The sequence below is a fragment of the Tinamus guttatus genome, unplaced genomic scaffold (assembly GCF_059628265.1).
Source record: "Tinamus guttatus ecotype Peru unplaced genomic scaffold, ASM5962826v1 Tinamus_guttatus_pri_ptg000132l, whole genome shotgun sequence".
NCBI lineage: Eukaryota > Metazoa > Chordata > Aves > Tinamiformes > Tinamidae > Tinamus > Tinamus guttatus.
This window is the reverse complement of record NW_028288666.1, coordinates 3,367-75,455: the sequence shown is the minus strand read 5'-3', so window position 1 is coordinate 75,455 and position 72,089 is coordinate 3,367. Positions and strand designations below refer to the sequence as shown.

General features: G+C 40.6%; 1 protein-coding gene across 1 annotated transcript; it reads right to left on the bottom strand.

Moving 5' to 3' along the window:
- Window positions 1-42,991: 42,991 nt before the first annotated feature.
- On the bottom strand, window positions 42,992-53,894 carry LOC104575811 (insulin gene enhancer protein ISL-1). The gene is made up of 6 exons (XM_088521755.1): window positions 53,757-53,894; window positions 52,744-52,933; window positions 49,530-49,789; window positions 47,405-47,691; window positions 45,437-45,604; window positions 42,992-43,267 (listed from the first exon to the last, which is right to left on the bottom strand). The coding sequence occupies exons 1-6, from the start codon at window positions 53,782-53,784 to the stop codon at window positions 43,151-43,153; spliced, it is 1,050 nt and encodes a 349-aa protein (XP_088377881.1). The 5' UTR covers window positions 53,785-53,894; the 3' UTR covers window positions 42,992-43,150.
- Window positions 53,895-72,089: the final 18,195 nt, after the last annotated feature.

The window sequence follows — 72,089 nt, the reverse complement described above, 5'->3', positions numbered from 1 at the left end:
AGTATTTCCTGAAGTCCTAGTGATAGTGCTCCACTCTCTCAGGTAGCCATCGAATGAGCACAGATCTCATGGTCTCTCCCTACTGAAAGGAAACATATAAAATTCAGACAGTTATCAGAGGCAAGAGAGATACTTGAGTTAAACTTCTCAGTATGTTATAGACTATGTATATTAAAATACATTCTTCACAGAAAAGAAAGAATTTTAAGGACTTTTAAAGCATGTCTGTGAGGCAACAGGTTAACATAATTTCTTTGGTCTATATTCTTTTCCTGTTGCATGTTTAAAGAAACTCTAGTGACTGGTAAAGTCATTCTGGAGTATCAACAGAGCAGTAAGCCAGCACAGAATTTGAAATATTTTGATGGAAGAAATCTCTTTACCCATATGAGAACAGCTTAAAATCAGAACATTTTCCTGATTTTGTGTATATTATAAACATCAGCCTCGAAAGCAGTAGGAAGCACTGAAATGTAGTGTTCCTGTTACATTTCCGCATTGTTACTTTCCAGATAGGTCCTGTTCCAGGCTATCTGATTCAATAATAATAGTGCAGTCTCTCTTCCACTTACCTATGGTTGTTTCTGGGCTTATTAAAATCACATTTAAGTAGAATTTTTATTCGAAGGAACAAGCTGGTGTAGGATATCCACCCCTGTATAGAAGAAACTAAATAACATTGTTCTTGTTCACAAAAGTATGGAGAATTCACATCTCTTGTGTTTTGATTTGAAAATCTTAGCATTTTGTGTTAGCACCTAGCACTTTTTGTCATGTTCTGCCTACACTGAAACTGTTCGTTTCCTAAGTGCAGAAACAACCACAAAATAAAAGAGGAAGATACAGAACAGCAAACACAGCTTTTTCTTCAAATGGGGCTTCTGTGTAAACCAGTAATTCAAGAATTCAAGACCATCTTTGTTTGTAGGAGCCTATGTAACAATACACAGAGATTTGGACAAGGTCTGGGCTCTGCTTAACAAATGTCAGTCGTTTCAGTCAATAGCAGGAATTTGCAAATACGATATAACCACATCAGATCTATTTTTAGGTAAGGAAAAGACATCCTTTTAAGGGTAGCAGTGCTAGCTGTCAGCAGTTAGATGTTCTCTGGCAGGTTAAAATGTAGTGTTAACAGTAGCCCGCTTATTAGTCTCCAGCAATGAGCTGAACCAGGAGCAGAACTGAGTTTCTCTGCAATCCATGAGTGAGACTTAGCACCTAGTTTGTTTGAGTACTGTAAAAGACCTTAGGCACAAAATGTAAATCTGAATCTTGGATAAAACCATTCTTCACTTTTAGATGATCATATGATGATAATTTTAGCTTGGACCATTTTCTGCTAATGTTAAGATTGTGTAATAGCGTCCTTTTAGTGTTAAATAATAGATATTCTCAAGTGAGTAAAACTTTTATAGTATTTTATATCAGTGTACTATTGTAGTGCACTTTAGTTTACAGGCCTGAAAATTGTAAAGGTAGTCATAAATAAAATGATCTTCTCCATTTTTCATATCAATACATTGAAAAAATGAAAATAAAAATGAAGTTAAAAAAAAAAATTACCCAAATCTTTACCCAACATTGGACATTTGGAACTTAGTCTTGGTATAAAAGAAGAGGAAGATGTGGTGGGTCTAATGATCATACGTTTTCAGGTTCAGCTTCATCATAAACGTTATTAGAGCTCTAATAATTTTCATTCATTTTATCAGCTACACTTTTCCTAATAATAATTAAATTAGAGCCTTTAAAGAGCAGAGAAAACTGTCATTCCAAACACTATACTTGATAAATATATTTTTGTGACTAACTTCATCTGATGCATTCCATTCTTTAAACTTATTTTATTTTAGTTAGTACCTACTTTTCCCATGTGGCTGCCTAAATAATCATTACAGCATGTTCTCTGAGCTCTTCATACCATTAGGCTGGACACAATCTTCAACTGCTGGGTCAATATCTCTGTGTTTACAGAAGTTTTCATATTTTGCTCACAGATCTGCACATTTCTAGATGGGCTTTTCTTTCAGTTTATCATAAACAAACTGTCATCTGTTGGTGGACTGCTGACTTGCCGTGTACACAACAGTGACTTTAGATAAATCAACACTTGGAAAATCAACACTCCTTGCTCAAGTGCTAAGTAGGGTCTTTATACAAACTGAATAACTCTAATGGTGAGGATATCCTCAATGACCTAACTCCTACTTGTGGATGGAAAATTAGGCCTAAGAACACCAATTGCCAGATAATGCCGTTACATTGAGACTTGTGTACAAACTGAAAGGTTGAAGTGCACCCTTTCAGCACCAGGATTCATTTCCAATGCAACCACTATGCTTTTCTGGGCCTCAGGCTGGAGGAAGCAATATTGCTGCAGCCTCTCAGCATTCTTCTTCACACCCAGGCTGCAGACAAGCGCTTTGTGCTTGCTGGAGTGTCCTCTTCATCAACACATTCCAGGGAGCCCTGGTCGGGCCACGCCGTGCCACTACCCGATGACAGACAGCTAAAATCAATTGAGGGAAGATTTAAAATAAAAAGACCAACATGTCATCTCACACTGTACTATGGTCACTTTAGCTTAGCTGTGAAATGCAACTCTTTTGAATGTAGAAAGTTCCTCTGATAACCTTGTCGTAGAATGATACTGGAGGACAAGGCATGTCTCAGAAATGCGTGGCTTCTAATCTATTGGCACTTTAAGTTTTGCTCACTGCTTTAACTCTTTGTAACTCCTGCAGTTCAGATTGCCTTTATGCAACTTATAGCTTGTCCATGAAGAAATAAATATGGATTCACTTCTCAAGCAGAAAAGGGATCCAAGATGATGCTTCCTGGGTGACTCATGATTTGGGGTGCTAACTATCCACAAGGGCTCAGCAGTCTTCTGGAAGCAGGTCACTATTAAGCATCTGAAGTTGGGTAACCAAAGTCATTTTGAAAAATCTTGACGGGGGGTAGACAGGCTATATTTCTCCTGTCAGCTCAGTAGTTAAATCACTTAGTCTGTACAGTCATTTTAGCTTGCAGGAGACATTCAAGGATCATTCATGTTCTTTACATACTGTTTCTTGCCCTTTCCCATGTCTAAAACAAGCCAGGCAGTTCCCCAGAAGCTTGTTCTATCTGAATGCAAGCACAGTTTTTGAAACCAAGATAAACATGGCATGGCCATTGTCCATGATCCATGGTATGGACCAAGTTTCTATTAGTTTTTGCAGAGATGAACAGTCATTCATACCCAAAGATCATTTGATGGGTTGTAGAATAAGTTGGTGTTTTAAGTCTACTTATCTATTGATATTTCTCTGCGGCTTAAGTAACTAGCTATATTTTAGTAAATATCTTTTTTTTTTTTTTTTTGTAATTAGCTGCAATTCAGAGACCAAAGGTCTGTTCCTTTCATTGGCAATGACAAGTGGTAGATACCACCAAAATGAGCAATGAAAAACATGCATGGTAGATAATAGAGTGTCAGAATATGAATAACAGGAGAAAAATAATTTGAATTTTTATATAACTGAATACCCTCTTGAAAACCAGCAGTTAGCTTTCCAGGCCAATAAGCATAAACCCTGGATTTTCATACTGCTGGATTTTCACCGTGCTTTCAGATTTTACATCATCTTTTATGCCATAGGCCTTTTATGCCTATTTACTTTCCTGGATGTTATGATAAAAAGCAGATCTCAGAAAAGAATCATTCTGAATTTCAAATATGGGAAGTGGGAGGCTCCTAACACTGTAAGAAAATTGTCTTGTCAGGGAATTGCCATGATTTCTTAAACTGGAGAACCAGATTGAATATAAGAGTTCTGAGTTGTATTTCAAGCCAGGCAGTGTGTTCAAACCTCATTCATAGCTAATTCCCTCACCTTGATTCTGTCTTTTAGTGTCCCTTGTTTGGTTTCCCTTTTTCTAGGGGATGATAAAAATACTGAGTTTTGCAAATGGCCTTGAAGTCTCTGATTAACACAATCAACACTGCTAAATTGTTAGAATTAATCTTTCTCCTAACAATTTTATTCTCTCTGATTCCAAACTTTTCTGAATTTCTTAAGTTTCATGAAGTGAAGGGCAAGAAAATTAGTTGCAGCTGAAATAGTCTTGTTTGCCCTGAACACTTTTGAGACCTGCTATCTATATAGGCACTTATGTGGCCCTCATCATGATTATATCTTAGCACTTAACAGTCACTAATGGTTTTTATCCTCCCACTACCTCTCTGTGATAGGGGAGGATTGGTGTTATCTCCATTTTTCAGGTGGAGAAGTGAGGGCCAGGTTAACTGAGAACAGACAATGCAGCACATGATTGCGCCGTAGTCAAATGTGTCACAGATGTGTGCCAAGACCATCTATCTAGTGAGGGCTCATGTGCTTCTCAGAACACAGATCACAAAGTCTAGGACAAAGTAAGTGATAGGCAAGGGCAAAGCCTACTTGGTCATGAAGTCTGTCAATCTTGAGGAAAAGCTGGAAACCTCTCCTTGGAGAAAAGCCTTTGTCACTAGCCTGACTTGCTGAAAGGCAGTCAATAAAACTTTAGTATTCAGGCATTGTCCTCTAACCTCTTTGGAGCATGTCCACGCCTTCCTGCAGCTGTCTTTAGGATAAGGAAGACAGTGGTGGAGAGAAGCGGCTCCACCACACAGCTCCCCTGCTCCCAACTGCGCACTCGCCAGCAGTGAGAAGGCAGCAGTCACACCATTTAACCTACAATATTTCCGAAAGAATTTCTTCCTTGGGAAGCTTATGTGAGCCCTTGTCCCAGATGCAGAGGACACTACTTCCTCATATGTTTTAGAGAGCAGGGATTTTTCTTTTTTCTTTCTCTTTGTTTGCTTGTTTGTTCAACTAAAGCTCTAATTCTGGAGCAGGGAATTAGCGACTCTGTGAATAATGCTGTGTCTTCCACTGCTTGGGCACATTTGTTAGTTTTTCAGAAGCACTGCCCATGCTGTTTGGCCTCACTGATGTAGCTCTCTTGTTCTCCACTCGGGTTTGATTTAAAGCTTATTATTATTATTCCACTGGCTTCAACGAACTCTGCATCAAGCTACTGATTGGTCATCTAAACATGTGCTATCACCAAGGGGGTTACAATTTGAATACATTCGACCCATATGTAGCATAGTAATTTTTGACAGGCGTATGTGGGGAAAAAAAAAAAGCAGAGTATACAGAATTAAATTTATGCTTAAAAGAAAATCATATCTGAATCCCACTGTGCATGAATTTGCATAGGGCTTATCTCAGGACTGCAAACAGAGATATAACTAGACATTACCTTGGATATGTCTCAGTTCTTAAAGACAAAAGTAATAAAATCCATTACTTTAAAGAACAAATGGGAATTCAACCTGAAAATATGCGCTCTACATAGTCCTACACCCCCATTTCAGAGCTGCAGACTGAGTCTCCAGTTTTGTAGGCGTAAATTTTGTGAGTGAAAGGTTGGTGATTAGCTTGGGACTGTAGAGAGCCTTTTCTGTTGCAAAGTTAAAACAATTAGCTCATATACAATGAAAATGAAGAACATATCCTTATTTTGAAGCAATCAGTTGTAACTAGCTGCTTCACAGAACTATTTTCAGTGTATGTGTATGAGGATGTTTCAAGTTTGCCTTCCTTTAACAACAAAGGTGGGAATGTATAAAGTTTAAGTGTGTCTGGTTTAAAAGACTTTTTTTTTTTCTTTTTTGAAAGACGCACAAAATGTCTGCCAAGCTTAAAAATGATGCAGATCATGTTTCTATGTCTGTTAGGTGGTGCTTACAAGGCAGTCTGGCTCTTGTCAGTAATTCTTCAACTGCTTACTGTGGTGGAATTACAGTAGAGAGTTAGGAGCTGCAGTTGGTGGGAGGGATTCCTTGTCCCAGTTGCATTTAAAATTACATCTAATCTTATCAAGGAGCTTGTCATTGTTTCTGGCTGCGTATAGCAGGTACAGTACTGCTTTTGTTCAAGTCTGCTGCTTTACCAAATAAAGGCAAGAACTGCTTGCTTTTCTCATATGAGTAGCCCAGTTGATTTCTACAGGCAAACAGGATTTGGAAGTAAAATTGACTGAAAAGAATCTGAAGACGGAATTCTTCCAGAAAAAGTATATGCTGATTGAAATGTATTTAGAGAGACAAATAAGAGGCTTAGATTATTTTTAAAATATAGATGCTAAGTGTGTTTAAAACAAGAGAAAGCATGAAAGAGTATGAAAAGAACAAAATCAAAGCAGCCAGCAAGGGCTGCTAATGAAAAAAAAAGGGTAATAATGAAAAAAAAATCAAATGACTTTTTTTTTTAATTTAAAATCATCTTGAAATCTTGAGACTAGCAGAAGAATATCTGGAGGAATGCAAAGTACATAAAAGTATTTTCCCCAAGCTCTAAGAACTCCATGTGAATGTCCTGAAATGTAGAACATACCCTCAATTGCTTATACATGGATTTGGATGTTCAAATCTTCATAACCAGCTTGAAAATGCTGTCTTCAATGTCTCATGTTTTCACCCCTAAGAATGAAAAAATATATTTTGCTGCCCAAGTGAGTTCTATACGTAAAATATAAACACATTCCTCCTCTCCCCTCCAAAAAAATACAGATATAATGATGCATGTTGCACTGCTTTTCCAATAAATGTTATTGAGTTGCTTTTTGTATTCATCAGATGTTTAGGGCTAGGTCCTCAGCTGGTATCATTTATGTTATCTAGCTGGATATGCCTCAGGCTTAGTAGGAAAGTAGGTATCATAAGTAGCATTAAAGCCTTCATTTTAAAAATTTGCCCTGACCAACACCAGGTCAGGTTGACAGTATAATACTAAAATCAAATATTACCAAAAAGAGACCACCAGAGTCAGTAAAAAATCCGAGTTAAACCAGACAAAAGAAATTTTTAATTAAAAGTTAGTTTTAATGGAAACTCTGTCCAAGTCATTTTGTAAATAAGTTGCAAAATATAACTTGTTCAAGCAGGCTCCATTTAACATCATATAAGAGTTGTTTGCAGATGGGTAACTTTTCCCGACAAAACTTACTGAGAGTTTTAAAGCAGATCAGAAAGAATCAGGGTATAAATATGGTAACAGAGTTAATGTGTTACGTATATCCAGCAGTTTTTCCCAGATTGGACTGGTAGGTGTCTCTGCTCCAAGTTTAGCACTGGTTATAAGCACAAAAACTATTACACTGGAGCAACAGGTTACATCACTGATAACTGATAGTTAATAAAAATGAGTTTTCCTTGCCCATTCGTTGACCAAATTCATAGCTTTTGATGCATCTCTGAGATACTAAAATTATGAGACTTGTCATCTCACACTCTCCATATAGTCAATGTTTAGAGAAATGTACCTTTACAGGTGTAATCTTTTCCCTCTGACCCAGAAAAAGTCAAGGATAAGGCAGGTTCCACATCAAGAACTTCAGTCAGACAAAAGTTCAAAAGTATGAGCCAGAAATCCAGGAGAATAAATCCAGGATTTATTGACAAAAATAAGAAAATGAGGAGATATTCAGATATGAAGAAAAGTAGAAGAGATAAGGGCAGGTAATTTGGAATTAGAAATAGGTATTGTGCAAGACAGAAAGCATCCTGGAAGGAAGAACAAAGCATTTTCTTCACAATGAATCAGCAGCGAAGGACCTAGACAATCAGAAATGAGCAAATAAATACATTTTGTTTTGCTTCATTTTGTTTTAATAAGTTATAATGAATTCAGAGAAACTATTTCCACATGGCATTACCAAAACAATTATCTGACTTGAAGTCAGAGGATGGACATTCATATAAATAGCGAGAACTAACATAGTTCTACTTGGCAGAACAAAAATTATAATACAAATAAAAGTTTTTGTTTCATCATGTGAACCAACCCTTTCTTGACAACAATGTGATAAGGAGGGATTATCTGCAATTGTCTGCTATGGGCATTTCTGTATATTTCCATGAAACATAAATAATTCCTGTTTTGGGGAGAATATACAGCATTGATTTGCTTATACAAGACTGACTTAGTTTGATTTACTATTCTAAGTTCAGTAGTAGGTACTGTATATATATATATATATATATACAGTGACTGTACATATATCTCTTTTGTTTTGCTTCATCCTTACCTCACATGACTGTTTCTAGCGTTGCTACCAAGAATAGTGTAAGAAAACATTTTCTCTTTGTAGGCACTTTGAATAGAGAACACAGTAAAAAGAACTACATCCTGTGAAAACCTTCCAGGCTGATCTGAATTAGTCTCAAAAATCTTATCAGAGAAACACTATTTTTCCAGCACTATACGAGTGGTCTAGAATGATCTTAAAATAATATTATTGACACAGTTGCACTCAATTCATTTCCTAAAGAAGGTCTTAAGCTATTTGCTGCAAAATATTTTTTTAATATCACATGGTACATGTATTGCCCTTAAATAGAATTCTACAACACAGTTACAATACTCATATAGTAAATAATACTTAGTATTATACATATTTACATTATACATACTGTATTTACATACAGTAAATAATACTTACTACTTAAATTATACCATTCAGAATGTTATCATTTTTATGTTTTTCTTTTTCTTTTTACTTTTTTCCCCTCAAAACAAATCTGTAATGCCTTACAGAACCCAGTTATAGCTTGTAAAAATCAGTCCAATGTTTAAGACATTTTACTGGTGGAAATAGAAACATTAGCTAAAGTATTCAAATTTGGCTATCTACACATTCAGGGAAATCAAACTTGCCTTCAATTTTTTTCATAAGGCACCTGTAAAATGACTTCACTAAACATTTTTTTTTCTGAATATCTGCTTTTTTATTTAAAAACCTAAACACAGATTTGTCTCACTTATGGCTCTAAATTTGGAATATTAGTATAAACTACTTTACCATTCTGAAATTTTCCATTACCAGCAGATCCTGATTAGAATTTAGGCATTTCAAATCTGATCTATTAATCAAACTGCTTCTGCAGTTAGTAAATCTCATATGTATAAATGTACCACTAGAAAAACAATGGCTACTTTTTCCCATTACTCCTGGCCAATATTTTTTGCATTTAGTCAGAAAGACATAAAAAAAAGGCAGTGTTACTTGAGTCCAATTTGACACACAAGTTATCTTCAGATCAAAGTTGTATTCAAAGCATCACTTTGCCCACAGGTTTGAAGTTATATTTTACCTTTTTCACAAAGAGATGGTATTGTTTGAGACCCTTAACTAGGTTGGGATGAAACCTTGAGCTGGGACAAAACCCTGCAAGGGAACGTGCTGATAAATAAACAGTATGAGCAGTCCAGCACTTAAGTCTATGCTTTGGCCATGTTTCATTTAGTACTATAGGCATAGCCAATGATTCTGATTCAGATAACAGCTCTCATAATGTTGATGCTCACCTGAACTTCTACATGCAATTGTGCGAGTATTTCTAGTGATAATAAGTCTCTCTGGTTTTATGTTTGTTTGTTTTTGTTTTTTGTTTTGGTGGGGGGGTTTTTTGTTTTTATTTTTTTTTTTTTTTGCATTTTGCGAAGTGTCCAATAAACACTTAGCAGAGGAAAATAACTACAAAGTCACTGATGGCACAATGAAAATATTCACTCACTATTTTTTATATTCCATCTGATTTTTTTTTGCTATTGTTTATGTGACTTCAAAATTGTAGTACATTTGTAATAAATTGTAGTAGAATTTAAATAACCTCAAACCCCCAGCTAGCACAATGTGGGGGCTTACACAGTGTGGGCAAAGACTGAAATTGTGTGTTGAGGACAGAAGCAATAATCTCAGTACTCTGTGTATAAAAGTTGTGTCACATAACCATAAACTCAAACTCAGATCTCATTTATACAGGTGCTGAGCAAGCACCTCCAGAAATGTGAGTCCACCTAAACTCTGGCCCCTGGAGATCGTGGCAGAGTAGCTTAGGTTTTCTGTAGGCTTTCTCAACTCAGATAGATTGTTGTGAGCCCTACCAGGACCCACAGCCACCTCAATTTTGTAATTTAGATTCCCTCGCTTACACTTCACCTGTGCCTGCTGGGCTTAGAAAAGTGAAGGAGAGTCTGAATTAGCTCTAGTGGATTGAACTTACATGAACTTACACATCACCTCCATGCTTGGCACTATCTCCCACCATGATGTCAGAACATGAGCCAGAAAGAATTTATGTCACTCTTTTGATGCTATAGGACATTTAATGGGTGTTACTTTTAATACTGTGTCCAAAACAATCAGAGGAGATGGCAGCTTCAAAATATTCTCCTACCAACAGGTCTTTAAACATTCTTAAAATGGTGTTCAGTTCTGACAAGGGGTGATGTAAAAAATGACACCTTCTGATTCAACAAATCTAGAGTTTTATCTACTGCCTGCAGAAACAACATTTACGCTTTACTATATTTTTCTTCCTTTAGCCTTGCAGAACATGCACAGCAGAGAACAATTTGGATCCTATTCCTTTCCAGACTTCTAACTCGAGGCAGGTTTTGCATCATCAGCTGCAGTGTTGCAGCAAGCCTGCTGAAAAGCTACATAAATGTCATCAGGATACATAATGACATTTATGTACATTATGTAGCTATTACATACACCTGACTACATAAATGTCACCAAATATATAATCCAAGAAAAAAGTATCCATTGATTGTATCCATTGACCATATCCATTGACAGGATGGAGAGTAGAATTTGGCTTACAGAACTAGACATTTTTCTAAAGAAATGTGAGGCAAAAAGTATAATCTAGCATGACTCTTAAATGTTAGTTTCAATACTTAAGAGATATAATAGAAAAAGAAATAAGGCAAAAAACTGACACATTTATTATGACTGTAATGGATTATAATAAATATGGAACCCAAGTGGACAGAATGGCCTGGACATGAAATCCATGCATGTCTTTTGGGAGAGAATGTGAGACATGCAGAGCACGACTGACTTTCTGGTGAAATCATAACTATCTCTGAGCTTCCAAAGATATTTACAGCCTCACTTGTACCAGTTTTAAGCACTCACAGGTTTTTAACCAATCCTCTGAAGCCAGGTGCGATTCATGCTGTTCAATACTGTGCCAAATCTTTCTGAAGAAAACAAGTTATCCAATGAGAACTACATATGTTGTGCTATGTAATTGCAAAATCCACTTCACATAAAATATATTTTGAGGGGAAAATTCATAATCATCTCTTCAGAAATGACCTTGCCTTAATCCTAATTGAAGTGAGAAGAACAGTCTTATAATGTAGGACAGTTGCATGCATTCTGTCTATAAAAGAGATCAATGTTAGTTATGGATTCCTAAATGTAATCAAATAATTGCTCTCATTCACTTTTCTTTTGCTCCTTCACTCTTTATTCCACTAAAGAGCTTATTAACAGAAACAAGCAGCTTTTCTTTATGTCAGGCAAGTCACTGAAAAGTGTTTTAATCAATTACACAAACATATACAGAAAATCCTCAGTTAAGTCTAATTAGTCCATGTTTTGTTACGAGCTTAGTAATTATTAGCTCCTTTTCTGATTGATATTTTCAAGTTCATTACAATAATCACTGTATACAGCTTTTTAGGGTAGTTTTAAGAATACAAATCCAGCCCGGACAATGTATTCCGAGTCGTATTTTGTTATTGGTCGTATTTGGTTATTGGTATTTTGGTCTGTTGCCAATTTGCATCCCTTCTACAATATTGGTTTTGCACAAGCAGGGAAATAAGAAAAAAATAATAATTTCAGAAGCAAAACCAAAAATCATGTCATCTAACATTTATGCAACGGATTATTAACTAAAGCCTGAAGGCACAAGCTTACCTCCCACCTCGCTCCTTCCCTCACAAATCCCACTAATTGGGGGATCTCCCCAAGTTAGCCCAGAGCCACCTCGTGGCTGGGACATGCACTGCCAGAAGGCGGGTGCTGGTCACCCAAGCCCATGGACCTTCCTGCCATAGGTTGCCCAGACACTTTTTGCATGCCCTTGGGCACATCTCTACAGCAATGTCCATCCAATAAAATTTTACTTGCCGGAAACATAGTCACTCTATATCAGGAAATGACAGAATCCTCAAGGAGGCATATGACTTTTTTTCCCCTTTTTTTTTTAACAAAATTTTGAATTGATTTTGCTTAAAAGTAAAATAATCAAAAATATGTTTCTGTCAAAGAAAATATAAACAGCTGCAAAGACTTTTTTTGAAATCTCATACTCCCTTGGGCATAAAATTTATAGAGGTTTGTTTTATTATCCAGAGACTTTTTCTTTGGAAAATTGATATAAATGAGTATTTGGTGGTAGCAGCCACAACTAGGCAGCATGAAGAGTTAACACGACATGTAACGGGTCTGAAAATTCAAGGGCTTTGGCTGCATTCTTGCACATGTACTTAATGAAATATAGGGTCATCCTTGTTGAAAGCTTAACAAGACAAGACAAAATGATCAGATTTCCCTGTCAAAAAGCAAATTATTGCTTCTTGGGTGTTCTAAAGCTCTTTAGCACTTTTTTTAGCTCTCTGTGTACAGTAAATGAGTTGTAAAAACATAATCATCTTCTGTGAAGCAGAACAAGAGACTCTTGCAAAACATAATGAAGTCCTGCATATCTTCATTCATTTTCTTAATGGTCAGAATATTAATGATTCATACTACTGTGAATTCAGACTTGCAATGACTCTGTCTTACACTTTGCCAGGGTGATGACAGTAAAGTCCAGACCTCCTTAGGTCTGTCCTGGAGAAGATGACTAAATGCTAGCGCTTTCAAGCCTGGATCCCAAGCAGCCCTTGAGAGTAGAGGTGAAGAGAAATTTGGGGAGATCTGCCTGTCCACATGTTTCATCTCTAACCATGCATATGCTGCATTGGATACAACTGGAAGCACTCAGTTTCTTCACTGTTTTTCAGTTTGAAGCATGGATTTGAAGAACCGCAGTTTGATCAATCACTCACTAATTCCATAAGCATCAAACATGGGATTCTCCTGGCTTGAGAAAGGAAATATGTTTGGCAAAACTCCTACCTCTATTCATCTTTGCCTTGGACTGATCTTAGTAAAGGCATATTAATACCAAAATAATGCCACTATTAAGAATGACATTGTATTTCATACAAAAAAAAAACACCCTTCCCTCTTTTTTTTTTTAATTTTAAACTCCCGTTTTCAAGCTTTCAAGCTATAGTTTGTGCTCTAGCCACTTCTTGTTATTTGTATGTCTTGCACAACAACTGCAGTCTGTTCCCTCCGGGAAGTTCTATACACCTACAGTTCTACAGAACTGACGGTTTCAGTCCACCCCTCTGTTCCCCAGCCAGATCTTACTGGCATAGACAAAAGTAAGGAAGATAAATATGTGTGATATATATGCAACCTTTCACGACAGCCTATCAACTGTATAACCTATACATATATATATATAAAAGAGACAAATATAAACACTCCCTGAGAAAGAGGAGTGTAATTTTAAGTAGTGTTGGCTGCAGGTAAGAATTTTTAGATTACTTTGAGCAATTTAAGACAGGCTGATCTTTTTCTGTGTGTGTTGGGGTTTTGTTTAGTTTTTGTTTTTTGTAATCTCTATAGTCTTGCTCTATAATATCCTTCTATTGTTTCCTGTATTTTTCTTAATTTACTGATGAAACACTGATAATAATTCCCTACAAAAATGCCTGCAGGGTACTTGGTAAGCTTTTCTATTGAATTCAAGCAGGGCTTCCTAGAAAAAAATCTTAACAGACAACACAGACACTTTTGGCCTGAAAATCTGAATTTAGACTTCATTTAAAAACATATCTAATAATAATGTATGTATTATGGTATTGTAGATTTGGACTCTTCAAAATGTACACTGCAGTGCCTCTCTAGTATCCAGGATTGGTTTAGCTTTAAAACGCTGCTTAGATAGAAAAGACAATTTTATATACAAAAGCATTCCAGGAAGTTTAATTCTTTCTGAATCACCATCTATACCTACTTAGAATTATTAGAGCTTTGTGTCGCTGCATGTTCTTCTTATGCGAGCATCTCTTAGAGAACTGAGTCATATTGTTTTCCATTTATTTTCACAGCTTTTTTGATGATCACAAGTTTTTGGTCACTGTTTTTTTCTAATCTTTCCCAAAAAACAGTCTTTTCTACATATAGATTTCTATAGTTGTAAAAATTTTCATTTTTCATTTAGGGAGGGCTCCAGCATTTTTTAACTATCAAGAGTTATTTTGTTCTCCTTTTATTTTTTGTTATTATGAAGTAATCTAGCACAGTTCCTGAGAATCGATTTGATTATTGTTATCATATTATGGCTGCCTTACATACAAACAAGATGATATGATGTTTAATACATTATGAGCTTGGAGATCCACTGTCTAGTCTCTATTGTGCCACAAGCATGATGGGCAAGGACAATCTTTTCACTGAGTTTCCATACCTAGTTATTTCTAAAAGAGAAAACAGCACATCAATCTCCCCTAATAACTGGAATTATTATTATCAACAAACAATGCCAGCACATTACTATTTCCACTCAGTGTTTTAGTTTTGTTTTCAAAACATGACCATATCCATCTGTTAACCTTATTTTGAGAATTAATTTAGTATAAATGAGAATGTGTAAATAATTAATTGTGAGCTTGCATTTTTAAGCAGGCCCAAATTGCTTCCTAATTCTGCTAGAAAATGTGAAGCTATCATAGGAGGAAGCATGAGAGATATTACTTTTGGCTCCAGGAGGTTTCAATATAGCTAAGAATAGTTTGGAAAATCTCATTCAGCTGTTCTCACCAGTCTTGATAGCAGTATTGATAGCATACGTTACTGCATAGTCTTCTAGCCTTTTGCATCTGTAAGTAAATGAAAGAACTCCTATAAGCTCCTAAAGCAAGTGTTTAAAACGCACGACACCACTGTTTTAAAACACACGACACTGACCAACATCATGTGTTTCTGCAGCTTGCCCAGCTTCCCGACTCTTTAAGATCTAATGATCTCAAGCCCTTTGGCTGCAAAGGCAATCTGTTCTTAGCTGGAAGACTATCACCCATCTAGCAATACCACCTGAATCTGCAGTCAGCCTGAAACAGTGTCTTATAACTGGCTTTTACTAGGCTGGTGGATGGTTTGGTCTCACAGAACAACAATTACACTTCAGTGTCACCATAACTGTTGAACAACTATTCATCTAGTATCTAGGCTGGCCTGAGAGTAAAACTGGGGTTGGAGAATTTAAAAGCAAAAAAAAAAAAAAAGGAGACTCACAAAACTATCGAAAGGAAAGAAGCAGAGAGATGACAGGAAAGTGAAAATGAAGAAAAGAAGTTATATTTTTCATATAAGCTGGTAAATTTGACTTGGATTTACTTAATTTAAACAAACAAATGAACTAACAAATAACTACAGCTCAGATTACAATATCAGACTGGTGAACTGGTTGTGGACCAAATCCCAACAAACTTATCCAAACTGTGGTTCTCTTCTTGATACTTTCTTTCATGGCAGGAAAATGCTTGGCTATCAATCAGATGAAATGTCCTGAAGATCCACTCTCTGTCAGTTTGGCTCTCAATGGTTTACATTCCCTTTTTTCAGATTATCATACATTGTACGTATTATAACTGTTAAATTGGTAATCCAAAACATGCTGATATTGTGTACACGCTTCTTCAACCCCTTTGGTTATTTTGTGTTCCGTCATCTCCAAAGATTTTGTCCAATTCCCTCATTCATAATAGGAAGGAAGTGATCTGAAGAGCCAGGATGATTTCCATCTAAACTGTTCTCTTTTTGTCTGCACTACAAAAACTAACATCCCTTTGCCAACATTTGCTTAGACATTTTTCAAATGATAAGAAAGGAAATTATGGGAGTGAGAATACAAAAATGGAGCAAAATCCTCTTTTTGTCATAAAGTGTGCATTGGAAATGAGTGAGCTTCCTACTGTTCAGACCATATATGTGAACAGCAGGAGACAATGAGTACTCTAAGGACTGCCTCACTGTCTCCTGTCTGCTGACACAGTAGAGCAATCAGAAATAGGAAGGCTCTTTGTCATTTTTTTTTAAAAAAAAAAAGAAAAAAAAAGATCTTTTTGGAGAATCTGTCATTTCTCTCTGGTGCTCCTCACTCTCACTGGATTTTTAAAGCTAAATATTTAAAGCCACCTTTTCCTGTAGCCTTTCTGGTCCTGAGATGCTTACTTATTATTTTCCCTTGGAATTCCTGAGATTCCCAAAGCCTTTTCCAGGAGTTTTTGACTCTGCTATTACTTGCAAAAAGATGTATGCACAGATTTTTCATGGCTCCATTATACATACAAAAGAAAGGACTATTGTATGCATTTTTTCTTAATAACACACTATTTACTAATGAGAGTTTTGTGAAAAACAAAGGTCAGAGAGGAAGGCAACAGCATTGAGTATTGGGAGGTATAAGGGTGATAACACTGATTCAACTACAAAACACTCACTACAAAACAAGTATCGTTTTCTTTATACGTTGGCATTACTCAAGAACTTAGATATGCAAAATATCAAGTTCTGGAGCCATTTATCTGAAGTTCTGTCCAGCACACAATTAATGTTTAACCTAATCCAAATGTTCTGCAGCGCTGCCAACTCCAGACCTTCAGAAATGAAGTCTTAATGCCTGAAGTCTTGAGATTACCAATACAAATCACAAGGATTTCATTTTTTTTTAATTGAATATAGATAGTTTCTTCATGTTAAGCTTCTGGTTCATAAGTTGTATCTTTTTCTTTTTTTTTTCTCTACAACCATAAGGACTGAAAACTTAAGGTTTTTACATCTATTTGCTTGCTTGTTTGCTTGGCTGAATGACAGATAAATGCCAATAACTGAGGAAAAATATCTAAAGCAACCTATGATGTAAGAAAAAATCTTGAGTCTTGTAAGACTTGACAAAATTGTGAGACTAGTGAAACTCTGCCTCTGAATTTCATAAAGCTCCCGTTCACTAAAATGCTGCATTTTATTTTCCTAAAGTGACACCTTAAACTGACAAAATATTACAGTTTTTCTATTAATCTTTTGATTATCAAACAACCGTAAATGTGCCGGTCTTCAAGATAAAGTCAGCATTAGGTTGAAACAATCTGTAGAGGCATAACATAGTAAAGCTAATATAGGAAAAGAAATGGGTTCTCCAGTCTGGGGCTGGCCTTCATGACTCTCTGCTTACACAACCAATGAGAAACTGTTTGTGACACAGACTGACTGAAGCGTTCAGTGAAGTTCAGTTTGAGGTGAAAAACAGCTCAAGTCCTACATGCTTCTCTGGTTTTGGCCTCGTGCAAGGGTTAAACGTAACCCCTTGAACAAATCTCTTGCAGAGAGATAAATTCCTCCTTGGAAAAAAAGTAAGATAAGATAGACAGAGAGTCCTTTTTCAAGAAACTAAAAAATAGAGAGAGAGAAAGGAGGGGAAAAAAAAAAAGAAAGCAAAGTTAAAATAAAAGGCTTCATAGTATATCCAAACATAGAGATTCTTGCTCTTTCCGAGTTTAATTTTTTTAGCGTGATAAGTTGTCATAACCTTGTCATTACACAGGTTCTTCATGGTGTTTTATGTAAGATGCTTTTTTTTTTCAGAAGACAGGAGAGAGGAGGAGAGGAAAATAATTACTTAATTTAATAAAATTAGAATTTTAGAGAGAAAAAAAAAGAACACCTGTGAAGTTCCTAAATGAAACCAACAAATAATTTAGGCTTTTTTGTTTCTTTTTTTTTATGAAAGGGTTACTTGGGTTAGTAACTTTTCTCACAAGCCTGTTTGATTTTCCTTTGTTCACGACAAACTTCAGAAGGAAAAAAAAGCATGAGAAAAATAGGACCTGGATTACTTGCCTCTCCCCTCTCACCTGTTTCAGAAATTGATTCAACAAGATTTAATAAAAGAAAAAAGGAAAAGAAGGGGTCAAAAGTTCTCCCCTGAGTCTAAACAGCTCAGCGGGCAAGAGCAGGTAAGCGTAATTTCTGCAGCAAGCACAAAAGAAACAAATGAAGCAAATGACATCATGCCCAAACATCACCTATTAGCCAGCAAAATGGTTCTTCACAAGCAAATCAACTAGGAAAAGTAAGTGGAATGAGTAGGGATGAGATCAGCATTCCTGTTGGAATTGTACAACTACTGCTCTCAACCATGTGATCTCTACAAGAGAGAGATTTTTATAATTTTACGCATATTCATATTCTCATGATTATGCCCATTCTTTGGTGCACTCAGCCCTAATTATGAAATCATCTCCACATAAAAAAGGACTTGCAATCCTCAGCACTTACTCTAAATATTTTAACTTTTTTTTTGTTTGAAAGCAATCCACATGCCAAAATAAATGCTTGTCTATTATCTAAATGTCTTAATAAAGAAAAAAAACAAAGAATAGAGGCTCTTTTGACAAAACCAGAACACTTCACCAAAATTTACTTTTTTTTTTTAATAAAATATTTTTTATTTTCTGGAAAAAAATCTTAATCACCTGTTATTTACATTATCCTTTTTTTAAAGGTTTTCAATATTATCTTTTCCTTTAGGAAATAATTCATAAGCCAAGATCAGTTTTCAGATAACTGCCAGGTTAGTTTTATATAATTTAATAGTTTTATAAATTTCCAGTTTTCAAGCCTTGTACCCAGCATTATTGACTACAATTATCTCATAGCCATATGTGGATTTTCACAATGGAAGATATTGCATTTACGCAACTTTGGAGATTTACTCTTGATAATTAGTTCTATCTGAGATATAACTGCAGAGATTCAATGTTCAATTGCAAAAAAAGAGGTCCACACACACACACACAAAAAATCAAACCTGTCATGATGTAGTTTTCATTGTGTTTTCATAGCCTGTAGCAGATAGTTTGAGCTCATGTTCACTTGTCCTGTTTTAATTCTAGTTGTCCCTCAACACTGAAATGACTAGGGCACTTAAATCGCAAAAAAATAAATCACTTAAAAGTTATATTTTCCACCATATTCAAACACCCAGTTATGTTTACAGCTGAAATAAATTAAAATCTGACATTGTGGTTGTTGCAACAAACAGCTAATTGTTTAAATGATTCAGATTTATGTAAAAATATGGAGAGAAAAATACTAGAAATGCATTAGGTAAGTTGGACAATGGAATCTTACCTCCAGAGGTCCCTTTCAACCTTTTAATGACTTTTTAATTATTCAGTGATTATTTTGCTTTGATCCTTGATCTCAGGTGAATACAGATTTAAACTTTCTGTTGGTCACTTAAATCTCTGAATACAGACTGTACATAAGAAAATATGTGTATGGCCTCTTGATCATCAGCCTCTCCCCAGAATTTGTAAAAAGCATTAAAGTGATATGTGAAAAAAAAAAATGAGAGCATGTTCTTTATCTGGCTTAAATGTTCATGTGATTTCAAGAGAAGACATATAATGAGTCTCTGAATTTAAGCTATACGGCTTCTGATTTCCCTCCTCCAGCTATCAAACAGCACCTCGAGTCACATCACATATATAAGAGTGGGGCAGGACTGAGCTGAAGGAGTGGGATGACGTTCAAAGCACCAACTTCAACACAGGGCCAAGCTCTACTCTCCATTATACACATGTGATTGTCACAGTGATTTCCATAAGGACACCCAGGGTTAACCACAGGCAGAGCCTTTGTGATATGGACCAGATGAGAAAATTCCAATTGTCGAGCATCCTCATGCATGTGCATCTCCCTTTTAAACAGCCAGTTTACTGTGGATGGCAAGGAAAGGAACTTCAAATGGGAGTATGACAAAGGGAGTATGTATGGCATTACATTTAAAAATAAACCTCTAGTCCACTTTCAACCTCTTACAGTTTCTATAAAATATGGCATGTCTACAGTGTCTATTAAGACACTGAAAAGTGAAATGGAGATTCTATAGAGAAGCAAAACTTCTCAAAGATCTTTCAGTTTCTCTATTTGGTGAAGTGTTAGTCTCACCTCCAGCAACACAGCATCTCTGTAGTGTCAGGATTTTCAGGCCTGGTTTATACCCCTCTTTTTTTAACTCTTTCAGATAGCTTTAAAATCCTATGTACTTCTCCTTTGTCTTAGAGAATTCTCTTCTTATCTGTGTATTTTTGTTATCATGTAAGTCTGCAAGTGCAAAAAACTGTAATGAAGATTTAAGGAGTTTCTGTATACGAGTATAAGAAACTTTGACATGATTCACAATATGGATTCACCATTTTGAACAGGCCAGACAAACTTTTCAGTAAATTTCATCAATGTTTGTACAAAAAATGTAAGTTCAGCAATATTAATTCTTACTAGTCATTTGCCAGAGTGCCAATAAATTTTATCACTAGTGGCTAAGGTACAGTCACATGGAAAGGAAGGGAAAAAAATCAGTAGGGAAGCAAATTGCTGTCTGGAATGCCTCTGTATAACCCATCTTCCATCTTCCATCACATCAACTCATATAAAGAGCTCTCTCTATATCATTAATGATATGTGGCCATACAAGCAGTGCTAATGGGATGAATCTTGTGAAGGACAGTGCAGCTGCCTCTTATCCAAGCATGGGAACTTTTGCTATGCTCCCAGGAACCCTTAGGACAGGATGCTTACTGGGACCTTGCTCAGAGGTTGTCCTTTAGTCCTCTGTGCACTTCCCTTTAAATAAAGAGGATATGGATAGGGAAGGAGAAGGTTAAGGGAGAAGGAGGAGAGAGAGGGGGGAAGGAAAAGGGAGAAGGAAAAGGAAATGGAAAATATAAAAATTAATAACAAGATAGTCAAATTAAGTGCATTAAAGCTATTGTAAACTATAAAAAAGAATTCTTATTAATTTTTCTTTTTTTTTCTTGAAAACCATTTTTATAGCCCTTTTTAATTAAGTGATTTCACTACCATTTTGGAGAACTGATTGCCTATATATTCTTACCAAAGTGCCCTGGCTTTGGAAGGTCAGAATAGGATCAAAATCTGGAACAAAGGCACATGTGTCATATGTGCATTAAGTTCATTAGTGTAAGTTGGACAATAGCCATACAGGGCACAGATTCTTATATAGTTAAAAGTCCAAAAATTGTGTGCCAGGTAATACTGTGATACAATAAGTTCCAAAAGTCTCTGGAAGCAAGCCTCATTTCTCACTATGCTCTAGTTGTATCAAAATTTATGAAGGGAAATAAAAACTGGGGTGTTAGGTGATGACAAGAAAAGAATCCTAGGCAACTAGATGATATTTAACGCATAGCAGCATTAAATGTTGTCTATTGTGGCAGCCTTGAGCTCAGTGCAAACTACTGTGGCGTATATGGTTTCCCCAAGAAAATCTGGCCTCTTAACTGTTTTTTGCAGAGTGCAAGAGAACATAAATGCCTACTGAGGGAAAATTAAGAGGACTAAGCTGTCGCCCTCCAATGCTGGCCGTACATGCTCCTGAATCTCGCTAGTAAAAGCTTAAGCCATCTGAAACTCCTACCTCAGCAGCATATGGAGAAAGCATTGCATGCTTTTTCTGTCGCATGCAATAAATTCAGAAACTGGTTTTCATATGTGTAAAAAAAAATGCTAAACTCAGTAACAAAAGAAAATTCATAGTGAATGATCAATATGTTTGATAAGAAAAATAGCACAAGAAGTGTATAAAAAGAATAACTGATCATCTGTCTAGGGAAAACAGAAAATATATTCACGAATAATCTATTCATCAAAAGGCAGAGAAAATTATTGAGCAAATCATTTTGCAAATAATATTTGAAAAGTACTCATCTTAACCCAGCTTCACACAACTGTCACTAAAATTTACCATACCTGACTGCCCTTTACCATTGTGATTAACGCTAATAAAAAAAAATTTAATGATGTTTTATAACCCTGTCAGAAGAAAAAGCCCTGCACAGGGCAAGTGGGTGAGTAAAAATTTGCAGCGCTGACTTAGAGTCATAAATATTGCTGATTAATAAAGTGTGGTCCCTATGATATGCCTTTAATTACTCTTTCCACTTTTTTACTCACTTGGGGCCTGATTGTGGATGGCTGGAGTGACTCCAGTAGTATTGTGCCATAGATGTACATAGAGATGGGCTCAGGCTTTTGGTGGAAAATATCACTGACATTCATAGGATATAAAAAACCCCAATGCATTGTTGGATTAAAAATAAAAATAATAACATTAAAAGGCACATATGTTTCCCTTTATTTTTGCTGGAAATCAATTTGATTCATCATTCCTGGCATTCTCCACATACAGTTTTACTGAAAGCATGATTCAGGAGAACAGTCTAGGGCATCTTTTCCTTAGGATAGCACACTATTCTTGTTCTCAGTAGAAGATAAAAAAAAAAGCGTAAGTTCCAGAATCAACAAAATGCCTAATAAATCTTGAAAATACTGAGCAATGAAGAAGTATGAAAAGGATTTAAGGAAACAGTATTTTTATCTCATTATTATATTACATCTTTGAGGCAGATTCTTAGTTTGCTCTGTCCTTCAGTGCATACTTGGGATTGCTCCTGTTACTCCCTGCTCTTCCACAATAAAGGGAAGGTTTTGGCTTACAGCTTTCAGGGTTTTTTTTGCCTTTTTGTTTATTTGATTTTTTGTTTGTTTTTAATTGAATGTATAGGTAGCAAGCGGTAAGAATGTACATTATTTTAGTGAGATGTTTATTCTGTGATCACATTGATTTTAAAGTTTCTTAAACAGAGAATTTACAAGCCATCAGCAAAGGAAGCAGTGTCATAGGATGAGGTATTACTTGACAAAGAAAATTAAAAGGCTATATTCAAACTTGTTTTGGAGATTTTTTGCTTTTTATAGATACGTACAAAGCAATTCCACAGATGCCAAAGACAAGCAACCACACAGAGCCGAAAGGAGAAATTCTTCTTCAAGATAATTTTCTCAAATCACTCCTTAGTAATTAGAAGAAATCATATTGAAACACATCATGCCTTGGGGTCATTTAAAGAAATTAAGTCTGCTGAAGAGACATTTTATTAGGTAAAATGTCACATACATGGATGGCTTTTTTTTTCCAATCGCTTTTCTATAGTGCTATGTTCCTGCTACAGAATAAATACTGCTTTAAAAAGCCTGTTTAGTGGTCTTAAAGTAAAGAAAAAAAGAATAATACAAGTATCAAACCAGTGTATTTGAAGGAATTTTGACCAAGGCCTAATATAGGAACCAGAGACTTAAGGATTTCTGATCCTGATCCTACCTCAGTAACTCATTAGCTCAGCATCAGATGATGCATGTGATGATACTGCACCTCTGCTCAGCCTCTCCATCTAGACTGCGACCACAGCTACCTCCTCTGCAGAGTGTAGGAGGAGAGGAAAATGCAGTGATCCTGGTAACTGTCACAGCCATTGAAGGGCAGCCATTCAAAAGGCAGAGTCAAGTAACAAACAAGAAGGGCCATAGAATTGTTCTTAGAGAATCTGTAATGACTCTGGGGTGGCTTATAGTGATGGTAGCCTCTTGTAAATATCATAGAATCATAGAATCATAGAATGCTTAGGGTTGGAAGGGACCTCTAGAGATCATCTAGTCCAACCCCCCTGCATACGCAGGGACACCTAGAGCACGTGGCACAGGACTGCATCCAAGCGGGTTTTGAAGATCTCCAGAGAAGGAGACTCTACAACCTCTCTGGGCAGCCTGTTCCAGTGCTCTGTCACCCTCACTGTTAAGAAATTTTTCCTTAAGTTCCTATGGAATTTTTGATGTTTCAGTTTCCGGCCATTTCCTCTAGTCCTATCAGTGGCCACCACTGAAAAGAGACCATCCCTCGAGCGAGTTGAGAGCTTGTGGATAAGGATTAGAGGGCAGGCTAATGTGGGAGACACTGTGGTGGGTGTCTGCTACAGGCCACCTGACCAAGACGAGGAGGTTGATGAGGCCTTCTATAGCCAGCTGGATGTTGCCTCACGGTCACAGGCCCTGGTTCTCATGGGGGACTTCAACTACCCCGACATCAACTGGGAGGACAACACAGCCAGGCATAAGCAGTCCTGGAGGTTCCTGCAGAGCGTCGACGATAACTTTTTGACGCAGGTTGTGGAGGAGCCGACGAGGGGAGGTGGGCTACTGGACCTCGTGCTATCAAATAGGGAGGGCCTAGTAGGAGATGTTAAGGTGGGGGGTAGCCTCGGCTGCAGTGACCATGAGTTGGTGGAGTTCAGGATTCAACGAGGAGGAGGCAGGGCTGTAAGTAGCCTTGTGACGATGGACTTCAGGAGGGCCAACTTTAGCCTCTTCAGAGACCTCCTCGGTAGAATCCCATGGGCTAGTGCTCTAGAAGGAAGGGGGGCCCAAGAGAGCTGGTTAGTTTTCAAGCGGCACTTCCTCCACGTCCAGCAACAGTGCATCCCTGTGTGTAGGAAGGGAGGCAGAGGGGGCAGGCGACCTGCGTGGATGAGCCGGGAGCTTGTGGCAATGCTCAAGCAGAAGGCAGCAGTATACAGAATGTGGAAAAAAGGACAGGTCCCCTGGGAGAAATACAGGAACGTAGTCAGGGAATGCAGAGATGCGACAAGGAAAGCTAAGGCACGTCTGGAAGGCAAGCTGGCAAGGGACGTTAAAAATAACAAAAAAAAATTCTTCAAATACATTAACAGCAAAAGGAAGATCAGGGAAAACGTGGGTCCCCTGGAGGACGGGATGGGCACCTTGGTTACGAATAACACAGAAAAAGCAGAGTTGCTCAATGCCTTCTTTGCTTCGGTGTTTACCAAGCACAGCCCTTTAGAGCCCCAGGCCCTAGAGGCAAGAGAAGAAGCTGGTGGAGAGGAAGACTTGCCCTGGGTAGAGGAAGATTGGGTCAGAGAGCACCTAAGGAACCTCAATACCCAAAAATCCATGGGCCCTAATGGGATGCACCCCAGAGTGCTGCGGGAGCTGGCAGATGCCATAGCTAAGCCGCTCTCCATCATCTTTGAAAGATCCTGGAGAACGGGGGAGGTGCCGGGGGACTGGAAGAAGGCCAATGTCACGCCAGTCTTCAAAAAAGGCAAGAAGGAGGACCCAGGCAACTACAGGCCAGTCAGCCTCACCTCCGTCCCTGGAAAAGTGATGGAACGGCTCATACTGGCCGTTGTCTCCAGGCACATGGAGGACAAGAAGGTGCTCAAGAGTAGTCAGCATGGATTCACCAAGGGGAAATCTTGCCTGACTAACCTGACAGCCTTCTATGATGAAATGACTGGCTGGATAGACGAGGGGAGAGCGCTGGATGTCGTCTATCTCGACTTCACCAAGGCTTTTGACACCGTCCCTCACAACATCCTCCTGGGCAAGCTCCGGAAGTGTGGGATAGATGAGTGGACAGTGAGGTGGATTAGGAACTGGCTGGATGGCAGGGCCCAGAGAGTGGTGATCAGCGGTGCAGAGTCTAGTTGGAGGCCTGTGGCTAGTGGGGTCCCCCGGGGTCAGTCCTTGGTCCAGTCCTGTTCAATTTATTCATCAATGACCTGGATGAAGGCACAGAGTGCTCCCTCAGCAAGTTTGCTGATGATACCAAACTGGGAGGAGTAGCCGATACCCCAGAGGGCTGTGCTGCCATCCAGAGGGACCTGGACAGACTGGACAACTGGGCGGTGAAAAACCTCATGCAATTCAACAAGGCCAAGTGCAAGGTTCTGCACCTGGGGAGGAATAACCCCAGACACCAGTACAGGCTGGGGACCGACCTTGTGGAGAGCAGCTCTGCAGAGAAAGGCCTGGGTGTCATGGTGGATGACAAGTTGACCATGAGGCAGCAGTGTGCCCTTGTGGCCAAGAAGGCCAATGGAATCCTGGGCTGCATTAAGAAGAGCATCTCCAGCAGGTCGAGGGAGGTGATCCTGCCCCTCTACTCCGCCCTGGTGAGGCCGCATCTGGAGTACTGTGTCCAGTTCTGGGCTCCACAGTACAAGAGGGATGTGGAGCTGCTGGAGAGAGTCCAGCGCAGGGCTACAAGGAAATATGTTACTAGTTGAGTTCTAAATGCCATATTTTAATGGATTTTCTTTTTTCTCCAGTGGGTATCGGAGGAAAAATGCAGGTTTCATTTAAAATTGTCTCTTGTTCTAGTGTTTTACTGCTGGAATACATGAGAGCATATTGTTGTAGTTAGTGTGGAGAAACTCCAGACTAGGTGTAGCTTTATGTTATGGTGAATAGGATCACACATCCTGGGTTTCATTTCCCTCTGTTTTAGTTCTGGTGCAGTCTTTTGCTTGACATGGAAAAGCCAGATTAATTTGTTTTGGTGGCAAAAACCATCCAAACTCTTCCATTTGCACACTTCCGTTAACTCATGATAATTCAGTTCATACCTAAGTTCATGCATTTGTACAAAATCCTCAATGATAAGAAGGAGGTGTTTCCCATGTCACAGTTTTTGATATATGGTTTCCTTACGAATGACCTTCACTGAGGGTACATTCTGCATGTACAAAGAGCAGAGTCATTAATAAGTTATATACAATGCAGGACATGAAAAACATGTACAAGTTAGATGAATCTTTGTAGTTTAACAGAGCTGCATAGAATTGTTAATATATGATGTGGCATGAATGAAAAACAACCCAGCATACCAGAAGTGTGTTTAAAAACTTTGATATCGTTTGATTAGAAACAAAATCAAAGAAAGGACCCAGTACAATAATGTTGCCTCCTGTTTTTATGGGCTGCTAAATATAGGAGTAACAAAGAGATTATTTTAAAATGTATTCAGAATTTGGAGGTAGAGAGATTATAGCAAGTTTTGACCTTCAACTTCTTTTTAATTGGAGAGTTCAAACTAAAACTCCAGGGCAATTAAATAAGGCTGATTTGTAATATATACATCTACAGAATTATATATATATATATATAGAAGAAAATACAAAAATGTTGACTAAGGTGATTATTTATAAAGTTACAGTACTGCAACTCGTTTGAAGCAATTTTATTACACTGAAACTTTAAAATGTACTAGCAGATAAATGAGAACTGTTTACACCAAAAAAGTAACTATTACTCAGTCTTACAAAGACAGAACTTCCAAGAAATGACAAGAACCATTACCTGCAGTGAAAGACAGTCACTGATAGGTCAGCGTCAAATACCATTTCCTCTTTTAAAATGCATCAGAACTTTCTTTGAATAGGGGTGAGCCTATAAACACCAAGAATTCATTTATCCTTACAATGAAGCCAGTGAGTTCAGTTCCTGCATCATTCAGTATGACAAGATTGAGTCCTGCACATCTAAGAACCACAGGACCAGGTGGGAGAAATGTCCTTCTATGCTGTCCCTAGGTAACACAGAAGAAAGCAAGATACATACAAAGTAATACATCCTTGCTATACACCTCCAGCTTCCTGAAGTTGCTTTCCAGAGGCTGTGCGTGGAATATATTTTTTTATAACTTCCCTCTAAATATATGCCACGGCTTTAAGATAGACCTTTCATGCCCACTATTTACTTTATACACAATACTTCAGCATAGCATTATTTTCTTCTAATGTAAAAAGACTATTGAAGTAAAATGTTTTGTTACTAAAACCTCAGCATAGAGAAATGTAGGCACAAAATCCATGTATCTTCTAAAAACACAGATGTTCTCATTTTACAGGTATTTCCAGAAAGAAATAAAATAAATGCTATTTTCAGTTCTGTAAGGAGCTTTAAGGCTGCTGCCATAACCTCAAAAGATGCTTCAGCCATTGTTCCTTCATTCAAAACAGCCATACCCATATGCTGACACCACTTTCAGTCATAGATATGCTTCTGTAGATGCATTTCCCAAGCTCACAGAAAAGCACAGTTGGTCAGACCAGTCCAACATCTACTGTCACACAAGCATGCTAACCCATGCGGTTAACAGTTGATGTCCAGGGCCTCTGTTCTTGCAAGGAAAAAGGTTTGTGGGCAATATGTTTTTTGGGGCAATATGTTTTTGTGCTCACTAGTCTTTTCCTCAGAAACATAAAGCAGGTCCATTTCCAACAAAGCATTGGGGTAGAATAGATTATCCAAAGTGGAATTGAAATGGTGGCAAGTCAATGCTTTATCACTCTTGTTATACTTACGGTTTGTCAGGCCTCATGGCCTGTGGAGCCAAAGACAGTTGGTTGAGGTTACATGAAGTGTTACAGTAACTGGTCATTGCAGTGTGTGGCTGTCAACTTTTGGTGACTTTCTTACAATTTCTCCACCTATGTGCATCAGGTCCCATACTATAAGCAAGAAATAAGACTTATTCTGCTGAGCAAGAAATAAGATTTATTCTGCTGCTAGTGGATGGAGTTGAAGCATGATTGCTCCCTGCTCTGCAGCGTGCTGAGGAAGTGCTACTCTTGGGTAGACAAATTTATCTTTTGCCTATTGAAATAAAAGTCTCTAAAAACATTTGTTTTACATATACACAGCCATGGCTTCATCAGACAACTAAGGGATACTTCAGTGTCAAATGCTGATTTATACGTAATTACACCATATTTAAACCAGGGAAACTGAAGAGCACGGAAGTCAAAGTAATATGTGACCATCTGCCTCTGGTAGATGCCCAGACACAAAGAAACTAGGATGTATTTGACTGTGTAGCTCTATTTAAAATGTGTCACATTAGTCTCCACATTTGAGTAAGCTTGGAGTCTAACACATCATGACAAAGAATTAATAGTGTCAGAACACTGACAAATGATAGAAAGACTGTAAATATTTTAAGAAAAGCAAACAGTGTTTCCAAATGAGAACACACAAGTTAGCTGGAAGAAGAAAAGGCTGCAATTTTATTGAATGGTAAAGAGCAGGCAAAACGTAATTAAACCTTGCAACAGCCTTGCAGCTTGGGTGAGTTTCAGTCAATCCTTAAATAAGTGTACAATGTTCCTTATTCTGATGCTCTGCTGTGTAACGGTATATTGGGTAGATTCCTGAACACAGAAAGACATCCTTCCTGTGAGAAAATCCTTAGTTTTTTCTTACGACCTTGAAACTTGCTAGAGGCAAACAACAAGAACATTTTGGTGATTAAGTATAGGATAAATTCTTTCAAAACGTCTTTGGGGAGGCTGCGCTCAGTCATTAGACATATGGTATGTTTAAACATCCTGGTTCGGATTTTCAGGCTATGCTCTGTCCTCTTGTGCCGTGTGTGTCATACCAAAGTCAGAAAGCTGCTCTTGAGAGGATCTTCATCACACCTTCACGAGTCTGCACTATGTAGGTTGTGCCTCAGCACAGAGCAGGGCAATCAGGGTAGAAGAGGGAGGAAAGCTGCTCTAGTTTCCTCACCTGCATAACAGCACCTAAGGGGCTGTTATGTAAAGCAATAGAATCTCAAAACTGCCCTAAGCTTTGTATGATCTTGGTTACCCTAATATCAAAGACACACAGAGATGACCTACAACTTTTCCTCTGCCCGCACTCGCACACTAAGATCTCTAAATCTTAATGATCCAGTTCCCTATTTTGAATTTGTTAAATGCTAGTATCAAAGTCTGCATGTGAAGATTTGCAAACACGCTTCCTGCTATTTTGAGATTAAAACACACACATTTATGAAAAGGAAGCTAAACTTTTGAATGTGTTTCCCTCAATTTTAGAATAGAGACTGAAGATGAAAATTCTCCCAAACAAGGAATGAGTGTATGTTTAGTTTACATACTCCTATACAATGTGGCCTGTCCAAGAGATCTAAAATATTGTTAAGAAATCTGCATTTAGATGGTATCAAGTATTTTTGTCACACATCTACTACATGCTGATAAAAATACGATCAGAATGAGAAACGGTTCTTATAAAAATCCTTAAAGTCTATGATGAAAAAAAAAAAAATCTGCTCTGTTCTGCCCTCATAGTCATCATTTTTAATGCTGAAGTTTGAATTTTGAGTGAATAGTAGTGAAAATAAAACATCTCTCTCCACATGCAACTGAATCTTTGTATTAAGCATTTATTCCTCACCTCTATTTTCCATTTAATTTTAAATCATCCAGGCAACAGAGTTTCCATTAAAAACCCTAGTGAGATTCTTTCACACTCTCTGACACCATCTTTCATTGTTAAGAGATTTCTCCTGATAATCATGGAGACAGTTGCATTACAAATTGATATTATCCCAATTATATTTAGAGTGTGCTTTTCAGACAAGTCTCCTTATAAATAAGAGCCTGTTGCTGTTCAACTCTATAGAACTGAATAGAGTGAGGATCCACAAACTTAATTTGAAGAGGTAAGAGAGTATCTTAGAGCTTTGTGCTGTGTCAAGTGCTTGTGCGGTAACTGCTCAGTTATTTGCATACTATGTTTGCATACAACAGCTTGGGAACCTCTCAATAAAGCAATTTTATCCTGGTATAAATATGACAAGGAGTTTTTAATCAACTCAAGAAGAGTTAACTATGTTCACTCAGTGACATTGAAGAGGAGGTGACTGGAAGATCCATGTGAGAAAAAAATCCCTCTGTGATTCCTCTATAGGCAGCTCTCTCTTAGGGGAGAAATCTAGTATTCTAGAAATTATACCTAGGCTTTGAAGCCAAAAACTGAGATTACAGACATTGCAGACGCAAATACAGTATTAAAACAAATAAATGAATAAGAAAAGAAAAAATCTCTTCTACCTTAGAAAATGATTTCCCAGTGATATGCTCAAAATCTTAACCATTCCCATCTTTCTCAAATACATGAACCTTCTGGTGCAACTCCCGCTTTAACAACCCTGAAAAACTTGGTGATCCTGAGTCCTGTCCCATAAGTCAACATACTCTGGCACAGTCATTCTGGCACAGAGCATAGGCAAGACCAAGGGATAGGTTGAAACGGGGAAGAACACTTGGGCAAACCTTCTGATAGCTTTTTTTTTTGTTTTATTTGTTTTTGTTTTTATTATATATGTGTGTGTATATACATACATACATATATATATATACATATATATATATACATATATATATATAGTGAATGCACCAGCTTGGCACCAATGAGCACAGTTTGAAGCTGTGTTCAGAATGTGCAAAAAGATGGACATGCTGTCACACAGGCCATTGGTAATCAAAATTATTCTTTAAAAGCCCACCTGGAAACCAATTAGTGCCTAGTGGAGTGCAAGACATGCAGGTCTCATGTTTCCAGCAAGACACACTCCCTCGTGAGCAAGGGTGGCATTTTGCTCAAGCAGCAGCTCCTGCTGATTTATGTGAGATAACACAGAGCCCACCGCAAGAATCCAAGTGGCAGATCATAAGAGTCAGGTCTACCTTCAAAAAAAACAATAACAGATGTCAGAGGCCAGAAAATGACAGGGGAGCAGTGTCTGGAAGCCTTCCCTCACCTTGCTACAAGGGTTCGACCAGCAGCAACCAGGGCCTCGGCTTGGGAGCTGGCAGATCCTTCAGCGAGTGGGACAGATACAATCTCTGGCATCTCTGCTGGCAAATTCCTCCAGCCTCCTAGCATTGCCTTCAGCCTTACCCAGACTGCACCGTGACCAGCTAGCACTCAGCCGTTTCTCAGTCTCACCCACATGCTGGGTAAGGCATCTGACAGCAATGAGCGAGGTAAACGAGACAGAGATCGAGGCCCCGTTTTCCCTCACGCAACCCGTCCATGCTGCTCTGACACTGTAAAGCAGCTGGAAATGGGCCAGATCTTTTCTACTGTAGATACTCTGGGCCCCTTCTGCTGGGTGTTGTCAGCACGCTATAAACACGCTCCGCAGTGGCTGCTTTCCCAAAAGGGACTAAGGTGCCTGGTGAGGTGTTTGGTGATATTTAAGCAAAGTAGGGATCCCAAAGTAGGGATCCTCAAAATTTTGCTGTGCTCTTGGCCAGTCCCAGAGGTATCCAACCTCTGGAGATACCTGACTTTTCTTCAAATACTTATACTCCTGCTGTGGCATATGCTCCGACCTGCCTCCTGGCAGACTGCAGCCCTTCGTTAAGACCCTTTACTTGAATAGCTTCAGATCTGCTTCCCCCAACACAGTCTTCAGCAACCATATTCTTATTTCTTCTCTCAAATCTCTTCTGTGTTGTAGAGCAACTTCAGCAGGCAAGATGGAAACACCCCCCACAACTGCCTCTTTACACGCATACATATCTCAGAATAGCCTATAGCTCCAAGATTAAGGCACTCTCCGGGCTGGGGGAAGGATGCATGACTGCATCCCCTTAGGCAAAGAAGGAATTTGAAACCAGGTCTGTCACATCCTAAGCAAATGCTCTAAGCACTGATCACTTTTAGAACAAGGGTAGCTACAGCTCCAGGCATCTTCTGAAAGCTGAAGCTGATATCCTGTATCCCTCCAAAAAAAAAAAAAAAAAGGGAAGAAAGAAAGAGGGGCATAAGTGCCTGCTATTAAGAAAGGGCCTGGGCTGTAAATTCTGAGAGCAAAGAGATGACTTCTAGTAGCACTGGGGCCTGCATCCTGAAGAAGAGTAGCATCTGTGATATATCTTTATGCTCAATAAATAGCAGCTGTTTTTCTGAGTATCCCACTCAGAAGCACTTAGCTCTCCCCATCCATGTATGGCACAGGATGCTGCATCCTATAACAGAGCCAGGTGCCTAAAATTAGCTGTTACGATGCACATTGGGGCCCACCAAAGCTCAGCCCCTGGCCACAGGCAACCCAGGCATCTGCCAGGTCCCCACCTTGGTGCCTGTCTTCTCTCAGGGTAGACAACATGCGCAGCACGTGGAACAGAGATGACACGGCATCATGCCATGCTCGGGGCCCTCACTCCTTACAGGGCTGCGCTCACACAGCAGGATCACGTTCTGCTCTTCCTGTCACGGGCCTTACACAACGGATTCCATGTGTTCAGGCTCACATCCTGTCTCTTTGGACGCAGGCCGACGTCCTGTCACAGAGCACGTGTGCAGACTCTGTGCATGCTAAGGGGATGGTGGGACCCAGGTGAAGCCCTGCTGAAGTCCTCTCCGGCTTCATGCCCAGAAGGAGGGATTCTCTGCCAAAGCGACTGCCAGCAGTGCTGGAGGCAGGGCCGCCGAGCGTGGGAACTCATGGTGAGAAGCAGCCAGAACCAGGCGCTCCCACATCCAGAGACTTCCAGGTCACAGCCGCAGTGGTGCAGGGGGAAGAGCAGCAGTGCATTAAGGCAAATGCATACAGCTGAGCTCCTGAGAACGGGCAAGTTCCAGTTCTGCTAAACTGGACTGGCCTCCTTCCAGCCCAGGCCTGTCCACAACTGCTCTTCAGGGTTTTGCATAGAAAAAAGTCCCACTGAAACACAAGCCTGGGTCCCCCCTGCAAAGTCTGTAGACCAATTCACAGTGTGTCATTTCAATTATAACCAAGGCATGAGAAGGTTCATGTGAGACTCCCGCTCTTCATCCATCATCAAGAGGTCAATTCACTTTGTCGTTCTTGCTCCTTCCTGCATGGACGTGAGCTGAAGGCAGCCATATACCTTGGGAATTACTGCTACAACTCTTTTTTCAAGATCTCAGCTGGGGAGAGACCCGGTTACCAACAGCAAACAAGGGTTTGTCAACCCTTGTGAAAGGAAAAGGAAACCTTCTTTCTGCCTGTTACTACTGGTGAACCCTTTCACAAGCTAGGAAAAAAAAAAAAAGCACATGAGGTTGGACTGTGCTATCAAACAGGGCCTCCTAACACCAAGGGGACTTACTAATTTATCACATACTCTGTGTCATGTCACGGGTAAATATAAACCTTCCTCATCTTCTCTCTTTTTTCTTCTACACTACCCTCACAATTTCATTTACCACCTTGCTAACCCCTGGAAGATTCACTGATCTAAATTCAGGATGGAAAAATAATTATTTGTTCCTTTTAGACCTCACCTCTGTCTGACTATGCTCACTTTCACTCCAAAACAGGAAATAACTTACAATATAATGAAGCGCAAAAACAATCATTAACTTAAGGGCAGCCCACATTAACATGGCCTGACTCTATGTTTGATTAACATCTGCTTGATTCCTATCTTTGGATATATTTGAATGCATAGCAAAAAGAAAAATATTTTCTGAGATATAAGTGTATGATCTTCTTGATAAATACTTGAAAGCAGATAAAACTTTAAAGAATGAACATACTGTTTTATTGACCATAATAGTCAGCCACATAATTGAATCTGCATTACAGGATTTTGGATTTCTTTTTTTTTTTCCTCCTAGACTCAATCCTTGCAGCATTAAATTTGTACTGCTAATTGGAAAACTGCTACTTGTCATACCACTTCATTCTTGTTTCCCGTTTTTCTTTGAGGTATTTACTGAATGAAAATACCAAATTCTCCTGTGGAAGTTAACACGACTTTTGCCATAGAAACAGGAGTGAGCACAGTATTGGGGAAAAAAAAAAAGATTTTTTTTCTTTTTTTTTTGGCAGGGAGAGGCAAAGGAGTAAATAAACATATTCAAGACACCAGTGTTTATCTCCAGGTAGGTCAGTTACTAGTGTAGGACTATACAAAGTCAGCCTGATTTACTGTTATTGACCGTATTTGTTACGAAAGTGCTCTAGGACCCTCTGAGGAGCATGGCCCACTGTATTAGGCACTGCCTAACTATATTAGGCACAAACAGAAAAAAAACAGTAAACACACTCATATAAATCACTCCTTGATTTGCCTAATTATTTCAGCAAGAATTGTCCTTTTATAAACAAAATATTCACCAGAATAAAATGATAATTTGTCAAACTTATCAGTCATTTTTATGTGACAATTGTAAGAAGTGGTACCTGCCTTTCTTAATTGTCCACGCCTTTTTTTTTCCCTGTGATACTGATCTATTAATTTAAATTAAAATTGCAAACATATTTCTCTTATGTAATCAGTTTTGAAGAGCGTACAAACTGCAGAGTCAAGACCTCAGATAATGACATTTCACTTCCAGGACTACTTTAATGGCTGATTCCTCTGCTCTAAAGTACCTCATAATAGTATAGTTACCACAAAGAAATATGGTGTGTGATGGGTCATCACAATAACCTAAGTGTTCCTGCCTTGGCTACTACATAATTGGCAGAGATAGCTGACTTTGAAAAAAGATGGACTAAAACTGATGTGAGGACACATGAATCTCTTAAAGTCTCATAAAACAAAGGGACTTTGCTTGGAGAAAAAAAAAAAAAGAAAGAAAAGAAAAACAAAAGAAGAGGGACATTTACAACTATACTTGGTGGCATGGTAGACAAAAGTGCATTGAAAACTTATTCTACTTATTCTTTAAAACAAAAACATTATGGGAACCTCATGATAGAGTTTTTTAAACCTATCATTAAAAAAAAAAAAAGGAAAGGAAAGGAAAGGAAAGGAAAGGAAAGGAAAGGAAAGGAAAGGAAAGGAAAGGAAAGGAAAGGAAAGGAAAGGAAAGGAAAGGAAAGGAAAGGAAAGGAAAGGAAAGGAAAGGAAAGGAAAGGAAAGGAAAGGAAAGGAAAGGAAAGAAAAGAAAAGAAAAGAAAAGAAAAGAAAAGAAAAGAAAAGAAAAGAAAAGAAAAGAAAAGAAAAGAAAAGAAAAATGATGAGGCAGAAGCATCTAACTGTGCTAGATATATTGCTTCTGTATGAACACCATTTTCTTTCTGTATCCCTAGTTACATTAAGCAGTAAGTCAAAAAGATCTGGAATGAAAACTGAACTAAAACACTTTTATTTAAAGTGATACACCAGTCTGAGGTCTCTAATCAGTAAGTGCTGAGGATGAGTGCAGGATGAGTCCTGTTCATCCTGACTTGGTTATCAAAACTCCCCTCGGTTTTCAGTGCTGAAGGGAAAATGAAAGGGCCAACCCTAAAAACCATTACTTGAATAAGTAAAATTACTCTTAGTCTTTCAGTGCTAAAATCACAAATTTACTGCTGGAGAAAAAGATATCTGAGTAAAGCAAAAGTTTTTGAGTTCGTTTCACTGAATCAGATGCTGCTTTTTTAGCACATCACAAGTGCCCAAATAAGTAAGGAATTCAGGATCATTTTATATCAGCTAACTGGGAAGTGCTCAGAATAAACCTGAATTCAACTTGACTAAGTAGAGACAAATACAGAAAAAAAAAAAAAAAAAAAAAAACTTTCTTGATTCATATTGCAAAAGGAAAGCACATGTAAATTACAAGTCAAAATTTGCTGGGGGATAAGTTTTGTTGTAAAATGTTGTGCAAGTGATTTTCATAAAGCTTCTTGCTCCAGAATTTATAACATATGAAGATTTGTCTTAGGAGACTGTAAGTGATGCAGGGAGTGGCTATTTGTTTTATGAAATACTGCATGTTCAGTTGAGCCTTGGCTGATGTTTCTAATTACCCTACCAAGCAAGATGCTTTTAGTGATGCACTGATATCCTAACAGGGTATTTGTCTTATAACAGAAAACCACACTATCATTTGAGGTCAAATATGAAAAACTAGGATGGTGGAAGGAAAAAAAATACTTTTTTTCCCCACAGAAATCACAGCACAAGTTTTATATCCACATGACCAGGAGATTTTGACCACCACTGAAAACTGGCAGACCCTTGTATGTTATGCCCTCCTGCTTCACAAGAGGTTAGCAGCAAAACTTTTACTAACTTCTCAGATGGCTGTGTGTAAACTAGAAAGTCTGCTCCTGCGATTCCTGATCAATATTAATAAGTTCTACTTAAAAGCAGCATTTGCAGTAGTGGGACCCTTAGCTTGTATCCTCAATTTGGAGAAAAAGTGTTTGAACTCCTAATATTGGAAGGGTTTTCATTTTTATGTATTATGAGATCTTCTACATAGCATCATATATTTGAAAAAAGGAAAAAAAAGTTAATTTATGGGCTGTAGTTAAAGACTTTATAAACTTTTCAAGTTAATTCCCACCATATTTTACTTTATCATGCACAGTGACACGTCAGTATTATCTCTATATACCTGCTGACTTTAACACATTTCAAACAACACCTTGTATTTGTGACAGATAAAAATAAACACTAAGTTTTACCCATGAGAAAAAAAAAAAAAAAAAAAAAAAAGGAGTACCATTGCCGTCATTAAGATTTCTTTTCTGGGGAAGTGTTGCTCTCTTGGTTCTGAATTCCCCGACTTATTGGAAGTTTAAAATGCTTTAAACGTGTTTGATGGAAAAATGTTACGAAAGCTTTGCAGTATAATTTGCTCTGTACACAAAGAAATTTGCAACTACTAAATCTAAAAAACAGCACTTAGCCACAAACCACAAACCTTCTAAATTGCATACAAAAAGAGTCCTACAAACTGGTAAATTTCAGAATTCCACATTAGCACACTCAATTACGATATCTGCTGCAAATAGCCTATCAGTGCCTCATAGAGTAACCAGCTTCCTTTCTTCCAGAATGCAATATCATGGCCCTGAACTCAAATGGACTGAGAAACAACACGGATTTTGAAGAGGGGCCATTCAGACTCAGTGCAAACCATCTTGTGTTATGGTAGAGAAACAGCAGAGACCGCGGATGGGCTCACTCTCTATTCAGAAACTTGGAAATCCACCATCTCCCAGCCCAACTTGCCAAGAGCTAAAAAAGCGAGAAAACAAATGAATAAATAAAAAGAGTGACATCCAACCAAAAGATGCCTCTTTCTCCCTATTTTCCAAAACGCTGCTTGCTATTGAGTTAAATGCTTTTATTGATCTGAGTTGCATCAAACAAGCTTTACAGCCTGCAGTATCCACACAGCCGGCATAAAGAGCCTAATACAGAAGGCAATTTTCTGCTCTCAAAGAAGATCTTGTATCTAAACCGACTTCCTCCCCCTTAATTGATTTGCTTCGATCGTTCCTTAATGCCGGTGAGTTGGTGAGTGAGTTGGGATATTCCCCCCCCCCTATTCTATGCAAAACTTTAACTGAAAAAAAATGTTAATAAAACCAAATACAAGGAATAAATAAATAAGTAAATGAAGGCAAAGTGCAGCTCCCGACCAGAGCCGGGACCGCTCAGTGCCGCATGGTCCCGGTGAGGTGCAGTGCCCGCGGCAGGGGTGAAGGGGCTGATGCTGCGGGGCACCAGGGCTGCTTTGGGGGCGGGCAGGGAGCGGAGCCGCCGCCGCGCTGGCCCCGCGACAACAAAGCGGCTGTAAAGGCTCCAGGTGGTGGCTGTGTTTGTTGTGCTGTCTGCGAGGTGCGGTGGCTCCCCGGCCCCGGCAGATCCCAGTGCTGCTGTGGACATTAAGAAAAGTCTCTTTGGGCTGATCCCAAACCCAGATAAGGAGCCGCCGAGCCACCAGCTCTGTCTAGACTCCGGACCTCACAAGTCAAGCGAGTTGTTTGGATTAGCCTTGGAGATCTACCGACCTGAACAGCCCTCCCAAAGAAAAGCCGCCGTAACACCCTATTTTCCTCTTCCTATTGCCGTCCGGGGTATGCCCGGAGATAGGAGCCGAGCTCTGGTTTGCTTCGTGTCATTTATTTCTGGAAAACCCTTCCGCCCTCCTCTCTCCCACAAACACACCTTGACGTGTTTTGTCTGCCGGCAGAAAAGAAAATAGAAAAGCAAAGACACTCTGCAGCAAGAATCCTGTTTTGCAACCTTCTGCCTTCCTTCTTCTCTCCCCTACACCCCCTTACCCCGGGAGAAATCCTGGGCTACAGATAAAGCTATGAGTCACGAGAGCAGCGCGGAGTCCCGCACGGCTGGTCCGGCCCGGCCCGGCCCGACCCGCCATCGCGGCTGAGTGGCTCCGGTCCCGTCCTCGCCCCGAGCACTTGTTTGGTGCCGCTCAACCGCGGGCAGAAAATTCAATAAAGCGAAACAGCAACCTCATGTAAAAAGCCTCATCCTCTCTCTTTCTCTCAGCTCCGCAAAGTGCATCTCACAGACCAAAGCCCCGACTCTGAGAACGCTCCCCTCAGTGTCGCACCCCGCGCTCCGGTTAGTGACAGAGTCCTTTGGAGAGCTCCATGGAGCGGCCCAACCCGCCCCCCGCCGCGCGCCTCGCGAGGTGCGGAGTGATCCTGGCGCGGGCGGGACGCGGCAGCTGCGAAGTTTGTGTTTGTGGCGCCTCGGCTCAAACCGCCATTCAGTGGCTCGCTCCTTTATCAAGAAAACAACAATCAGGGACAATCAGTAACTGGGATCTCCTCCTGGGCCCTCTATTAACTGCTCGCAGCTCTGCCGCAGCGCCCAAAAGCGCCCGGCAGCGGCCCCGCGCCCTGGGAAGGAGAGAGGGACAGGCGTGACAGCGGATAGACGTGAGCGACCACGTGACGCCCATTGTTCCCCGGCGGGGATTTGGGTGCGAGTCGTGCTTTGGGGCACTCAAGCCGCGGGGCTTTGGCAAAAGCGCGAACGGTACCCCATCTTGAACAAATAGGGCGGCGAAGCGGCTCCGATTTCTCCCCTCCTGCCCACTCTTGAGTGACCTGACGTGAATTTATCTATTTATATACGTATGTATATAAAGTCAAGTACTCACCGCTAATACGTGACAGGTTTGAATGCTGGAATTCACCACTCTCGCTCTCCCGCCTTACGCTTCTAAACGGGCTGGAGATGCGGAGGGCTATTATTAACCTGGTGCAAATATTGAAATGAGAAGAAATGAATAATGATCTCTGTGTACACAAACAAAATTCCCGGAGAAATTAGAGCAGTCCTTAGGAGACCTTGTTTGTTGTTATTAAGAGAGGCTGCAGCAAGAAGAAAACCAGGGCACATGGTTTGGTTAATTATCGCGCTCCCCTGTATTCAAAAGAAGGAACAGCGCGAGGACATGAAGAAAAAGAGCATAAGGACTTGCTTTTCCAAAAGGGTGTTTTCTCTCGCTTGGATTTATCCCGCTGCCCTATCTCAGAAGTGGTGTTTCCCTGAAGACACTAGGAGGGACTGCTGAAAAAACTCGTCTCTGTCGTACAGCAGATAACTGTCAAAGTTTGAGGGGAGCTGAGAATGACTGAATAAATACGCCACGAATAAATGAAATGAAAAAGAGAAACAAAGGTCAAAAAAAATCTCAGAATTTCAAAAGAAATGATATAAAATGAGCATAAATGGGAAAAGAAACGGGGGATTTAAAAAAAAAAAAAAGTAGGGGGAGTGGGGGAAGGAGAAATTAAAAAAGAAAACAAAGTAACGCTGAGGCTGAGCCTGAGCTAGGATGGAAGCTGCCGCGGGTCTGTGCGGCGGGGCCGCGGGGAACCCTGAGGCTGCGGGAGCCTGGGGGCAGTTTGGGGTCGGACCCCTCGGAGGAATCGGGCAGAGCCGAGACTCTTCTCCGGCTCTCACCGATGCGCCAGGGCGATTTAGGAAGAGCAGAAAAAGCCACTGCGCGCCCCGCGGCCGGGCCCCGCGCGGGGCCGGCAGTGTCTTTTCCTCCGTGACGTGGGGACATCGGTGGCACCTTCCAGCCTCACGTCGAGCACCGCGTAGACACGAGCGCCCCGGGAGATGGGCACGGGGCGCGGACGGGCACTGGGGACGAGAGACGAAATTCGTCTCTCCCGCTGCGCATTCCGCGGCCTCCGGACCTGCGCTCTCCGCGGAGCCCGCAGCTACCGCGGCAGCGTCTCCGGCTTCGCCCTGGCCGGACAGGGCCACGCAAGAGCCGCTCCCCAAGTGTTGGGCTCGGGGACCCCCTATCCCCGCCCTACCCCAGCGCGGAGGTCTCGGACAACTCACAGGTGAGCGCAGAAATGCGCCCCGCGCCCTCCCTCCCCCCGCGGCGTCGGGCCGAGCCTCGGAGCCTGCGTGGAAACACAAGAGTTACTGGGCACACAGTTTAAGGTAGAATTCATATTTATTTAAATATTTATCAAGTACTCAAAAAATTATTACACTTGAGCATTACAAAATGAATCCAGTTTCTAATAAGGATGATTGAAATCCTTGCATTAGACTTACATCCCCTTTATTTTAGTTTTCCCTCTACTGTCGAAATGGTTTGTCCCTATCGCTGAGCCTTTGCTCAGGGTGGGCTGAGATAGTGAGGAGGGAGGAAAAAGAAGGTTATGTTAAGAAAACATTAGCCTTTGGAGTAACTGTCATACAAAGCAACTTGTCTTTGTCAGACAGAAAATCTCTGTATATTCCAGTTGTTTAGGATTTTTTTTTTAAGCGAGCCTTTGTCTGGGCTGGCCTGGAGCACTAGGGAATATTGGTTTGGAGGAAAAACAACCATTTCTATTTTTCTTCCTACTTTCCCCCCCCCAACACCACCCCCCACCCCCCGAGAAATCGCCCACACTTCTAGCTTTCACCACCCCCTCCCCGCAAATTAAAAAAGGAAGAAAAGAGGGAGTGAAGAGAGGGAAGTCGACAGAAAATAAGGAACACCGATCGTGCAATTTCACAGCAATATCCCCTCGATCCTATTTCTCCTGCAGCATTTCTCAAGTCGTTTTGACAGCAGACACTGATAAATAATGGTCATACTTGACTTGTTAAGCAAAAAGCGTCCCTTTTATCAGGAGGCTTATACTTAAAGTACAGGTCACTTCAACAATCTCAACAACGAGGCTTTGGTATACAGCACTTCTTTTTATTATTATTTTTTTAAAAATAACAGAGCCCAGCAAAAAGCCTGAGCTCCCAGTTCTTTAGATGTCTTAACATTATGTCAGATCATGCCTAGAGTAATATCCCCTTAAAGTCAAGGAATGGGGGAGGGGGAGAAAAGAGCTTCTAATGTTATCAATTGAAAGCTAAGGCATTAAACTAGCCCTGATACAGTTGTTGAAACGGAAAGTTACAAGCTGGTCGTTAATACTTGCAATAAAATATCACACTGATTTCATCTAATAACGACCTGCTTTGCATGCAATATTTTATTTCAGGTATTTTAGCTGCTAACTTGTAAATATTTAAAAAGAGGGAACTTTGTTCATTATTTAATATTAATATTAATATTCTTATTATTTTCTCTATTCCAAACGCTTATTTAGTGAAATAGTCCTGAAGATATAATAATTCTACATATTGGCGCTTTTATTTCACATAATATTTAAGAAAAAAAAGGACAAAACGACATAGAATTAGACATATAATTCAAAGACCACGGTACAATCTTTTCTTTTTTTCTTTTTTTTTTCTTTTTTTTTTCTTTTTTTTTCTTTTTCTTCAGCAAACAAAAAATCGAGTCAAAAGACATGAAAAGTGGCAAGTCTTCCGATAATAAATAATAAATTACTTATAATTTTGCAATGCAAGAGCAAACAAATAGGGCAGTTTTTCCTTTTTTTTTTTTTTTTCTTTTTCTGTTTTTTTTCTTTTTTTTTCTCTTTATTTCTAGAGAGAGAGAGAAGAGAGAGAGAGAAAGAGACAGAGAGAGGGAGAGAGAGAGAGAGAGAAACGGTCTTTTTAAACAATGACTATACACATCTTTGGGGGAGGGGAAGGTTCTTGGACGAACACATTTGAAACACAGTCCCGAGACGCTTTGTGGCAAAATAGAGGTATACCTTGTTGCAACGCTTTTATAAATTGGTTCTGAAAGAGGAATTTAAAAACCTATTTTTATCGCGTCAGACTTGATAGAGGATGGATCTCAACCAAACAAAAAAATCAAAACCCCGCTACAGTACATGCTATAAAAGATGCAGGAAATATTGCCGTGTTAAGAGTCAACTTAAAACAAAGAAACAAACAAAACAACAACAACAACAACGAAAAAACCCACCATTGCAAACCAAACCAACGCAGCTCCACCTTCCTGCAATGAATCTTTCAACAACGCGGGGCTAAATTATTTCTTTCCTGATGATGGAAAACCTATTGGAGCTCCTTTTGGCAAGGCAATGAGCAATATAGAAACAGCACCATTCAGATTAGGATGGACTAGATAGAAAGTCCCTCTACCTTGGTTTCTCTCTAAGACATACAGTCAAATAAAAACGAATTTATTTATCTTTTTTTCTTTCTTTTTTGAGATCCACGAGTACAAATCCTCTGCATTTTGAAATCGTCTCTCTTCAATCCTCCTCTGATCATTGATTAGCGTGGGCTTTTGTTTTATATTTATTCTAGTAAGATCCCATGATTGTCTTCACAGTGTTGCTACCATATTACCTTGTCATTTCGAAAAAGACTCTGTTCATCTCATGGAGTGGTTCTTTGCTAGGTTCATTAACAGGGTTGTTAAATATTTTTCCCCCTAAATTTCGGAGTCAGCCCAACGTGATCACTTTCCCACTCTCTCCAACAGGGGTGAGGGTAAGGGCAGAAACAACAACAACAGAAATCTGAATTAATGTTCCTCATGCCTCAATAGGACTGGCTACCATGCTGTTGGGTGTATCTGGGAGCTGAGAGGACATTGATGCTACTTCACTTCCAGTGGAATTGGAACCAGGTCCTCCTTCTGAAAAATTAACCTGCCAAAAAAAAAGGAAGAAAAATAGGAAAAAGTAGAATCTTTACAATTGTAACAATCAAAGAAAAGTAGCAAGAGGGGCAAAGAAGATAACAAAAATAAATATACAGGCCAAGAGGCCTGGTCCATCTCAGCAGGAGCTGTGTCACTGTTTGTTGTTTTGTTTAGTTTCCACACTGACTTCACTAGAATCTTCTTCAGGCCTTCGGTCAAATAACTGAAGAAATCAGACCAGGAAAAAAAAATCAAGTAAACAAACAAACAAATATTTTAATGACGCCTTCTTCCACATCTTGCAAGAGTGGCAGTCCCAACAGGATGTTCTAGTCAATTATTTAGGAGTTCAAGTGTTTTCTGACATGAGACAGAAAGGTTATTTCTTCCCCTTTTTCCATATACTACACTAAACCTGGGGCAAATATTCAGGAGCAGAAGGCACCTTCCTTTAAGAAAACCTCCTTTCGGTCCAAATGCTCTTTGGAAGGGATGGCATCTCTTTCTAACAAAAGTTAGTTGTGGAGGAAAAATAAAAATTTTTTAAAAATAAAATAAAATAAAAAGGTTTGTCCATTCTAACAAGCCCTGTAACTCTGTTAGGTCAGGCTCAGCCTTGGGAAGGGACATTTGAAGGATATAGCCTTCCTAATCCACATGCAATTCCTTGGCACCTATTTACCTGGCCCACCCCACTATTAAAGCCCTTTTGAGATTAGAGATGGGCAAACAGTGGCATGAATAGTGCCTGAGCTAACTGTTCTGTCCACAGTTCTTTAACTATTTGTCTATATGAGGCTCAAAACACATCAACATCCATCTCTCTATCCATATGCATGTGTCTATTTGGGATATCTACCTTCAATTCTGCTTTTAGACCTATTCTTTAGAAAAAAAACTGCATCAGAGCTTTTAAAGTCTTGTTGTGTTAAGGCACAATAAATAAAGTAGCCAAAAGAGATCAATTTCTCTTGAGTCTGCTTGACAGCTTGATTAAAACAAGAAAAACAGTGGCAGCTCTGGAGGAAAGGTGGTGTGAGAGGCTGTGCTCCAGAGCACACAGTGTGCTGGGGGAGCCTGCAAACTAGCCATAGCCCAGAAAATAAAAATCCTCGAAAAGAGTGGGACACTAAGCTGAAACAGCCTGAAAACATTTCTTGGTATAGCTGTAAATCCTTATTTTGTGTTAATTCATGTTGTAGAAAAACACCAACAATCAAAAATGATCTATATAGTAATGTTGCACCATTAGTTATTACTCTGAATCACTGAAAGACCATACACAACGTACCTTATTATTTTAAAGATCTGGTTTTAACACACTTAGGCCAGGAAATAGAGTTAAGGTAGAACTTCTGTCCTAATTCACCTTGTTGGGCCTAAGTATTGCAGATGATATGGTCCCATATGAGCTGCCAAATGATGTAGGCATAAGGAAGTGAGTTAAGAACAGAAATTATTCTAAAATGTCTGTTTTCTTTTGGCTTAAGGCAGTCCATCATATTTTTTGCTTTTGCATGTGACCACGTATTAACAATTCCCTTCCAAGGCACAACATATATATGTAAGGAGATATAAATCTCTCTCTATATATATATATATACATATATGTTTCCATATATATATACATGCATATGTGTATTTATCTGTATTTATATCTGCAGAAAGTTATACCCAGAGGTACACCTGTAAAACAAGAGTTTCAGTAGTTCAATTAAACTATTATTGCAATCATGTGATTAAAATACATTCTATATTTTAAAGCTGAAATTGGCTGGGGATCAATTTTAGAAACTGCTTTCATAAATATATATAACACTAAATGATACAAGAAGAATGTTTTTGTTCTCTGGATAGCAGTGCTTTCGGGTTTTCAGGAGTAAGTGAGCTGAAGTAGTTTCAGGGCTGGGTCAGGCCTTACCCAGATTCTACTCAAACCAACAAGAACTCTACTGTTGACAATGGCAGGTTTTTCATCGAGCCCTGCTAAATCACTTGAATTTGCTGCATTTATTCATTTTCACATTATCGTAATCGCCCACTTCGTACTTTCAGGAAAACTCGGCTAGTCTGAATTGCTCCATCTCTCTGAGGGCATCCGTCAGCTTTAGAGAATCCCCCATGGCTCTGCCCCCGGGTAGACACCGGCCTATTTAGGCTGGGAACTGACACTTACTAGTTGCTGAAAAGCAGGTTGATCTATGTCACTCTGCAATGCGAAGTCACTCAGTACTTTCCAAGGCGGCTGGTAACTCTGCACCTCCACTGGGTTCGCCTGTAAACCACCATCGTGTCTCTCAGGACTAGCAGCCACCATCGGAGTTCCTGTCATCCCTTGGATATTCTGTAAACAGCCAGCAAGAGATGTTAATGAGCTTGGTTAACTTTATTGTGTATAAGCGCTGAGTCAATAAACTGCTTTCTATCTTATCTATACAGTCGCTTGTATTTGCTTTGTTAATCTGCTGTGAATGTCTTACTCTATTCTGCTCTAGACCAGGCTATTTCTACCCGCTGCATTTATCACTGTGGAAGTTTACCTTCTTTCCCTTTAATCCTCGTATTCTTCCCAAGGCGAAAGAAAGAAAGAAAGAAAGAAAGAAAGAAAGAAAGAAAGAAAGAAAGAAAGAAAGAAAGAAAGAAGAAAGAAAGAAAGAAAGAAAGAAAGAAAGAAAGAAAGAAAGAAAGAAAGAAAGAAAGAAAGAAAGAAAGAAAGAAAGAAAGAAAGAAAGAAAGAAAGAAAGAAAGAAAGAAAGAAAGAAAGAAAGAAAGAAAGAAAGAAAGAAAGAAAGAAAGAAAGAAAGAAAGAAAGAAAGAAAGAAAGAAAGAAAGAAAGAAAGAAAGAAAGAAAGAAGAAAGAAAGAAAGAAAGAAAGAAAGAAAGAAAGAAAGAAAGAAAGAAAGAAAGAAAGAAAGAGAGAGAAAGAAAGAGAGAAAGAAAGAGAGAAAGAAAGGGGGGGAAAAGAGACGACCTAGCCGCAAGCGCTCCTCTCGGCCGCCGATGTAGGGCTCAGTGCAAGAAATGGTTAATGCCGCCTTTCTATCTTGCACGCAGGCTGGTTTTGTTCTGCGTGACCTTAACTGGATCGTATATCTACTGCGCAGTAAACCTGGGCTCCGTTAGTACCGCTCTCTTTCCAAAAAGAAAAACACAGGGGAAAAAGAAACCCCCAGCCCTCCCAGTATGCCCTGTGGTGCGGCCACTGTGTACAAAATAACTCCAAGCCTCGACGAATAGATTGTTCAGGCGAGTTAATAACGTCGTGTTTTATTGCATTCCAACAGGGTAAAATGAAACTCCTTAAATTCCACTTAACTAGGCAGCCTTATGAATTAATAGTCATTCTCAAGTCAGTCAATATATAGAGGGAGAATAAAAGACTCTTCTTCGAGTGGGCTACAAAGAAAAGGAAAAAAAAAAAAAAAGTTGGTTTAAAATGGAGACCGCCAGGTTGCTATGCTGAATCCTGCGCTTTCCGCTTATTTGCACCACGCGCGAATGCCCACAGACAAAAACTCAATATTTCTATGTGACGACTATATATTTAATAATATTTATGCACGATGATAAATCCAAACCTTTCTATTGTATTCATCTTTTTCTACTGTTCGTGCACTGACAGACACACACATACAGATTACAGATAAAGTGCTAAGAAAATACATCAGATTTCACTTTAGAACTTCGGTTTTACTCCTCTATAATGCCATTGAAGAGAGCGAATGCCTCTTTTTCCCCTCAAGGAGTCGTTCGCATTTGTAATATAAATATTACACAAGGCTAGGCTTATTACATCCCATAAGCTCTGCAGGGTTCAATTCATTCTGCAGAGAAGTTATGCTAATCCACGCCGACCTCTCAGACTCCCAGCTTCCTCCCACCAAAAAAAAAAAAAAAAGAAAAAAAAAAGCATGTGTTCGCTTGAGCCGCCTATATCGGCTTCTCGCTGTGGTCTGTTTTAATGGCACAGGTAACAGACCGAACAGATAATTTTTAAGCTGCATTACGCTGTTTGTTTTAGCGGAGCTCCCACAAAATCAAAAGCACCAGAGCAACCCCCGGAGGCTGCCAGGGTGGACATAGCCCACGCGATTCTGCCGCGAGAAGGAAGGCAGCGCACGGGTCAGAGACTAAAGTCACTTACAGTTTTGTCATTGGGCTGCTGCTGCTGAAGTTGCTTCATCATAATGCTCCTTTTTTTGTCCTTGCATCGCTTGTTTTGAAACCAAACCCTGATGACCCGCGGGCTGAGGCCAGTCATTTCTACCAGTTGCTCCTTCATGAGTGCGTCGGGTCTGGGGTTGGCGGCGTAGCAGGTCCTCAAGGTGTGAAGCTGCTTCTCGTTAAGGACAGTCCGGACTCGGGTGGTCTTCTCGGGCTGCTTGTGGACGTGGGGTCGCAGAGCTGGCTGTCTGGCAGAGATAGGTTCTGCTGTAAGGGAAGGGGGAGGGGGAAGAGGATCCCCATAAGTAGGAGGCAGAAGCCTGTACGGGCTACGAGGTAAGCGGGTGGGTTAAGGCGAGGCGGATTTTGCGAGGAGGGTGGGTGATGAACCCTCTTGCAAAGGGCGTTAAGCAGGCAGCTCCGTCGGGGCTCCTGCAGCCTCCTCGTCTTTATGCACCCATAGAGTGACAGGAGTGGCATTTCTGTCTTCAGAGTTAATTAACCCTCCCCCCGCCACCCCCCCCGAAAAAAAGAAAAGAACAAGAATCAAAAAACCTAAATGACAGAGGCTTGAACATGTGTGAGCTTTGACAGGGGAGGGAGTGATCACTAAAGTGTGCGTGCGCTAGGAAAGGAAGGGGAGGATTTTATGTACTTATTTCATGACAAATCACCAAAGCAGATTTTTGGCCCGAAAATTAACAAAACACTTTTAAAATTAATCTTAATTCCAGCCTGCTTCTTGCATGCTGGATCTAACTCAGTTTTGCTGGAGGCTACAATAACTTGCAGCAGCTCACAGCAGTCTGGTGCTTCCAAATCAGAGCAAAACAAGCCAAAATCCACTGCACCATGATCATGATAGAAAATCTCATGAGAGACCCGTATCCGGGAGCTCGAGAGGCAGGAATCTATTTTAGAAAGTGGAGATGCCAAGTGAATTTGTGTCAACTTTTGATGAACACTTAAAAAATACGTCTGTTTAGCCAGATCTTTAAAAGGGGAGCAAGCCTAGCAACTTATGGAAAACGTCAGGAAATGCAAACCAATGGATAAAGTCACATCATGAGATAAATATATTCCTATGATCCTGATATTCTTCAGTGTATTATGTAGCTATAGCTATCTAGATGTAATTTGACCCAGTCAAGGGGGGAAAAATAAAATAAACTTTTTTTTTCCTAAAAGCTTGCCTGTCTAATATCCAAAGGTGCTTTGCACAGTCGTGTTACGACTCCTCTGATAATAAAATGTAAATTCAATGAAGACAATAAGAATACTTCAAATATTCTACGTGCAGACACATCTGCCTTCCTGAGACGTGCACAAACCCGCTGCTGGGAGCATGCACAATTTCTCTAAAATTCTGCACACATCAGCGATGTGATTTTTTGCTGTATATAGATATGCTACTTCAAGGTAGTTCAGAAGCAGGAAAAGTTGCCTTTTGAATATGTCTGTGTTTGTTTGTAAATAACTTTTCCAGGTACAGTTACTTGCATGGCACTATTCCCTGGCATCCTCGCCTTGAAGGGCGAGCCCTTTCCTGAAGCTGAGCCTCTCTGATTGCCTAGCATACATGTCGAGAACTAAAAGTGTAAGGGAAACTTATAGAAGGTGTGTCGGGTCCGAAGCAACAATGCCGAGTTTTAAGAAGAAATTCTCATCAAATCACATAAGACGTTTCAAGAAGGCCGAGTCACTTTAAAAGGCAATTACTGAAGATTAGCTTGTTGACAGTTTTAAATTACAGCCTGAGTGTTCGCCTGTAGTTATGAAGTCTGCTTCGGACCCGCTTCCACCAAGGCTTAAAGCAGCTCCTGCCCATGCTCTACGGGGCTGAGAGGAAAGGGCCCTGTCATCCTACTGCCCCGGAGGCGAAGGGGGAAACTGAGGCACCTCCGCGCTGCTGGAGGCGTTGAGGACGCGGGTCCCGCCCGCGGGAGTCTCCCCCCGCCGCCGGCTCAGCTCAGCAGCCCACGGAGCCACGCGGACACGCGTGGTCCCCTTCCGGCTGCTGCCCCGGCGCCCGGACCCCATGCAAGGCGCCTGCAAAGGCGACTCGGGGCCCCCCACGGGCCGGGCCGGGCGGGCCGGGGCAGTACCTGCCATCTGCAGCGGTCTGGCGGGGTGCAGCGGGCTGAGTGGGTCCCCCGCGCCCAGGCTGGCCCTCTCCACCACGTCGTGGTCCGCCCGGCAAAAGAGGCCGTCCTCCCGCAGCGCGAATTCGTCGCCGGGAATGAGCTGGCGGCTGCAGGCCACGCAGCGGAAGCACTCGATGTGATAGACCTTGGAGCGGGCGCGCATCACGAAGTCGTTCTTGCTGAAGCCGATGCTGCACTTGGCGCACTTGATGCCGTATAACCTGAGCAGGGCCCGGCCCCGAGAGGAGAGGAAGGAGGGAGAGCGCGGGAGGGGGAAGGGGAAGGCAGGAGAGGAGGATGGCGGCGAGGGGGGCGGGAGGGGGTGGGGGGGAAAGAAGAAAGAAAGGAAGGGGGGAAAAAAGAAAGAGAGGTTTTTCACTCCCGCTCCTGGTCAGCACCGTGGCCCCACTTAGACGCGCCACACGCAGCTCACTAGTTAAACAAGCCTTTAAAACACAGAAGCCAGGAGGGGGAAGGAACAAAACGCATGCGGTTGCTGCCAGTGCCCAGATCCCCCCTGCTGCGAAAGACAGCGGGGATCTGGGCACCCCGATGAACTGAGATGGGAAAGGAAGGGAGCGGCGGGAGGGGAAGGAGAGAGAGAGAGAGAGCAGGAGAAACCGAAAACCCGAAAACGCCCCTTCCCAAAGATTTAGGAGTTTTCCCTCTTCCCCCGGAGCCCGGGCTGCACAAGGCAAGGGGACATCCCTGCCCTCTCCCTCCCTCCTGGACGCTCCTGACCTAGCTTAGCCCAGGGATGACCAAACCGCTCGGGTACAGCGGAGAAAGGGACTTCCAGCTCTGCTAGCTTCGCCTAACATCGCCCTCCCTCACACATGCGCCAGCCCCGCTAAAAGCTGCTCTTTCTGTGCGGACCCCAATCGGAACTTGTGCCTCTACAGAGGCGCTCGGCGTCCCGGCCGCTCCACCTCTAGGACACGGCAGCGGTGGCTTCGCTAGGGACCACGACCCTTCCCGTTACTCTTTTCCACCATATTTCTTTCTATTTCGAAGTTTTATTTACACACACACTCACACACCCGTCGCTATATGTGCACACGCATATATATACCAGAGTAATTCTCCTCCCTCCCGATCCCCTTGATAAAATGCATTTCCAATGCTTTGGCTTTACAAGCCTTCTCATAATTCAGTCTCACAACTCCTTCTCCTTTCTTCTCCCACCTTGAATTGAGACTTTCTGCACGAATGGAAGAGAAACTTCCCGCTGACAACTCTGCGCAGCAAATAATGCGTTTCTGGGGACACACTCTGGAGGTGGTGGCGGGGTTCTCATCCCCATGCAGGAGAGGGGGGACAACTCACACATCACTAGGTGAACACGGGAAATCGCTCCAGCTCCCTTTCCTACAGCTGCACAGCCTCGTCTCCCACCTCAACCAGCTTCCTCGGCATTTAATACAGTTAACATAATTCCATAATTAAATGTGTGCACACACACACATGCAGACTTGTAGGCAACCCACACACCCATAAGAACTTTTCTTAATTTTGAACTAATATTCATACACCCCGCATTCCACTTCATTACAGAGAGAGATACAGTCTGCGATATATATTTGTGGGCATGGGTGTTTATTTAGGTGCGACTTTAGAGCTTTTTTCTATATATTCAGCCTCAACAACCTCTAAATTACGTCGTTCTGTGAAAAAAAAAAAAAAAACGACTAAACCTCAAAGGAACAGAGTGTTCGCCAAGTCTATGAATTAATAGGTAGAAAAGTTGGTGAAGGGGATTGCCCACATGTCTGGCAATTATATATTAGGTCAGAGTCTAACTTAAGGTCGATTCGCGCATAATATACAGCTCTTATTTTAAATATTGTAGCAAATGAAACTTATGGCGTGGAAACTTTAAAAAGTTGCAGATTTTGTTGTTTAAATTATGAGCGCGAATTATCACAAAAGGTTAAGTAAGTACATCTCACTCCCCGACGTGCTCCTTTCTTTTGCAATCAACGAAAGGACGACGTTTAAAAGCACCGTCCGAAAACGCACTTAAAAGTAATGCAAAAGAAAGAGAGTGGGTTACTTCTGGAGATAGCAAAACTTTGAGAATAACCTCACAATGTAGCTTAAAGGAATGATCTGCTTGCGAATCGTCCGAAGGAGAAGTAAAGATTTTCTTTATTTCAATTCAGAATTACAAAGAAATTAGAATGGTGCCTTTGCTGGGAGATATTTGCTCTTGAAACTTTCCATAAACAAAATAGTGTCCATACCTCAATGCGAAGTTCTGGTTTGGCAAACCAAGTAGACGCTACTAAAACGGATCACCATGACCCAGGAGTACAAATAATAAACACACTTGAAATTCCTGCTTTGGTTTCTCTGTAGTGTCAGGATTGGCAACTCTCACATTTTATCAGTTACCAGATTTTAATGTGAGGAAGGAAGCGGTTCCATTATCTAAATATACCCAATTGTTCGCGAACAGATGATGGGCAATTTGATCTGCTCTGTCTAATTCATCAGTACAGATAAGATAAGAAAGAAAAGGCAGTCAGATATCACCAAAGGGGTTAATATTTAAAAAGATTAAATGTCAGTTATTTTAGAGAAGAAACATTTCAGACCAGTTTTTAACCTTCCCGTAAATGAATCCCTGCTTCTAAAAGAAAGTTCGATTTTGTTTGTTTTGTTGTTGTTGTTGTTTTTTACAGGCTTGGCTTAAATAGATATGCTTGCCCGTGGATTTATTTTTACATGCTTGAGGTACCTTCCTTATGAAAGCCCCTGTGCCTTTGCAAAACACACAGAGATGCATTTCGCAGGTTGGGGCTGAGAGCCCTCAGTTCCGTGTTGCTCTTAATCCCTTCTAACAGTGGAAAGAGCCGCCGTTTCATATGGTTTCCCACTTTGTCAGAATCATAGAGAACATTGCCAAAATCCTCAGGAGGGTCGCACTCAGTCACTATCTGCTTCCGAGTGTGTTTTTATTTATACAGAGATTTGCATTTTAACTTAGGCAATTAAAAACTTGTCGGCTCGAACTTTTCTCCCCTTCATCTGTTTACCTTTGGGGCATTCGCTTAAAAATATCGCAATCGTCCTTTCACCCTCCTCCTCCGTATTTTTTTCTTGTCCTGCCTCTGTCAGATTTAAAAGTTTAAAAAAAATCTCACCGAATAATTAAGCAACATAAATGGCGTACCTGATATAATCTCTTTTACAGTAGGTTTTGCCATCCCTAACAAAGCACGTACAGGTCTCGTCCAAATACTGATTACACTCTGCACACTTCAAACACGCCGCATGCCATTCCAAATCCGGAGAAACCCTCAGAATATACTGATCGTGAATTTGATTGCCGCAACCAACACATAGGGAAATCAGACGTTTTTCTGAAATGAAAATAAATACATGATTGACTAATCGTTTACTCTCCTGCAGAGATAAACACACTTTCAGTGTCGTTCCCTTATAGGGCGTACTCTGGGAGCTTTTTTTTTTTTTTTTTTTTTTCTCTTTCTTTCTTTCTTTCTTTCTTAAGAATATTATGCTTTTGGATGGCAATGAAGTGTGCCATCAAAACCTCGACTCCTTGGGAGAGGAGGCGGAACATACGTTAAAATGCAGATGTGAGCCTTCTTCGGGGTGCAGCTCCTCATTTCGCCAGCCTTGCGCGGCATCAAAACTTCAAACTGCCTCGTCGCTTTATGTTTCATTTCGCTGTTTCTTTGCTGCAATTCCTTTCCTTACGAGGAGAGCATATATGCGTTTGACCACATTCTTTTTTTAAGAGGCTCTAGTTGGGAACGGTGAACGCGTGGTTAGGTGCACTTCCCATTCAGCCGTTTGCCGTCGAGGACGGGGCTGGAGGCTGCTAGCGACAAGCACCGTTACGGGTGTCACTTGCTCTTTGGCAAGTCCCGTGCTCATCCCCCGGCAGGGCTAGGTAGCCAGATCTGAGCTCTAGCACGAAGGGAATTTAAGGCTTCGTGACTGGAGAGCCCCTTAAGGTCCTGCCTGCTCCCCAAACTTTAAAATAGAGCAGGACCCCAGGCTATACTATTAACATACGACGTTAAAACACAGCAAACATGCAGGCATGGCAACAAAGACACCTTCTCTACCATTCAAGTGAAGTTCCACTCCTTAGCGCCTGCCTGAGACCATCACAACAGAGAGCACATTTATTCCAAGAACGGTAAAATTCCGCCTTACTTTTTGGAGGGTCTCCCATGTCTCCCATATCTGTGAGAGGGTGTAATGTCCACAGTGAAATGGTGTACGGTTGCGTTTTAAGAACCCCAAGGTAGACTTTTGAGAGCTGCAGCTAAGAACAAAAAAAAAAAAAAAAAAAAAAAAAAAAGTAGCGATAATAATAATAACAACAACAACAAAAAGACTCGAAACGAAGAGGGGGTAGAAAAAATAATAATTAAAAACAATAAGAAGGCGCCGCCAGGAAGGCGGGAGAGGCTGTCAGGGCTGCGGACGCGGCTGGCGGGCCCGGCGGCGGTGGCGGCGGCGGTGGCAGCAGTGGCGGCGGAGGTGGCGACGCGGGGCTGGGGCTGCTCGCCCGGCGCTCGCCTCGCCCTTATCTCTTACTCAAACTTCTTTGCTCCAACTCAGCCCGCTCGCCATTGGCCTGACGTCACGCGCCGCCACGTCACGCCCGCCGGGCGCCCATTGGTTGCGGGAGGCGCCGCGCAGCTCCTTCATTATCATATTCCCGCGGCTCGCGCCCCGGCAGTCCCAGCTCGGGCGGCAACTTTTCTTTTCCCCTTATTCTTTTCCCTTCTTTTCTCTCCTCATCTGTATTTCCCTTTATGACTTCTTCTGGTCATTCATCCTCCTCCTTTTTTCCTTTCTTTTTTTTTCCTCCCTGGGCCTATATGGGCTCCCCCACCCGTTCCCCTCTCTGGGTTTTGCCGTGCCTTATTTACAATTTGCAGGCTTTTATTTTTATTTATTTTTTATTTTTTGGCGGGGCGGGGGGGGGGGGGGGGGAGAGATAGAGGGACGGAAAGGAGTCTCATCCAGCTATTTCCTTCCCTAACATTTATCTTTCCTAGGCGGGAGAAATTGCTCTGGTTTGAATAGGCAAAGCTCCCCACAGCAGGCAGTGGCAGGGCGAGTTGGCTGGGTAGAGTTCCGTCTACACCCTGTGATGTTTATGTTTTCCTGCAGTCTCCTTCTCTCTTAAGACTGTAGGTAAAAGCTTCGTGTATTTCTGTTAAACACAAAATAGAAGACGGTGCAAATATTTACCTTAAGTTGTCTCTAAGCACTCCCTCCATTCTATCAATGTCTTTTCCAAACCCTTTCCCCCACCCCTTTCTTTCTTTCTCTCTTTATTTCTTTCATCTTTTTTTTTTCTTTTTAATTTAAAAAGTATCTTATGTTTAGACACTTCGTGGGGTGATCAGGAACAGAGATGTGCATAAAAGGAAAGTTAAAAAAAAAAAGGAAAAAGAGAAAAGTGAAGAACTTCTGCCTCTCCCGGTGGAGAATCCCTTAATTTCGCCAGGAGAAGAGGAAAGTGAAGCCGCCGAGTGCGGGTTGCGCGGGGAGCCCAGTGCACGGGCCGGCGTGCAGCCTGCGCCCCGCTGCGCAGTCTCGCAGCCCGGCCCAACGCAGAGCTGCCCAAACCGGCCCAAATCCTCTTCCTCCGTGCGCCTCCACCCCCCGGGCTGAGCTACAGGATGGCCCTCCAACCAGTATTCATCATGAAAATATATTTTTTCAAAGTCCTGTTTTGTTTTTAAAAGCAACCGAGAGTCAAAGACATATTTGCGCACAACACACGCCCGCGGCGAAATCTTATTGCCACGAAGCAACCAAGAAAAAGTTCCGAAACTTGTGTTTGTTGATGAGACAGCTACTAAACACGAGGGATCTCCGGAGCCTTAACTTAGTTTGCGAGATATTTTCTTTTTGCAATACTCAGAAAACAAACCTCCCTCCGGTTTATTTAAATCAAGAAGCAGGACCGAGCGCTGCCACTTGGAGAGACAACTAATCCACCTTGAAATGATCTCAAGATAGTGTCAGAAGGCAGAGATATGGTTATAAACACACTCAGTCGCTTTACATATGTGAGGCTTAAATAAACAATGGGAAACGCAACTTTACAGTGTCTCACTTGTCTTCGAACAGACCAACAATGTGAATATATGCATATAGATGTATGTATTGGTATATATGGATGTTATTTATATATATGTATATGTATATGTATATGTATATGTATATGTATATGTATATGTATGTATATGTATGTAGTTTATTTGACTGCGTTTTAGCTGAGTAAACCGAGAAGGAATTACCACGAATTACTGGCAGCTCCTGGCAGCCGCACACGTGTCTGGGGCAAACCTTTAGCAATGGGCACTTCTGCTCTCCTCGCCTCGTGCATTGCTGCCTGCCATGCGTGCCCGGCCCGGCCCCCGCACCGACCACGTCCGTGTCCGTGCCTGGTCTCTGCGGAAAGGTATTTTCAGTGCTTGCAAATAGCGGGTGCGAGAGGGAACGTGGTTTGGGGCAGACCGTGGCGAAGGGAATTCAGCTATTCCCCGCGACCAAGTCATTCCCCCGGTAGCCCAGCTGGCCCCGTGGCCCCTTGCGTGGCCCGAGCGCAGCGGCCGAGCGCGTCCCGGGCCACGCGCGCGCAGCGGCGACCTCTGGTGGCCGCGGACAGCCCTGCGGCCCCGCCGGGACGGACGCTTTTCTGACCTTTCGTGCCTTTCTGCGCGATATTCTGCACAAATAAACCCTGCGGAAGGGAGCACGCCGAGAGACAGCCACCCCAGCCCCCGGGGTGACCTCGGCGCACTGTGCACTGAAAAAAAAAAAAAAAAACAACAACAACGACTCTTAACAAGAGTCTAATCTCAGTGATCGAGAAGAGTCGAGAAGGGAATCCTTGATTTTTTTTGAGAGAGAGAGAGACTTAAATGTGGAAGGTGTGTTTCTGTATTCTGTCCTATGCATTCTTCTCCATAGATGTTTGTATTTAATTTTAACATGAGGCCGATTAATACATACATATATAGCTTATTTTGCCCTCCCAGTTGTGAAATAATGCATCTTAATTCTCAGCGATACACCTCTGTTTGAAAACAACTCAGTCTGATTTTTCTTCTATTAACCTCCACCCCCAACTTTTTTGTTCTTTTTTTTTTTTTTTTTACATCTACTATTAACCTACTATTTCTGGGAGAGGTGACTGTATTTGATCATTGATTGCAAATGATGTGCAGAGTAAGGAAGAAACCTGTCTCCGCCCCAGCAAACCAGGATTGGGAAGAAAAGGAGGGCTTTGATCAAGGTTTTCTTCCCCTCCTGTGCTACTGATTTGCTTACTGTGTATTCGATTCGCGTTGCCAGGAAGGTGAAGCTCTATATTTAGCCAGCATCAGAATCGGGTTTAAGGGAGTGGAATAATGAGTGGAACTGCCAGCTTCAATGAATAAGGTATTTAGAGAAAAACCCTGCAGAAGGATTTCTCTTTTATAATATCAATATACACGTGAATGGGAAGATATATAAACACTTCCGAAAGAATATGTTAATTCTATCTTTTTCTTGATTTTTTTTTCTTTTCTTATTTATTTGCTTTTTGGAAGGGTACTGGGGAATCTGGTAAAAGTCGGTGTTTCTGCACAGCAGTCAATAGCTTTCACCACGTTCAGGGCTCAAATGATATTATATTCATTGGAGAGAAAAGAAAAAAAAAAAAAAAAAAAAACGCACCTAAACCAAACCCCAAACGGACAGAGGGGATTAATCCCTTCCATTCCGTAAATAAAAATGATCGATTTCGTCCTGAGTTTACTTAGCTATAAAAACTACGGTGGCTAAAGAAAGGAACAAAGAAAAAGAGGAAAATAATGATAATAATGACAAAGATGATGAAAAAACAAATCCGCTTTGGGAAATAAATAAAGAAGCGGTGTAGGTTTTGGAAGGGAGACAGCCCTGCGGGGAGGGCTGGGCGCCGTTGCCGGCGAAGGCTGCTCAGGGCTGCGGTGTCTGAGCCAGGCGGCGGCCGCCGAGACCCCAGCGCGAGGAGGGTAGCAGGGATCCCTCCCGGCTTGTGGGGTTTTGGGGGAGACATGAAAGTGCGTGGGGGTCTCTCAAACGTCATCCTCCCCCGGGCACGGCCTGTTAATGCCCCAGAGGCTCAGCCCTTCGGACCTGATATGGAGGGACAGCAAGGTCCTTGCACACACAGGGTTCTTCTGACTCTGCTCGCGGGGCTCATTTTTGCCCCAGGACATCGTGATGATTCGAGATAGCGTCGCAAAGGAACAGTCACTTCAGCTGGCTTCAGTTTTAAACTTTTCCCTAGGGCGCTTTGAGCCAGAAAGGTGATTGTCAGAAGGCATCTCCCGAAGATAGAGACTCCTCTGACCGCCCTGCGGGCTGCGGCGGGGACGTCGCAGCTGGGCCAAGCAGAACGAGGAGAGGAGAAAGGGCTTCGCACAAGGCTGAGACTGGAAGCAGGGCAGCGGGAAATCAATCATTAAATGTATTAGCTGCTCCGCCGTGCAGGCTTTGATTCATCTAGAGGTGTGCGATCTTTAATCTTCAAGTCTTAGCTACCGAATGCGAGGGAGAATTGTACCATAACAGCACTAAATCTATCAAAACACAAGAAAACCTGTCAGTGGGTTTCTGCGCGGCCAGGAAGCCTTCATGGCTTGATAATACGTCTCGGCTTATCAAATCGCCTTACCTCTTAAAAAATACCATCCTTTCCCGCCCGAAGTCCTATCTGAGAGCATTAAATCTATCATCGGACTGGCCAGATACATCAGCCCGACTTCAATCCAGGCAGAAATGGACAAACTGCAACGGGAAGTATAGGCAGAGGAGTAGGGTCGTTGGCAGTCGGGGAAAAATAAATGCCCAAGGAATTGTCGGGGAGGGGAGGAGGAATCCCCAAAGATACTACGAAGGCGGCAGAGCGCGGTTCGGGAGCGAGCGCTCCGGGTCGAGACCCTATCCGGGGAGCTGGAAACCCCGATTTCTCTCCAGCCTTCACTCAAGCTCTGCAGATGCAGCCCAACAGCGAGTGCGAGCCGAATCGGGGATATTTATTACTTTAAACTTTCCCCTTTGTTATCTTCCCCATGTCAGGAAGTGTATGGGGAAAGAAAATACAGCAGGGAGTTTGTCTCCGAGCTGAGCAAAAATCTCTCCTAGTGAGGGAGTTTAAGGCCCTGTTTTCAGTCCTCACCTTATCAGGGGTTCCGGGGGCGGGGGGGAGGGGAAGGGAGACGGCGGGGATCGGGCGCCTTCGGGCTGTCCCCTCGCAGCCCTAGGGGAGCAGGCGCAGGGGACAGCGCGGAGCAGGAGTGCTCGCCCCCCGCCAGCCTGCGTGCAGAGGGACGCGGGGAGGACCCCGCGCAACCGCGCTCGTCCGCGCTGGAAACGGGGCTGCGCCAGGAGAGAAGCACCAACGCGGCCCTGCAGCGTGGCGGCAGGGAATAAAAGATAGGAGCAATAACGGGAGCAATAACAATAGGAGTAATAACACAATAATAACAATAGTAATAACAACAGCAGCCGCCGAGGTGGTGCGAGGGCCGCTGCCCCCGGCCGCGGGGCCCGCAGAAGAGTACGAAGTTTGCGATGAGGGAGGTGGCTGCGCCCCCGGCTCCCTGGCCTGGGGAGCCCGCGGTGTCCGCGCGGAACGGCCTCGAGTGGGGCTGTGGGGCGGCCTCCTGCCACGGCCCACGCGAGGAGCGCGGCAGAGCGAGGGCTTCATCCCCGCCCGCGGCTCCTGGTGGCCACGCGAAGCCCCTTCCGTGCGAGGCAGTTACCCTCCCGCTCAGCCCCTGCCATGGCCACGAGCAGCGTTTTGAATCTCTCTGAAACTCGCCGTGCAGAAAGCTCTGCCTTAGACCTCATGGAGGAAACTCACCCCTCTTTGGTCATTACGAGGTATATTTATTGCTCCTCCCTGTACAAAATGTATTCTATTATCAAAATATAAGTATTTATCCTAAAAGCAAACACACGGATTTATTTGCAAGCAGGTTAGAGAGGTCAAATTAGCTAGCTCAATACAATACGTATGCGCAAATGTAAAATGATAGCCCTTTAAATTAGCAACTATTGACTTAGAGCTTGAAAAACAAATCTTGCAAAATAAGTGAGCAGAAAAGCATTAAAAAGACCTAAAAATCAGGTGAAGCTTGAACACAAAACAGTTAGAATTTCTTCATCTCAGTGTACATAAACACTGCACCTTCCCTGTCTGCATATATATATATATCCTTGCAGATCTACCAATAAGTACAGTTTATTATACTTATTCTAAGGACAGTTTGCCTCACTACAACAGGAGGAAAAATGCAAAATGCCAGCTCTGCAAGTCTCAAAATTGAGGACACAAATTTGATAAGTTTGGCTATGTACAAAACAGGAGAATCCTGAGTGCAAGTAATACAATCAGCATGGTGGAGGAGTGAATCAAAGATAGACCATGACCCCTCATGCAATCATTTTTCATGCATGAAAGAAAAAAAAAAAAAAAAAGGAGAAGAGGGAGTTTTATGTACTGTCCACTGTTCTTCAGTGGTCTCTGTTTTGAACAGGGCAAATAAAAGCCATCAATAAATCATAAATCATACATTAAGAAGAAGCACACAACACAAACTTACGGCTTAACATTTTTCCCAGTGGTGGGACATGTGCCATCCATTACTTATGAAGATGAAAGGTATATCATGCGATATTAGGTTATATATGTGTATAGACAGAAAGAGAATCAGAGTAGTAATGCAATAGCCCTTGCACCACCACCAGTGCACATGTTGCACATTTGTAACATTCATCTGGAGGGTATAATCATTATTAAAGCTATTTGTGGTTTCCTTTGTATTGCTCAGAATTCTGTATTCAGACTTGGCTCATGAAAATAAATGTATCGTGAGTAAGTGTAGCAAGATCTTGAGCTAATGGTCATCATTTTTTTTTCTGTTTCTCTCTGTGATATGTATTTCTGCCCCTATGGTTATTGCATCCACATGTTATGACTTTTCTAACTCTATTGCATACAGCTTCTGTTTCCTGTATAAACAAACACATGCAGGTGAACTCAGCATTAGAAGTCCTTGTGATAGGGTCAATTAGTTTTGTAATATTTAACAATTCCACTGCCAAATATGTTTTGTAGATCAGGAATATTTAGACAGTATCAACTTCCTATCTGCACTTAAAATGTATCTGAACTGCAGATCTCAGCAAATTTGATGGCTTTATGCTCTACACTTTGAAGATGATTTTCCATTTTTCCTGTGGATGATCTACTATGTTCTACTCCACTTTGTTTCGGGAAAGGCTGAAGAGAAAAGAAAATGTGTTACTGACCTGAGGATGCAGGTCAGTAAATGTGCATGGTCCTGGCCCTGGACCATACTTGATGACACGTTCTCTGGGTAACACTATGAGTGCAACCAGTAAAGGGTTTGTCATTCCTGCTGTTGTCAAGAGTGCCAAAGCCAAGTGGGGCTCTGAAAAGAGGCTAGACATGGTCTGAAGACCATATGTGTCCGTGTCGTGTGTTAGGAAGAAATAGGCATGCAAGGAGTGAATGCAGTAGAGAGCATGAGGGTTACAGGAAATATAAGAAAAAGATAAAAGAGGGGGCACAAGATGCAGAAGGAAACAAAAATGGGTGAAGGAATAAGTAGAACTACAGCGGGGAAGAGGTTTAAGAGAGAAAACTCAGAGTCACAGAGAAATGAGAAGATAAGGAAGAAGGAAAGAAACAGATGGTGAAAAGAAAGAACATGGCAGAATGAGGAACAAAGATGAAAGATGGGAGAAGAGCAGGCAAATAAGTAAAAGAGAACTGCAGGACATGGGGGAGAGTGTTTGTGTTTTGTGTTTGACACAGAAACAGTGACAAATCAGATGCTGCTAGTAGTGACAGTCTGATATTAGACAGCAAAAGTTTTCCAATCTCTCTCTCTTTCATAAAAATATTTTCCTGTTTGGGTTACAGCAGTCTTAATATATTTGACAATAAATGAGCATGTTTTTACTCATTGTAGTTGTTTAATTTTGCCACCCTTGGATTTTCATAGCTTTTCTTTTCCTAAAAAAGGGAATGCTTTTTTTTTTCTTCGTATTTGTTTGTTTGTAGAAAAGGATTGCTGTTTCAGACCAAAGCATAAAGCTACCCCCCTCTCTCCCTGCCTCCAAAATCTTCTCTCTGTCCCTAACTTCTGTAGGTCAAAGAGGACCTCTGCTCTGCACATGTGCAGAAACTGGCAGGCCTGTAAAAACTTGATGTGAGTCAGTAACGCCCCGTAAAAGGTCAACTACAGCTGAATCAGGCTACTTTTAAAAAAGGCATCTACCACAGAAGAAATATTAGAGAGACAGGAACAGTATAGAAAAAGATAGATATTAATCAGAGAAAAAGACAGAAGGCGAAGAACAGAAAATTCTGCCAAGCCTTAATACTTCTCCACTAATATGTTCACCAATGCCTGGATACACCACACAGGCTGATGGACTAAGGTCAGGTTGATCTTACTTATGCAGAAGGAAGCAGCTGTCAACTGTGGCATATGGCAGATGGAGAACTCTGATCAGATTTTTCTAAAATCTGAAATTATTATTTTTTTCTAATTTAGAAAGTGATTTGCTGTGTGACATTAGAAACCCTAATACTGGCACCACATGTTGCAATGAACCATCTTCCACCTCCGTGTGACAAGATAAGGATGTTTTTATGATGTGTGTACACTTCACCATACTTGGATTTAAAGATAATTGGGGTCAGCCTTATTTATTTTAAGCCTCCTGTCTCTTTATTTAGACTGTGCTATAAATATTATTGTATTGATACTGATAACGTTTGCTTATGTGCTGGGAAATAAATAAAATAAAATTAAATTAAATCAAAAAACAGCTTAATTATGCCAATTATGACAGGAGTTCAGAACAGATGATCAGAATAGTCCTTCCTAGCCCTAACACCTTGATTAGATATTTGGTGATGTCTCTTGATAGAGCTTCCCTGATATCAGCAGTTACAGCACCCATGACTCACAAGCCTGGCAAATAGCAAATATTTCAAGACCAAAAAGTGAAAAAAAAAAAAAAAAAAGAAGAAGAAGAAGAAGAAGAAGAAGAAGAAGAAGCCAGATGCATGAAATACCTGTCTGGAAGCACCACTGAAAATTATTTTAGAATATACTTTGTGACAATGGTATAATTATTGGTTTTAATAGTACTACTATAATCTTCTATTGATTTCTCAGAGTCTCCAGGATGCAACATGGTTGTTACTTTGAGGACTCAGTCCTTAATAACAATAACATGAAGCTTGTGGATATCTGCGATGGAGAGATCTGCAGGACTAAGTCAGGAGTTTTAGTCAAGCAATATAATGAGGGAGGAAATAATCATTATGCCTATTTTAGGGACAGACTTATCTGTCTTTCATGTGAAAAAGGGCCAAATACTATTGTCAATATAGTTTGAGGCTGCAATTGATTTAAAATACAAGGATCTAATATTTTTCTCAGCCTTAGGAATCCAAGTAATGCTGGCTTTGCATCATTATGTTCTGGAAAACAAATATATATGTTACAAAGGTATCTACACATGCAACATTAATCTGGGGCATCAGTTTTAATACTCAAGCAGACATAAACCCCTAAATTTTTACATATGTTTTCAGCTGTGCTCCAACGACATCTGCAAATCTTGCAGATGCTCTTGCTTACTAACAAGTGGTTATAAAATGAAAAAAAATCCCCAAACTTTGGACAGTATTTTCTCCTGTATGTGTTTTACAGTACACATAGATGACCTTTGACTCTAAGGTTATTTATTATGCAGTGGACTCTTTATGGACTTAAGAGCTCCATTCGTAAAGTGGTTAAGCATGTGCCTATCTTTAAGGACCGGAGTCAGTCCTTTGCTATAAATCACTTCACGCACCGGTTTAAAAGTAGGCACATAAAGTATGTGGCTCCTTGAACCTCTACCACCTTTATTTGTTTTACAAGATTTGTCTTGTATTATCATCACCACAAAAGACCAATTTTCATGATTTTGGGGAAAATCTTGCCTCTGCCTGTAAGAACTCAGTGAGAAGAGGAAGGACAGAGTGTGGGAGATAAGAGCCATTCCACTGCTCTTTTGAAAAGTATGAATTTTAGTGAAAACTGTTGCAGCTGGTAGAGTGTGTTGGAATGAGTAATTTATCTCCTGATTCCCAAGGTGTTCCTTAATTTACTTCAGTATTAATATAAATACTTAATTTACTTAAGTATTCCAATCCTATCTTCCAGCAAAGCACATTGCTGCCTAGAGAGAATAGTATTTTGCCCTTTATTTAAAACATGCCTAGGTTGGATTGATTAATAGCTCTTATTTTGGGAACTTTTCTCCAGGACTCATCACTAAGTATCTTCTCCACGATAAAGTCCTTTTCGACTGTCTACATTCTCACCACAGTGTAGGTCAAGAGCACAAGTTACTTTTGTAGTCCTAACATAAAACAGTCTCCAGCAGGTCGAGGGAGGTGATCCTGCCCCTCTACTCAGCCCTGGTGAGGCCACATCTGGAGTATTGTGTCCAGTTCTGGGCTCCACAGTACAAGAGGGATGTGGAGCTGCTGGAGAGAGTCCAGCACAGGGCTACAAGGATGATCAGGGGTCTGGAACATCTGCCCTATGAGGAGAGGCTGAGGGAGCTGGGCCTGTTCAGCCTGGAGAAGAGAAGGCTGAAAGGGGACTTGATCAGTGTCTATAAGTACCTCAAGGGAGGGAGTAAAGAGGATGGTACTGGCCTCTTTTCAGTGGTGGCCACCGACAGAACTAGAGGTAATGCACAGAAACTGAAGCACCAAAAGTTCCACAGGAACTTAAGGAAAAATTTCTTAACAGGGAGGGTGACAGAGCACTGGAACAGGCTGCCCAGAGAGGTTGTGGAGTCTCCCTCTCTGGAGATCTTCCAAACCCGCTTGGACGCAGTCCTGTGCCACGTGCTCTAGGTGTCCCTGCGTGTGCAGGGGGTTGGACTAGATGACCTCTGGAGGTCCCTTCCAACCTTAGGCATTCTGTGATTCTATGATTCCATGATTCATCCTAGTAAAACTTTACCAGTTTCCTTAGACTTCCTTCTGATTTAGGTTGGTGAATACAGGAAAGAAAAACAAACTTTATTACCTTAAATTGTGAATCCAAGTCTATACAAGGGCTCAAAGAGAAACTCAACTTTGAACCTGGGAACTGCTGATTATTTTTAGAGGTCAGGCAGAACAACAATTGCATGGACTCTGTTAAATAGTCAAGTAGAACTTGTGGAAAGTTCTTGCAGCTTGTTCCTGTTTAACGAACATTGTTCAGTTTCACTTTCTATAGTCTTTTATTCTTATGAGTTACTCATTTTCAATATAGTTCAACAGGAGGAAATGCACAATTGAATGTACTTAAGTACAACATAGAATAATCAGAGTTTGGATGATTGGAGTAATCTAGAACTACAAAAACATGAGTTTGGGGCCTTAAAATAGCAAACCCTTACTTCAGTGGCACTGATGTCAATCAAACTACAGGTATTTGTAGTTATATCACAAAAATCAAGACTTCTATTGTAAAAAAATCAGTGCAGATCTCTGTGGTAATACTCCTACTCAAAGGTACTATTTTTTTCAAATCACTGTAACTTTTGTGTGAGCTTGCATGGTTAAATATTATTTTCCCTGTCTAAGAAACACATTACAGATTATCTTTTCTTTCTTTCTTTCTTCCAGAAAGTAACTAAATCAAGCACATCACAGCCATTAGATCTCCTTTCATCAGTATCTAGAAGTGTATCTCTAATCTATGTCTCGTTACAGAGACAAAATTTATATGAGCCTCATAAAATTGTACCTAAGACAAACCAAAATTTATTCAAACCAATTAACAAAAGTGGTTTTACAGAAAAGAAAATGAGCAGTAGAAATTGCTTATAGACAGTCAAAATACTGTTGGAAATGGAATTGTTAGGCTTAAACATATATTCAAAATGAAGTATAATTTTATGAATCCTTTAATGTCTTCTTATTCAAGGTCTGATGGCATAGAAACAAGATTGAAAAGAAATGAGGAAGGGGCAAGAAATAGAGTTGAATTAGGTGGACTAACTCATAAACTGTAGTATCTTTTGATCTAAGTAGAAGGAATATTTTGTGGCTAATTAGTGGAGATAGAATAATATATAATTAGGATCCAAAAATAAAGTTCCCTTAGTAAGAGAATCCTAAACAGGGGATAAGGTTAATTTGTAATTTATTTCTTTTTTTTTTTAGTTTTGCCCTGTCCTTTTAAAAAAAATGTTCAATCAAATATACAATTCATCTGCCAACATCAACAAGATCTTTAGAAAACTTCCAGCATAGAGTGAGCATGCTTTTCTATGTACTTTAAATATTTATCTTTTGTGATAATCCCGCTACTCCATATTATTTTTAGGAAAGTTTTTGGATCACCAAGTAAGTGTCTTGATGCAATTATATTCAGAAACTAATAGGAACAAAATGGCTCTAGTGCTTGTGAATAGAACACATATAATCCGTATAAACCTACCAACTCACTAATACTACCATTCCAGTATCCTGTATGCAATCATCAATAAATTGTGACTTTGCAGCTAGATCTTCAGCTGATTAATTGTGGGCTTTCACAAATAAGCTTTTTAAATTCTTTTTCTTTTTTTCCTAAAATGTCAGTAATAGAGCTATTACATTCGCAGACAAAAGAGTGTGCTGGTATAACAACAAGATTGTGAAACTATCTCAAAACCATGGCAAGCTTTTGTTGGATATGAAATGCAGAATGTCTACAACAATAGGCACCTTGTTTTGCTTAGGTAATGCAGGGATATACAGATAAAATCTGAAGGAAAAATAGGCAGAGTGATTGTTATGACTATTAATTTGCCTTTTGCCAACTCAATTAGTCAAGGCGGGGAGAAATATCCTCAGTAGCCACTGAGCTAAGGCAAAAAGTATTGTGTCACAGAGTCACATTTTTGCGGGCCTACTTCTATAAGCACTGAATACCAGAGACAGTCCTACAACTCAGTTTAAAATTGCGATTGATTAATTGATATTGATTATGCTGCAGAGGTGAACTGAACCCTGACGTAAATGTGCTGGAGGTCATAGTCTTGGTGAAGTCATGCCTGAATATGGACTACAGATGATCTGTAATTTACTGAAATACATATTTTTGTATCCATTTAAACAAAGACACAAAAAAGACTTCAAAAAAACTTAAGAACTGGCAGATACTGTCTTATGCTGAGGCTTATTTTGAAACATTTACTCATTTAGAAAGTTTAGTATATGTAACATGCAATGGTTGGCCTTTTAGACACATTCAGCTCTGCCTCCATCTATGAAGAATCTCTATTCAGGGCAACCATGGGGAATGGTTTATGACTTTGGGTCTTCCTTTCAGGCCTCTTCATTATGTCTTAGAGTCAGCTTTCACCCAGCTTTCTATGCATCTGACTGATTAAAATACTTTATATTTTTCTACTTCTACACTGCCCTGACTGCAACAGGGCCAGTGACCCTTGGAAATGACTCAGCACATCCATGATGTACCAGAAAGATACAAAGGCGGTATCGGTTATGCTTTCTTTACAAAATGTGGTTTTGGTTGTCCTATATGCCGCTGAAGACTCTATTAGCTTTAGAATACATAGTGGGAATCAAGATGCAGTGACCTACCTAATACTCAAAATGAAGTCCTGATGCAAACTTTTTACCATCTACACTAACAGCAAAGGGAAGAAGGAGAAACAGAAAAGCACAAGACGTGAGTTTTAGAAGATCAAAAGGCAGGCATGAAAATAATGCAGGAATGTGTTTTTTTTTTTTTTTCTTTTCCTCTGAGTTCCCTATTATTGAGGAGCAATATGGCCTACCTGCTGAATATGCAAATTCATATAAAAGCAGTGAGGACTATTTCAAAAATATTGAGTAGTTACAATAGTGCTACATGTTGCCCTCCCTAACTCTTTGGCATTTTTGCAAGGGAAATCTGGAACCCTGAGTCAGCCTTCTCATCTTACCAGGATAATCCCAAATGATGTCCATCGCAGTCAGATTTCCCTGCAGTCAACATAATCAACAAGGAAATGCTTAGTACTCAGGAGAAGAAACACTCGAAACTATAAGATATTCTATTGTTTCCCTGTTCATAGCTTCAGCTACTTAGCCATGGCAGCAGGAAAGCATTTCAGCCTGCTTGGGATCCATAGCTTTGTGTCCTCATTGGCCTTTTCTGAAAAAAAAAGGTAGAGCAGAGGATCCTAATAAATAATGAACAATCAACAAAACAAAAATAACAAAACAAAGAAAACCCATAATTTTGCAGAAAAAGAGATAAGTGCTACTCTCGGGTACCTTTTATATAATATACATAATGTAGGACTCAGTCCAGAGGAACCTGAGAAGACTCAAACATCAGCCTTCACGTCAATAAGAGAGTTCCCATCACCTACCTATTCCCATGGAGGGAGCAGGGAAATGGACAGACATCCTCCATCCATTTGGCTGAAGATTTCCTGTTATGAAGAATGGATGTGCCAAGCCAGGAAGAACAAACAAGAAGAAACATGATTCTGAAGCCAGAACAGGTACTGACCTGGATGCAGAAAAAACCAAATCTGATCTCTGCTTCAACTTGTGAACACATTTTATTTTGAGTAAGGTCAGGTGACACCAAAGGTATTGGGGTGGAGATATCCCATGCATTCAGTTAAATAAGAATGCAGTATACACACTCCCAATCATGCATCAGTAAGAACAAAGAGTTAAAAGGATACTTTAAAACATAAAGTTTCCTATTATTTATTCATTTGAGCTATTTACTGTCAGCTATTTCTGAGAAATAATTGTTTCAGTGACACATAGCGCTGTTTCTCATTTTAAATCAAGAGAACACAAATGCATAACGAGCAACTGGCAACAAAGTACTTACAAAGTGTATTTTGAAATAAATAACCATGTATGCTAGCGGTGCATACTTTTTTTTTTTTTTTAATGAGTGTCTGGTTTACATTAACTAATTCTAGGAAACCATAATAAGCAATGAATAGACAGGGGAGAAATCCCATGACTGCATCTATTTCCATTCCTCACCAATCCCTAAAATCCATTAAAGATGTTTGTAAGTAGATGGTGCTACTCTTACTCCAAGCTCTTCTGTGCTGACGAAGGGGTGCTAATGAAACTTAAACTTTTTTTTTTTTTTTTTAGCAAGAAAGAATTATTTCCTATTCTTCCTCTTATTCATTAACATTATCTGTTTCCTTCCTGTTCTCTGCCACCCCTTCATTCTGGTCTGTTCACCTTTTCCATCTTCATGTATCCATTTTTCATTTCCTTGTTCTTTTTCTGTTTCTCTGCTCTACAATCTTCCTTCTCTCTTCAGAGCATTCTCAAATCTCATTCTGCTTTCTGTCCTTCTTCCTCTGTCTGCAACATAGGCATTTTATGAACATTTTACTTGTATTTCATAATCAATAATCCAAACATTGCAATTAAGAAGATAAGTCTTCCCCAATACATAGACATGAAAATACAGACTGAGTAGTTAAATTCAGCTACAGAGGACTAGGAGAGCTGCTAGAGAGGAGTGGTAAAAAGACTATAAGGCAGCCACTTTTGCTCCCAAACTGTACTTCTCTCCTCTTTACATTAGAGTAAGGGAAAGGTGTTGGTCAGGATGGTAAATGAGAGACAGAAAGCCTTAACATTATTAGTGGCTTCACAGACATCTCAGTTCCATTACAAACACCAATTAGTCTGGTGTTCTGTTCCTCAGCTCTTCTTTTTCTTTCTCTCAGATTCTTTTCCCTCAGATAATGGAAGAACTGTTAGGGTTTCACAGTCTGACAAAGAATAGTCTTGTAACTCATGAATTTCAGGGAAAAAAAAACTGCTACATATTTTAATTGGGCTATCAGTCTGCACTGATATGCAATGGTTCACAATTTCAAGGATATCTCTATATACAAATGAGGCCTCCTACTCCAAATGAGTGCTAAGATTATCTTTGACTTTTAGACCATTAAATATAAATATATATAGACCTCATAGATCATCAGAGCCATCCGGGGCCTGATTCTGTAACATTTTAAACACAGTTAAAAATTTTTTAAATATAGTTAACTGTGTCAAGGACTGAAGATGTTATGAGCATGGACTCTAAGCAAATTCATGCCTACTATGTGTTAAATGAAGACAAATTATCTGAAGCTAAGCAATATATCTATTCACATTTCTTTATTATTCACTTACTTGGTCTCATTCAGTGCCACAGTTTGTGGCCTTGAAATCCATGACTCTTTTTACTTAACATCCACTCACCTTGCCCACTGTATACCAAAGACCATTTCTACTGTTTCTTTAGTGGACACACATGAAAGCAAACATAGCTTAGAAGGTCTTTCAAATTAGCCTTTTACTGCCAGTCATGCGGAGGTGTCATCAATGTGCCTAAGGTATTTCTTATCAATCTTTGATTTGTGTAAGAAGTTGCAGCCTTTGTTCTAATTGTGTTCTGATTTGTTCTAATATGGACCTTATGCAGTTTTTCATTCCTTTATGACTTCCTCTGGATGATTTCAGGGCTTGCTTTCTGAGATAGCTTCGAAATCCGCTAACTGTACGTGAATAGTTCAGAGCATTATATCTCATCTAATTAGCACTGCTGTCCATAAGGAGTTACATTACTCCTGCTCCCAAAAGTTTGCTTTCAGGTCAATTCGTGGTGCTAATTTTGATTTATAAATCCCTATATGATTTGAGTCTGTTGTACCCCAGAAACACTGTGGTTTCATCAGCTCTGAACTTGTTAGCGCTCCTTCTACTTTGTTTGGCACAGATCTTCTCTTCCGGCATTCCATATTCCATGAAGGGACTCCATGGTATGTCTCTCCTCAATAAAGTTCCACATCATAAGGCATTATGAAGTTTATTTCCTGCTCTTCCAAAGTCCATATTACAAGAGCTCATTTCATGAATCGACACCCCTCTGTTTCCATAAGTATTAACTCCCTTCCTTAAGGGAGTTTATGTATGAAAATTGGAGTCGTCTTTGAAAACTTTCCTCTTCATGACTCTCATATGTTACAATGGGCAGTTGGTAACAGGAGAGACAATAATTACATCCAAGAGAACTTGAATTAAGTTTTTACTCTCATGCTCAGGATGACAAAAATCAACTTCTTCAGCAACATGAGCTCCACCAAGCACATTTGGTGATATCTCACAAGTCTAAAATTTTAAGTTTTGAGTCTAATTTCAGATCTGTATGTTTAACATGGAACTCACTGTACCAAGCTTATCCTCTAATTCCAGAAAAGCTCCTGTACAGCCCTATCTTGATGAGCAGTGGCACATTAACCAGCTCTGTGAGGAATGACATAATCAGTCCTGACTTCTCACAACCAGCTGCATTCTCTATACTCTCAGGAGCTTGTGAGTCTTAAGCAGAAAAACAGCAATTTCTGCACATCTGTTCTGTAACTTGAGTGTTTGCTTGGGCTACAGGCCTGGGGACACTTTTCAGCAACGTCAAGGTAGCACACATTTGGCCCATTATGTTCCTCGAGTTTATCAAAAGAACTGAATGTGATGGCAGCAGACTGCACCAACTTTCACTTTTAGAGTGAGTTGGTGTGACACATTCCTCAAGTACTGAATCTTAGATTCTGTGTGCTTTTTTTTTGTGCAAATAATATATAGTAGAAATTATCTGAAATACATGAAACTACAAATTAGCTCTAACAGAACAGTCTTAGTTGAATTTATACTGCTTTCCATTTACCAGCATTTACCAGAGTAAACATACACATATCACAGATGGGTGTGCATGTCTAAATATTCCAGGAAAAAAAAAATGGTGAAACTGTGCCATATACCAGAACCAACATGTGCTACTGTACTGAATAACATGGGAACCTAGGGTAAATAGCCCAAGCAGCAGGCTGTATCACTAGGAGAGGGATTTGGCAATTCAAGATAGCAATGCTGTATGTTGCAAACAACGGTTACCTCAAAAAAGTAATTTGTCATCAGTTTTAAGAGTGTTAATGAATAGCTTTATAACTGTGTATGAATTTGTGTATAAAATTGTTTCCAGACACTTTATTTGGCCAAAGTATGTGTGTTTAATATTTGTGTAATAAAGATAGGACATTGTTCAGTCCTTTATGCAGCATTCAGAACTTGATCTATCTTTCTTACTTACAGATCTGCTGCTTTTACTGAAGTTTTCATGTCAATTCAGTAAGTCAGGAGAGATAGGAAGAGAATTCTTGCCTTCTGGTGACCTTATGACCGTCTTTTTTTCTTCCTTCCGCAAAGTCAGACTAAGATGCCAATGAACTTTTTCAGTTTACCCTTAACTTAAATTAAGGCAGTGTTATCAGGTGCATGTGAGTTTATATTGCATATGACTTAGTCTAACAAAGAAAATTTTAAATTTACATTTAGTTTTTATATTGCTTTTGGTG

What these genes read in the sequence shown, in the direction of transcription:
- LOC104575811 (XM_088521755.1), bottom strand. Translation starts at nt 53,784, where the DNA reads ATGGGAGACATGGGAGACCCTCCAAAAA. An exon ending in CAGACCGCTGCAGATGGCAG is followed by an intron (nt 47,692 to 49,529) that starts GTACTGCCCCGG and finishes CTTCCCTTACAG; the next exon opens with CAGAACCTATCTCTGCCAGA. An exon ending in AGCAGCCCAATGACAAAACT is followed by an intron (nt 45,605 to 47,404) that starts GTAAGTGACTTT and finishes GGCTGTTTACAG; the next exon opens with AATATCCAAGGGATGACAGG.